General features: G+C 32.6%; 2 protein-coding genes and 3 long non-coding RNA genes across 7 annotated transcripts; 3 read left to right on the top strand and 2 right to left on the bottom strand.

Annotated features, from left to right (window-relative positions):
* Positions 1-24341: 24341 nt before the first annotated feature.
* Positions 24342-25444, top strand: LOC135130412 (uncharacterized). 3 transcript variants are annotated; one of them, XR_010280761.1, is made up of 3 exons: positions 24354-24599; positions 24657-24777; positions 24826-25444. It is a non-coding gene; the product is annotated as an uncharacterized LOC135130412 (long non-coding RNA). The 3 variants fall into 3 exon arrangements; XR_010280760.1 differs by having other exon boundaries at positions 24358-24777; positions 24826-25215; positions 25262-25444; XR_010280759.1 differs by having other exon boundaries at positions 24342-24777.
* On the bottom strand, positions 25041-26195 carry LOC135130413 (uncharacterized). The gene is made up of 2 exons (XR_010280762.1): positions 25797-26195; positions 25041-25734 (listed from the first exon to the last, which is right to left on the bottom strand). It is a non-coding gene; the product is annotated as an uncharacterized LOC135130413 (long non-coding RNA).
* A 2555-nt stretch (positions 26196-28750) lies between these two features.
* Positions 28751-49596, top strand: Hk (Hyperkinetic). The gene is made up of 8 exons (XM_064057541.1): positions 28751-29724; positions 46577-46929; positions 46992-47088; positions 47139-47266; positions 47314-47526; positions 48305-48660; positions 48713-48843; positions 48895-49596. Exons 1-7 carry the CDS (start codon positions 29627-29629, stop codon positions 48812-48814), a joined length of 1347 nt encoding a protein of 448 aa, XP_063913611.1. The 5' UTR covers positions 28751-29626; the 3' UTR covers positions 48815-48843; positions 48895-49596.
* A 12270-nt stretch (positions 49597-61866) lies between these two features.
* Positions 61867-62214, top strand: LOC135129976 (uncharacterized). Its single transcript, XM_064057246.1, has one exon. The coding sequence runs from the start codon at positions 61867-61869 to the stop codon at positions 62212-62214; it is 348 nt and encodes a 115-aa protein (XP_063913316.1).
* Positions 62215-66529: 4315 nt separating this feature from the next.
* On the bottom strand, positions 66530-68478 carry LOC135130460 (uncharacterized). The gene is made up of 3 exons (XR_010280782.1): positions 68246-68478; positions 67040-68159; positions 66530-66978 (listed from the first exon to the last, which is right to left on the bottom strand). It is a non-coding gene; the product is annotated as an uncharacterized LOC135130460 (long non-coding RNA).
* Positions 68479-72089: the final 3611 nt, after the last annotated feature.

Genomic DNA, 72089 nt, shown 5'->3' with positions numbered 1-72089 from the left:
TAATTACCACATTATAAGTAGGTATAAGTAACATAATTTAAAAGATGTAACATTTGGTAAAGCCACTTCTTAACATGAGCATCACATAAATCATTTGAACCATCTTTTACGTACCTATACTAACTTTTTAACCAACAATACACTCAGGTTAACAATAAAACAATTTCTGCTATTGTTGCTATGTGTAAAGTATTTGAAAAAATCCTTAATAAACGCCTAATATGATATCTTGAAGCAAAAAATCTCTTGACTAACATCTATAGTTGCTTTAGACCATATAGATCTACGCTGGACAATAATGTTCATCTAGAATCTGTGGTTTACGAAGTGTTCGCACTTAATCAGAAATTACTCTGCGTTTTTTGGACATCGAAAAGGCTTATAATATGGTATGGAGAGTGGAGACAGGGAATAATCAATACGCTGAAAAAATGCACCTCATCAAAAACTTTCATGACAAGAGGTGGACTTTCCGAGTGCGAATAAACAGTAAACTGCCAACTAAAAAAGAACTTCAAATTGGATGCCCACAAGAGTCAGTACTAAGGTCACCCTTTTTTTTAATAGCAATCAACAACATAAAATCACATATTTCGTTTCCATTAATTCAAGCATCGATGCATGTAGACGATCTTATTGTTTATACGAAAGGTTCGGATTCTAACACTCTTCAATGGCAAATGCAAAAAACCTTGAATCAGTTACTTTTATGGTCGCAAAATGCAGGTTTTAGATTTTCATATAATAAAACCAAATTTATCATTTTCCGCAAAAGAAAACGTGTAACAATTGCTACTCTATCACACAACAAGCAGCCAATAGAACAAGCAGAAACCATCCGTTTTCTAGGAATTATATTTGATCAACATTTATCCTGGAAAAATCATGTTGACTACCTCAAAACGACTTGTGCCAAACTACTCAATCTATTTAAAATCTTGGGGTGCAGATACTTCTAATTTTCTAAAACTATACAGAAATCTCATTAGATAATGACTAAAACATGGTCTTCTTGTCTATGGAACTTGAAAAGAGTACATCTTTAAATCAATAAATGTAATTACCAAACCAATTCAGCACTACGCATAGTTTCCGGAGCTTTCTACACTGCACCCGTCGATAGTCTTTATGGTCTTGCCAGTGAAATGCACTCAAACATAAACCAAAGAAGATTAACAAAATTTGAACAAGAAGCGCTACCTGACATCAAGTAGAGAAAACGATTTCTAGTGCGCAGTGTGTTTAGTAAAGCTGCATCGCAGTGTTCTATCTTTGTTTATTGTAGTTTGTCGTCACTTATTTCATACACACATCTTCACCGTTCTAACCTTTCTAGGCATGCTATTTTAAAAACCATCGTTGGAAATGGCCCCTTATTGTCATTTTGACTGACGTTTGAAAATAAATCTAAAAATTTTGGTATTTCGAATTTATTTTGTCAACAGTGCTAGCCATATTTACACTTTAAAAGTCAATATAATTTGACGTCTTTTGAAATTTTCTGTCCGTCGTAATGCAAGTGGTTTAAACAAAAAGAACAAATGACAGTGACATGAATGTCTTATTCCCATTGCTTTTTATTGATCTGTGAGAACCTGAATTGCTCATCTTGTCCTTTTTTTTCAATCAATAGTAAGATTCAGTATTTTTTAAATTTATTGTAACTTAAGAATCAAAATACTTATAATAGTTATATATCAAGGGAGCAAAGTGAAACATTTCCTCCAGCGGATTCAGGTTGATGCCTGACGCGTAGCTGAGGGCCTTAAGAATCCGAGGAGGAAATGGCACTTTGCTCAAATGATATATCTATATAATTTTTTCTACGAACGAACGTTTAAAATCAATTTTATAAAAGTTTAAATGAAAAAACTATTACCGCAATAATAGATATTTATTTTATTAGGAGTTTAAATGATACTTTATGTGACGGAGTATGGACGATTAAATTAAGTCCATACGAGTCACATAAAGTCACTTAAACTCCGAATGGAATACAATATTTTATTTTCAAACGATTAATCTTCTTTTGAATGATTATTTCCGATTTTCTTGCTTCATTAAGGAATTGCCTTGATTTCACTTACCATGGTTACTATGGTTGACAACCACTATGATTTCCATATATTTATACTCCGGCGGAGTATAAATGTTTTATTTATACGCCGACGGAGTATAAGTAATACTTATGCGCCGCTCAAAGACGCTATCATACAAATGACACTTAAACCGCGGTAACAACGTCATATAAGTGACAATTATATGATGTTTGAAAATAAACTAATTCATCTTGATAGTTTCTATGACAATTTTCAAACAAATAAAAAATTAATCGCATTTGAACAAAGCGCCTCGTGAATTGTAGTTTTGTGTTCCTTAAAACGCATTAATTTTGGAAAAAATGGAGAATTTAGATGAAAGTAGTGGTTCAGATAATAATTGTACCCCTCCAGACACTTTAGAAGTAGCAAATTTATAAATTTATAAACGTCATTTTTGCCAAAAATGTACGTTACCTCCCGGCGGGAGCCAAAATAGTTTACCTCCCGTCGGGAGGTAAAGTGACACTTTGTGCCCTTAAATGAGGGAAGAAAATCACATTTTTTCACTAGCAGCCAAGAAGTATGCAAATGTTGGCTTATTTAGAAGTAGCAAAGTTCAACTTTTGCGACCAAGGTTTAAAAAGAAGATTGAGGTTATGTAGAAAATACTTGATGTGATTATTTCTTAAAAAATGAATAAATGTGTGCTACTAACATTACTTGAGTATACGCATGGTAATTGGTAGACGGTGGAAGATAAAATGATTAATTAAGCGACAAGTGTAAACGGTTTTCTTTGTGTTGAAGATTTAGATTAAGTTTGATTAGAAATCAAAACAAAATCATGTTGTGTCAAAAAATTGAACGTTTATTTTTTCAATTTAATGTCTTATGGTTTCTACTAGTGAAAAAAATAGTATATTAACCATGGTTGTAAAGCCACTTCTAGACTTCGCGCTTCAGAGCCCTCGACGCGTCTCGGGTTCTAATTTGCGCTCGGTCTAGAATGCTTGGCTTTGCAACCTTGGCTAATAATATACTATTTCTCGTTAGCAACACTTTTCTAGTTAGCAACATTTTCCTCGTTAGCGACCATACTTTCCTCATTAGCTACCGTTTATTTGTCCGCAACACGATCCTCGGAAGTGAAACATCAATATAATAGTTATTCAATGCATTTATTTTGATAAATATGCAATGTACAGTTTGTTACATTATTAAAAGTCAATCCGTTTGAAGCAGTCGTAGACAGATGGTTGTCAGATATGTTGAAACTTTAACTTGATGAAGACTGTGGCAAATGCTGAAGGGGATTTTGAATGGGATGCTGATCTACGATTAGGTACTTCGTTTTGAGTCAGGTCACTGAAGATTTTCTTTGATGTTTGAATTTTATTTTGAATGCTGTCTTCGATGTATCCTTCGGCTGAAGTTGTAGAAGACCACCCTCCAAGTCTTTTTAAATTCGAAATACTACCACCGCTGTCAATTAGCATGCGTAGCCAATGTTCGACGCATGCAGCCCACATTGATGCCTTCAGACTCTTAGGGGCCAATTCCAAGTTGGCCAGTTGCGCCGACGCAACTCACTGGTGCAGCGGAACTTTGTAATGCTGATTTGGGTATCAAATGCTGGTTGCTAGGGGTGACGGAATAAACAAACGCACTTGTGTCGAATTTTCCATTGCAATTTGCACCATGGAGTTGCGGCACCTCTAGTAGGCAGTGCAAGTTGGCATAATTTATCTCGAAAAATTGCGGTCGTCTGTCAAGTTTTAGCGGGTGTTGTTGCTAATTTATTCAAAAATTCTAGTAAAGGTAAGTTTAAACGACGAACAATTACCGAGGGAGCTAAGATGTCGTTGTTGCACCCTCGTATTAATGGAAATTTTGAACTTGAAAATTTACAATAACTGTTGGCGCAAATCGGTGGCGCAAAGTTGTGAGTTGCGCCGGCGCAAGTCACTGGCGCAGCGCAACTTTGTAATGCTGATTTGGGTATCAAATGCTGGTTGCTAGGGGTGATGGAATAAACAAACGCACTTTTTCGAGATAAATTGCGCCAACTTGCACTGCCTACTAGAGGTGCCGCAACTCCATGGTGCAAATTGCAATGGAAAATTCGACACAAGTGCGTTTGTTTATTCCGTCACCCCTAGCAACCGGCATTTGATACCCAAATCAGCATTACAAAGTTGCGCTGCACCAGTGACTTGCGCCGGCGCAACTGGCCAACTTGGAATTGGCTCCTTTCCAAACTATCGTCAAATCTCTCCGTAAACTAATTATATGGTCCGACTCTATAAGTGCATTACAAGCAATTGGAGAACTCTACCCAAAAAATCCGCTTGTGCAACAAATACACCACCAATTAGCAGAGTGCCACCGACTTGAACAAGAATAGAGTTTATGTACATGTTACCGGCAATCTGTATAATTTAGGTATCCTATACAGTACCTAGGCAATGTGTAGAATACCGGGGGCGTCTAGGCAATGTATGAAATATTACGAATATGATTCTCCATTACATACTTTGCCTAAGTAATACAATTCCTAGCGATTGTATAGAGTGCCTGGTGGTCCATCAGCAATGTGTAAAATAAAACAATCTTTATAAATAAATCACGTTAAACTCAAAATTCTTCTAGGTAAACTAAAACAATAAAATGTTTCTCAAAAATAATCAGGTAGGTACCTACCAAGTATTAAAAACTTAGGAAACAAAACAGTTCTATAAAAATAAGAAATAGATCTAGTGGCTTCTCAGAATGGAGTAAGTAAAAAAATAATTATTTATTTTTACATGAAGAACGATTGTGACCTTTTGATTCTCACTCTTACCTACTCTCGTCTTTTACACACATTACCGGCTGCGCATTCGGCATTGTATAGAATACCTAGGCAAAGTATAAAATGAATAATATTTCCTACATTACCTTAACGTTTTAAGCATTTTATACATTGCCTAGGTATTGTATAGAATACCTAATTATCAACGCGTGGAAAAATATTTCAGGTGCTCGACCCAGTGCCGCCGCGTCGATAGTTTGATTACAAATGTATTTTTCTTTTGGACTATATCAACATAATGTAACATTTCAAGGTAAAAAGGCCACCGAGTATTATTATTTGAAGTAATACAGTACTCTAAAAGTAGTATTGTAATGGGGGGACACAATTTGATTGATGAGTTAAATATGAAGATATAAAACAGGTTATTATTACCAATTAATAGACGAATTTGTGTGACGGAAATAAATACAAAAATACATTCAATAAAAATAAAAAAGGATTTCTCCACATACCTTTTTGCCTTCGGTGTTCATGGCATCTAGAAGTTCATTTTGGACAGTTTTAGGCGTTCCTTTAAAAACCGTTGCTTCTTTCAAATGATCTGATAAAGTCCAATTCAGCCATAAAATCAATCAGACCTCGAAATATACCTGGATTTTGTGATTCCCTACTTTCGTCATGTCCACGTAAAGCAAATTCAAACACCCCACAAAATTTTATGCACATTATCAATCGGCGTAATATATGGCGATTTTTGTCGACCCTTGCGTTATATGCCCGAATATTATCGGTCTACGACAATTCGGCGCGGCCGACTTGGCGCCAGACATTTTGGCGCAAAGCCAACTTGGCGCAGGGACTCTTTGGCGCAAGCCATCTTGGCGCGGATGAACTCGTACCAAGAAAAATAGATATAAATATACAAAAATTACAGCGTTTGTTAGCATAACCTAATTTTTATAGTCACCAACGCGTGAAGGGGTAATGTCGACTTTTTAAGGGACACACGGGCGCTTCGCGCCCTGCACCCCATTATAAACATACTCCTAAACGTGGAACGTCTTGCTCCGTGGATCATTTAGTTATTGGAATTTGTGCGAATATGTATTTGGTTGCCTATACTTGGCATAAATAACAGGGTGCTAACCACAGTACGAACAATAAATATTTTTTATATACCGACGTACTCACGCCAAGATGGCTCGCACCAAGATCGCTTGCGCCAAAGTGTCCCTGCGCCAAGTTGGCTTTGCGCCAAAATGGCTCGCGCCAAGTCGGCCGCGCCAAGTTGGTCGCGCCAAGTCGGCCGCGCCAAATAGTCCCATTCCGTATGATTGATATGCGGCGATTAATTTATCAATTAGCTGTTACAAATAATTGTGCTAACAGATTCAATGCTACCACACAGTTGGCAGGCAAGAACTGGATGCGAGCATTTCTAAAACGGCATCCGAATGTATCATTACGAAGGCCTTAAGCTACTTCAGGAGCTCGAGAAATGGGCTTCAATCGCGTTGCCGTTACTATATTTTTTAGTTTATTGTGAGAAACTATAGACAAGCAATTAAGCATAAATTGACCGGTGATCGAATTTATAACGTTGTAACCTTTAATCCAAAAGGCCATACGCAGATTCTGGCACGCACAGGAAAACGTCAAGTTGGGACTCTGACCTCTTCAGAACGTGGATAAACTGTAACAGCAGAAATTTGTATTTCTGCTGTTACAGAATACATGGCTCCTATGCTTATATTTCCTAGAAAGCGAAAACAGCAATCTTTCGAACTTGGTTTACCTATTGGGTCTTTAGTAGACACTAGTGACTCAGAGTGGATAACAACAGCACTTTTTATGAAATGATTTAAAATGTTTATTCCATTTTCTAGATGGACACTCTACCCACACTAAAAATTTAAAACTTGTTTTATCCGCACGTGACAACGGTGTTGTTTTGCTATGCTTTCCACCACATACTACTCACAGGCTTCAACCACTAGATGTGTCTTTTATGAAACCTCTGAGTGCATATTATGAGACTGAAGTTCGCAACTCGCTTCGCTGCAATCCCGGAAAAGTCGTTACACTCTCTCAAATTTCAACATTATTTGAAAGTGCATTCGTTAACTCAGCAACAATGAAGTTGCTATCAGTGGATTTAGAAAGACTGGCATTTGACCTCCTGATCCAGAAGTCTTTACCGAAGCAGATTATTTACCCTCTGCTACCACTGAGATAGCAAATGTTGAATCAGAAAATGGACCAGAAGAACCATCAACAACTTTGCAGGACTCTCGGGCAAAAACTCCTACAGAAATGGTATATTTTGTTGTTACAGACACAACTTCCAAATCCAATGATAGCAGTTCAACTTTTCCAAGCTTGTCCCCTAAAATAGCATTGCCTGTTCCAATTATCCAACAAACTACTAAAAGAGTTTCTCGAAAAAGGGGCAAAACATGTCATCTTAACATCCACTCCATTCAAGGAAGAATTAGAGACGACAATTGTTGCAAAAAAGTCGTCATATTTTTTTTGCACACCTATTTACTATTGTAGTTATTTTTGGTACTTACGTTTTCGGTTTCTATTGATTTAAAGAGGAACGAAATACTTATGGTTTAACGAGTTTTATTCACGAATATTTACACAATAAAAATTGTACAGACGCGACGTCTTATCGTTATCGTGTCCAGGACCCCAGAGAGAGTTTCGGCTTCTTTTCGGTGCATCTTCTCTTCTAGGCGCCTGCGTCGTCGTTTTATCAATTGCTGAGTCGCGTAGTAGTCTGTGTGGCCTATATACAAGGGGTTGAAGTCGCTACACTATCAATACTATACCCCATTTCACCCTACCCCTGACGCAGAATGGGACAAATCCACACTTTATATAAAGTAATTTTTAAAAATTTAGCAACGCAAATTTGGAAACAACTATTTCCAAAATGTTTAGTTAATACTCTAAGCTGTTGTTCAATGTCAATAGATATTGATATATTTCGCTTTTTTTTTTCTAAAAATTCATATAAACCATATATCTAATAGTACTATATTGCTAACTGGCCTCAAAAGAGTCCGAAAACATAAAGGCAGAGCAATATATCGGACCTCTCTGTCTCTCTGTGGTACTAAACAGTACTGCGCATACACTCGTACTTGGTTGATTTCTAGTCGATCGCGTGACTGGATGCGTTTTGACATTTCGTACTTTCTCTTCTATTTTGCGTACATGCGCACAGACCCTGGGTACTCTGATAGACAGAAAACAACATCTTCTGTCTCTCTCTGTCCGTGAACACCGTTTCTATGTTACTTCTGAAGAGTTAGCAATATAGTAGTATTAGATATATGATATAAACACTAAGTACCCCGTTCTGACCTTCCTTCCCCTACATACTGTGCCTATTATCTCACTGTCGAACACTTTTTGGCACGATTTCCAGAATTGGCGCCACTACGCAAACAATTTCTTTTAGACCTACTACATAATTGACCAGAACTTAAAATGTTTCTGGAAGAAACCAACTCATTACAACTTATTGAATAACTTGTAGATATGCTAATTATTATCGCTAATGACCCTCGTGTTTTTCATTCATGCCTTTCTAAGTAAAGTAGGTACTGATATATTTTTTCATGTTGCGCAAACTGATTCGATGTTATAGTTTTTTGTCTGTCAATAAGTGGAACATAATGATCCCGACACTCTCTGACTTGCGAGTTTTCTAGTTCCTTTATCAGATACATGTTATAACCAAGTAAACAAAAAGTTAAATGTTGTCACTCATATTTTTGTTTCTGCAACACACCCTAAGAAGAAAAATTTTGGAAATTTTGATTATTCTGTACCGACTACCAACCAACTTACTAACTTTAGTTCGAAAAGATCGTGAATGGATGATAATAATAGGAGTGTGTAATCTAATTTCACATTAAATTTCTGCATATTTGGTAGATAATATTATATCATCGGTTTATACGATTCTCAAAAAGTTTGCTTTTATAACGTGCTGTTTCGTCAGCACTACCTACTCGATATAATTCATATCAAACACGGTTAACAATGTGTCGATACATGTTACCTCGGATGTAAAAACAATCAATGCGTACGTAAATAATTACCTGCATTTCAAGGTGGAAACTAAGTTTTTGCGAATAAGTACTATCGAGTTTGCCAGGCCGAGCGTTAGCGAGACTGCAAAAAGGGAGTGTTTGCAAAAACGTAGTTTCTGGCCTTGAAATGCAAATAAGTATATGAAACTATTTTTTGGGCCGCGTAAATATATGATTTATTAATAATTAAATAATACCATATTTCTATACATAATAAAGTGACAATAAGAATCGAGAGTGACAGTCAGTGCCGACTTTTCTTTGCATAGAGACTAATGAAATTGTGTCATTTTCTACGGTCTTAGTCGAAAACAGCTTGTTTCCGGACGATCTAGGCTACTCAGAAACACGTATTTAGAGAATGATGTCTCAGAAAAACTATTTTAACTACTCCTATTATAATTTCCATAAATTCAGAATGTATATGTTACAGCTAATATCCGAAATCCGTTATTATGCATAATAACTAGACATTTTAGGAATTATGCATAATAACTAAACTAATCAGTTATTATGCATAATAACCGGAAACATTAGGAATTATGCGTAATAACTGAAATTTTCAGTTATTATGCATAATAACGGAAACGTTTAGGTAATATTGATAATAACTAACAGAGGAACAGGAATTATGCATAATATTTTCCAAAAAGCTACCCACCCTGCCTCGTTTTCCCCTGCATATCACATGTACAGTTGATTTAAAAAAAGGGACAAATTACAGTTATATAAACGTCATATTCCCATTGCTTTTCATTGATCTATGAGAACCTGAATTGCTCATCTTGTCCCGTTTTTTTGAAATCAGCTGGACATGTTATAGGTCAGTGCCGAAGCCTTTGAAAATGGTAAAAAGTGAAAAAAATTAGAACAGGATGATACCCATTGGAAAAGGAACAAAATATAACAAAAATAAAGGGAAAAATAATTTACGGGCGATCTGAGGTCCGGAAGGGGGAAAGGTTGAGCTTTTAAGGGTAGAAAACGGGATCACGATTTCCAGCAAAACTATCGCAAAAAGTTAAATGGCAAAGTTGTAGGTAATAAAAAGATCTATAACTTTTGTATTACCACTTTCTTTACATAACTTCAAAATTTATGCGAAAAATGCAAATAACCGAGTTTTTGGTTTTTTATTTTTATCTCCCACAAAAATTTTTTTTAACGAAATTTGGTGAAAACTTACCAATTTATGTCCCAAACTCACTGTAATTTTTTTGATTCAAAATATTTATTTTTATCCCTTATTTTGATTTAATATCGAAAAACCACCCTAATTTTCCATCGAAAATTCTCACGTCAAAATATTTGCTTTTTTAAAAAAATCGGTGTGCTTTTTATTCGCTGAAATCTCTGCTTTCTGAAGGTGTAAAAAAAAATTATACATTACTATGGCAAATTTTCACAGGAAATGCAAAAAAACGAAAACACTCGAATTCAAAAATTTGTTTTTAATTATTATTTAAAATTTGGAGCTATTTATTAAAATGTACACGTTAATTACTCGAAAAACATAATATTCCATGTTACATTGATAAATTAAAAAATTGCAAATCGAAATATACTACTATAATTAACAACCAAGTAAGTTAATACACTTAATACTTTATAAGACATACAATATTTTGTTAAAGTTATAGGATAATTTTTAAATTATATGCATAGGTGCGTATTTCTTGCTCTTTTAAGATAACTTACATACCTGAATGGCCTACGGAAAATTTTAGCCCATCAGAAGAATGAACAACATCGTCTATAAAAATACACGTGCAGGCTGAGTTACTTGAAGACAATCGTGACGAATTGACTTATTTAAAAGAAACTTTTGGAATCTACAGTCACAAGGATTTTCCTGTAAACAAGCCGAAAAAGATGCTGATTCTGACATAATTAAGATCTCGATAGAAACTGCCAGAGATACTAATAAAATTGTCATAGTTGTGGGTCAAGATATTTTGGTCCTTTTGAATCAATTGAATTCAAATACTTAATTATGACATTTATCTTCTCAAACCAGGTTCTGGAAATGTAAAAGATCTATTTTTCACATTCAATAGTTTCAAATATGAATCTTTCAAAATTATCGTTGCATTTCAGTATTGTTTTTCTGGTTGCGATACAACATCTGGGTTTGCCGGAAATGGAAAGAAAAACACCGTAAATTTTTCTAATATATAAAATTCTCGTGTCACAGTATGTGTAACCAAACTCTTCCGTAACGGTTTGACTGATTTTTATAAAATTTTCTATCTATATTCGGTAGGTCTGAGAATAGGTCGTAAACTATTTTTTATACCCCTAGGTGATAAGGGTGGCCCACTCAAAACATTTTTTTTTATTTTTCGTACAAAATTTGTCATTTTTATTTTTTTAAGATTTGGCTTCAAAAAATACATACTTTACTTTCATCCACAGATAGGGTTCAAGATGGCTGTTGAATATAATCATTATTGTCGTACGATAAATTTTTATGTATAATTTATAATTTAATTTAATTACATATAATTTATTTATTTTGATTTAATTTTTTATTTAACTACTAAAATATTCACTAGAAATAATTTATATGGCAAAACAACGTTTGCTGGGTCTGCTAGTTAGACGATAAAAATTTGTCAAATGTGGCCAATATTTTTTATAAAAAACATGCAAACAAAGAAGATATAGCAAAAAATGGATTACAATTAATCAAATATATTTATAAATGTAAAAATGACAATATAACACTGAATCAATTAAGATTTCGAAAATCAATTGGCAAAAATTAAATCATCTTTCATATTGACAAATCTCCTACCAACTGGATTTTAAATTTTGGAGTTTATCAGTGTAACATGGAATCTTACTTTTCTCGAGTCATTAAATTGTAAATTTTAATAAATAGCTCAAAATTTTACATAATTAAAAAAAAATGCTAATTCGAGTTTTTCGTTTTTTTGGATTTCCTGTGAAAATATAGTGATTTATACTTTTTTTACACCATCAGAAAGTAGAGATTTCAATGAACAAAAAGCACACCGATTTTTTTTTTAAAAGCAAACATTTTGACGTGAGAATTTTCGATTGAAAATTAGGGTCGTTTTTTGATATTAAACAAAATAAGGGGGAAAAATAAATATTTTGAAACAAAAAAATTATAGTGAGTTTGGGACATAAATAGGTAAGTTTTCACCAAATTTCGTGAAAAAAAAACTTTTTGTGGGAGATAAAAATAAAAAACCAAAAACTCGGTTATTTGCATTTTTCGCATAAATTTTGAGGTTATGTAAAAAAAGTCTAAATACAAAAGTTGTAGATCCTTTTATTACTTAGAACTTTGCCATTTAACTTTTTTCGATAGGACTTGTGGTTTTGCCGAAAATCGTGATAAACCGTTTTCTACCCTTAAAAGCTCATCCTCTTCCACTTTCCGACCTCAAATCGCCTGTAAATTATTTTTCCTTTGATTTTTGTTATATTTTCTTCCTTTTGCAATGGGTATCATCCTGTTCTAAATTTTTTTGTTCTCAAAATTTATCGGCCCTGGCCTATTAGGCAATATGCTTAATGACTAATGTTTCAGGTATTATGCATAATTCCTGTTCCTCTGTTAGTTATTATCAATATTACCTAAACGTTTCCGTTACTGTGCATAATAACTGAAAAATTCAGTTATTACGCATAATTCCTAATGTTTCCGGTTATTATGCATAATAACTGACAAGTTTAGTTATTACGCACAATTCCTAAAATATCTAGTTATTATGCATAATAACGTATTTCGGATATTAGCTGTAACATATATACATACTAAGCATTTCTTGTAACAAGTACATGCCTGCTAATCGAAGTGAAGGTTAACTTGTGCCGCTTTATCATAGCAAGCACTGCACTGAAATTAACAGACTGCCTTCGTATTTCATTATATGACGAACAATACGTGTTAATGTAAAGATGTATCGCAACATGGTGCAGTTTTAATTTTCGAAAACTTTACATCACTAGTTTCAGTCCGGGAAAACGCAAAAAACAAACAAGTCCTGTAAAGTGTTTCTATAACTATACAATGATTTAATAGGACACACTATTCAACATTTGTCAAATAGCCGTTGCTAGGAATGTCGCAAAAAATGACAAGACTAAAGTTTTTATGTCAGATGGGTAAGCTTAATATAGTCCCTACCTTCATCTTTTGAGAGGAGTAGTAGTAGCAGTTGTTCTGCTATTTTCATCTCTCTAATTAGAGATATAGGTAATTTTTACTTGCCGAGTGTAAGCTAATATATAGTAATACGAAAGTAATGTAGTAAGCCCTATTCGACGAATGACTACTTTTATGTTTTCTCCACGTTTGGTGACCACTAGAATAGATCTCGCGTCTCCGTCTGTCTGTCCTGTGTCTGTGTCGATGTTTATAGACAGACCCACAACTTGGGGACCTAATGGAAATACATATGAAGTCGAAAGCAACCAATAACAATAATGAGTTGTAATGACTATTTATTGATATTCCAAATGACAGGAAGGATTGCTCGCTGTCAAATTTTATATGTAAGTTAGGAATATTATGTTGAACATCCCCACCAACAATTTGATGACGTCTCCTCAAAATTATGCACTAACTAGGACTCCTCCCACTCCACCAGTGATCTAAGTCTTCACCAGTGGCGTAGAGGGACGATTTTAATATTAACAAAATTTTTGACTTTAACAAATTCCAATATGTTCGTGAAATTTACAATTATTGACAAATTTAACAAAATTAATTTTTAATTTGATTTCTTCAGATTTTTTTTTAGTATTATTAATATATACTTACTATCTCTACTAAAAAGTAATTCATATCCCACAAACTATTTCTACCACTTTTCCCCTCTCCAACTCCTCAAGAGTGTCGACAAACGAGTCATTCAAATCAAACATATTCCTAAGTCATTAAATTTTATAAAATAAAATACTCTTGCACTTGGTTTATGAATCCACCTGTACTTCAGGGGCGAGGAAAATTCTGTCTAAATAGCTTTATTGTAGATCAATTTTTATTGGTCAAATCGAAAACAGTACTGTTATTATTTTTCTTTCCTTTCGTATTGCACTGCAACTATTCAGATTGATATATCCTTGCCAAAATATTCATTTTTTTAAGCCTGTTTTTTGATATTTATGACCTTGGAGGTTTTCTTTTCATTAATAAGATATATTTGTTAGTTATTATGACGCGTTTGTTAATTAACTACTCTCCCCCAAAGTGAGTTTATTTTAAGCCAGCAACACGGATAACTAATCTAAATATCAAGCTAACTTTAGCGATATGACAAGAACACTTCATTGATGGGATTTTTTTTTGGCGATGCTGACCCTGAGTCATAATAGCGAACTCTTTTAATTACAAACTATTTAGAAATCGAAAAGTTCGGTAAGGATAAAGATGACTGCCCCCTTTCTGTAAACATCAACCAAAGTTTTTAATACATATAGTATAGTGCTGTTGTGTTTCTGCTATTTTTAACTAAAAACCATGAATTGGACTTACAATTATAAAGTTGCATTTTTAACAAATAAACGGCTACTGATGGAGAGGATACAAAATTTGTTTACTATAAGAATTTTTAGAGAACTATAGGTACGTTTTAAATTTGTTGAATTTAGTCCACACTCAATTTTGACAATGTAAAATATTGCTATGTTTCATGTGTAACATTCAATATGCCTTAATCAGTAGCATTTTTCAAATTGTTTAGAATGAATAATCTTTACAGAACAAAAATTTTCACAGGAACATCATCGTTCACAAAGAGAACAGTGGGAAATAAGACAACTTGATAACGATCTACTACAACAGCGATTTTCAGAAAGAGAACGTGAAAGAGAGGAAAAAGAATTAGCCGACCAACATCTCATTATAGAAGATCGAGATGACTTTACGTTACAATCCGCGTAAGTATTAATCAGTCTAGAACCATAAATTTTAGGCAATATGTTGTCTAAAGCATTGCAAGAATGATGTTTGTCTAATTAAATAACAATTCACCTGCTAACAAATATTCTCTATATAATCTATAAAATAAGATAATTTATAACATAGCCGGAAATATTAAATTAATATGCATCCATAAACATAAACTGCAATCTAACCCTTTACCAATAAATCTTTTTTTTTTCTGTTTTTATAGCAAGGATTTCCTTCCTTATTAAAACTACAATACAAACTGTTAAAAAATCTTTCTCAAATCTGACGTCAGACTTTCATAAACTGATTCTAACGACTTGAAACTTATTTTACTTCTATCTATTTTTGAATTTGAAATTTCCATTGGTAACTTATTATCGTGTACACACACATAACACCACATGTTAAAAAAACTATTATTTTATTTACTTTAACGGGTTAGCTGTCATATTTGTAAGTAGTGAGTGTTTCAGATATTTTTTATAAAATAAACGAAACAAATTAAAACGCTTGTGCGATAAGATGTACCTAAGAATTTATTATAAGATATTTTAATGCTACTTAATACAAATACTTGAAACGAGGTCACTTCTGTTTAATTTTGCAAATAGCGTTCTTACTTTTTACAGTGTCTGCCATGATAGTACTAACAATAGTAATATTATTAATGTAGATAACATTATTACATTTGCAAGGTATATTACTCACCCGGGATATAAGCATTCGTACCGCAGTGCATTTTTAGGAGAACAGGGTCGTGTGTTCCATGCAGAACTTTGGCCCGTTCCTTTTTCTTTTTTCTTGCATTGGTAATGCGCTGTGATTAGTTTTCTTTTATGCTATCATTAGTATTATCAATATTGATGACGTCATCACAATTTTTTTATTGGTCAAATTAGAACGAGTTACCCCATTTTCTCGAAAATGTGAGAATACGCACGTCTTTATATAATAATGATAAAATAAGAATTATAATAGAATATTCAGAACAATTTGTTCGATTGTGGTTTAATTAATAATTTTAGTCCTCTGTTTTGAGAAGACAAACTCATTCAAATCAAATTAATTTCTACATGACATTTTTTATATTTATAAACATAAATAAACACTTGAGCTTTAGATTGCTATTACCTAGTGCTCAAGAACATTTTATCCCGTTAGTTACGTGCTTTAAATATATTTTACATTGTCCGTACGGCCCAGGGGCTGCGGGGGTGTTATTTATGCCGCTGGTTTTTACTTTACAGAAGTTATCACGAAGCGAAAATTGTAAAATCACATTTTGTAATCGTTTTTAAAGAGCTGGATTTGTCGGATTATACTTCAAAGGCGAGGGAAGTATTTGCTTATGTAAGTGGCTTAAGAAAATCAGTCAATTTATTTTATTGATCAAATCAAAAACGGCCCACTCTATTTTAAGAAAAATTTTATAATATAATACTCTTATTATTAGTATTACCCTGCACCAATCCAAGTTGCTATACGTGTCCTTGTAAAAATATCGATGACGTCATCACAAAATTTTGTAAAGTAAAAACTCATTTGAAATGTTTATTTCAAGTTATAAGGGTTCTTATGAAAAAAAAATTCAAAATAAAATTTTATAATTTTTCGAAGATACTGGATATGTTTCATTATACTTCAGGGGCGAGAGAAGTTTCGTCGTTGGTAAGGTGATGCGTACATAGAAGTCATTCGTTTTTATTTAAAAAAAAAATAACTAACTAAATTTCATTAGCATGGGTTCATAAATAAAAAAGTTATTCGAGGTCTCCCTTTTTAGCTAACTCATCCTGTATCCTGTATGTATATTAAGAATAACGTGATACCAACCCGTCACAATTTTTTACAATAAACCTTTTTAAATTTTATAAAATAATATACTCCTACAATTACTTTATAAAAATGTTTCTGCGTATTGTATACAGGGTGTAATTGAAAGGTACGTACAACAAAATTGACAGTTCTTTTCAAAGTCTAAGAAGCCTGAAAAACTTATTTTGTGTTATCAAAATTATAAGGGGAAAGTTAACATCTATCCAACCTTTTTAGACGCCACTGAAGGGTAAATAGGTAAAATTAATTTATTTTAGTAAATGCTAGCAACTGTAACAATAATAAAAAAATAAGAGACCCTTTTGTTGCTATAGAAACGAAAGATGACCTTTTTATCAGAGGCGTACAACGAATTTGGACATAAATTTTAATAATTTTTATCTCTAAAAGCAGAACACTTTAACCTGAACTTTTTTTTAATTTTAGCACTCATACTTCGAGACCAATTGCCGATTTTATTTTGTACGTACCTTTCAATAACACGCTGTATATATAATTGATATTCCGTCTGCTAACTCACTTGATATCAGAACGTATTGTGGCTGTGTTCGAATGAGGTTTTCACCTGTGAGTTCGAATCTTATCAGTCATCACTGACATTTTTTTAATCTAGTCACTTCATTTTCTCTAAAATGGCAGTAATGTCGCACCCGCCTATATTTAATAACAATAATCAAAAATTATTCTTAAGATAGCAGCTCTTCACCTAAAATAATATTCGGACCGTTTTGCTGCATTGTAGCTTAATTTATTAATCAGTCCTCTCTAGTTTAAGGAGACAAAATCAATCAAATTTAACACAAATGCATGTGGTCGCTGATACTTGGAACTTGTGAACGTAATTAATTATTATAGTTGAATTCTTTCGAAGCAAGTATAAATATAAACACTACACCTAACCTTAGACCAATTTTTTTGTCAGTTGTTAAAATAATCTTAATAATAATATATATAAATCTCGTGTCACAATGTTTGTCCTCAATGGACTCCTAAACCACTTAACCGATTATAATAAAATTCGCACACCATGTGCAGTTCGATCCAACTTGAGAGATAGGATAGTTTAAATCTCAAATTATAGTCGCAATTTTAATTTATTGCTAATTATTTGTCTGCTATTATTTGACAGTCACAATTATCTGTTAACTCCAAATGATTCTAACAGATGTCGATACCTTTCGACTGGGTTGAGTAAGTAATCAATAGATGGCGCTGCTATGGTAAATCTACGAACGTGTCATATAAGCTACATTTTAACAGCATAATTACCACGTGTTGTTGACGCTATAAAATTAATTAAATTTATTTTGTAGTGAACGTGTCTGTTATTATTTGACAGTCACAATTATCTGTTAACTCCAAATGATTCTAACAGATGTCGATACCTTTCGACTGGGTTGAGTAAGTAATCAATAGATGGCGCTGCTATGGTAAATCTACGAACGTGTCATATAAGCTACATTTTAACAGCATAATTACCACGTGTTGTTGACGCTATAAAATTAATTAAATTTATTTTGTAGTGAACGAAATATTGTGTTCAACGTACTTCCCCTTCAAATCTCAATCCAGTGAATTTGTATACCAACATCAACATTTTCGTCTTTGTTCGTAAATAATTTCATTGTACTAAAGGGTTATAGTAGTAGAAAGTCAAATAAGGAGATCACCATATTTTTTTACAAATACCATCTGTGTGAAAAAGCATAGTGGACTCCGGGACTGATGTTTTCTTATTGTTCCTCTTAGATTGTTTACTATAATGTAATATAACAAAAACTTTAGCCACAGCAACGCGTGGCCGGGTCAGCTAGTTAAACTATAAAAAATATACATATTTAAATAAGAACAAAGTAAAATTTACTTGAATCCATTGAAAAAGGTTTTAAGGTTTTCTAGTTATAGCCTTTTATACATAAATATACTTCATTGTACTTTCAGCGGGAGATAAATGCTCCTGCCATAAAAGTTTGAAAGCCCCGCGCCGCAGGTCAAAATTATGCATATCACTGCATTCGGGCCAGATTGAGTGAAATGTGTAGGGCTTATTTTGCAAACGTATTACAATTAGGTAGAAACACAGAATTTCAAAAATTATATTTAGGTATATATTTACAAACTGAGCCAAATTAAAACAAAATAAATTATTCATTGCCTTCTTCTTCGCTGTTGTCATCTAAATATATACCTAACAAGTTCACTGATTTGTCGTTTCGGGTATTCTTCTATTGAAACGACTTTTAAGGCAATTGAACCATTCATTTTGACTAATTGTTTATACTTGATTCCTAATTACATCGGTGCCACTGGTACTAAATTTTGTTGTTATTTCGGCGTACTCTTGATTTTAAAATAGTCCATATCATTTCAATCGGGTTAAACTCGCAGTGATAAAGAGGTAACGGCAGGACATAATAACCGTGTCTCGCGGCCTCTTCATCGATGACATAGCTTTTTTTAAATTCTTTTCTGTGAAGAACTCCTAGAAGTTGTTTTTTACTTTAATCATTTTCTTTAAGAAACTTCTTAATTCCTTTTTTTCTCGATCCAGAATGTGGAATTTTTCTTGCCTGGACGGATTTTGTATATTTGATTGTTGGTTCAATTAATTTTTCTTCTTGCACTACTTTTTTTTCTTTCAATGAATTACACATTAAGTATAATATATTTTGCCTCTGGAGGAAGAAAAATCGTTTGGAGCAAGCACCCCGTTGTTAATTTCGAAATTCTCTATCCACTGCCCTATATTCAAAATCCACTGTTGCGTCGTCTTTGAAATTGATTTCTTCATTTTCAAGATTTCTTCAGCACTTACTTCATTCCACAGTCTCCACATGTTTACTTATATTCACCACTTTTGACGGATCACAGCGAAAGAGTCCTTCAAGTGAAAGCTACCGAGGTAGTAACGATTCATTTATTTGCAAATTTAGGGTGATTAGTTAAGGATTATTTGACTAATTTTCAGAACAAAAAAGTTAAATTCTTATTTAAACGTTTATCAATAAGTATTTAATCTTTCTAACGAAATATATAAATACGGTTCTGGAAACCAACCCTGAAAAAACAGGTTACTCGGGTACTTTTATGGGGAAGCTCAATAGCAGGTAGTTGAAGGTTCACAAAGGACTAATGACACTCATAAAGTGATTAACTCTGTTTCCAAATACTTTAAGATGTTGCCAAAGAAGATTAACAAAATTTGAACAAGAAGCGACACTCGTGTCGGTGCCTTTGATTTTTTGCTGGTCAATTTTGATGACCTTCAGCCATTTTGTTGGGGTGCTTTGACACAGGAATTTTAAAAGTTGATTTTTATCAAAGGTTCAACGTTGACATAAATAATGTGTCTGTGATTTATGTCGGGAAAATTCGTCGCACGTAAATTTGTCGCATAGTCAATTGATCGCAAGGTAAAATTCATCGCAAAGTATTTGGTTTTCATAAAATTAATTTTTTTATATTTTGATTCTTAAGTTACAATAAATTTAAAAAATACTTAATACTACTGATTTAAAAAAAACGGACAAGATGAGCAATTCAGGTTCTCATAGATCAATAAAAAGCAATGGGAATAAGACATTCATATCACTATCATTTGTTCTTTTTGTTTCAACCACTTGCACCACGCCGGACAAAAAATTTCAAAAGATGTCAAATTATGTTGACTTTTAAAGTGTAAATTTGGCTAGCATTGTTGACAAAATAAATTCAAACTACCAAAATTTCAGATTTACTTTCAAACGTCAGAAGGACAATAAAGGGCCATTGATGGTTTTTAAAATGAAACAGTTAGAACGATTAGAACAGTGAAAATGTGTGTATGAAATAAGTGACGACAAACGTCTGTTTTAAGAAATGCGATGTACGCCTACAATAAACAAAGATAGAACAGTGCGATACAGATTTACTGAACACACCTTCTGTACACTTTCGTGAACCTGCGCACTAGAAATTGTTTTCTCCATTTGGTGACAGTGATGCTTCTTGTTCAAATTTTGTTAATCTTCTTTGATATTGCTCCAGTCTACCGCTGTAAATAATACTACTTCACGAGATGGAACGATGCCCCTTACAACTGAGTCGCCTACCTACTCACCACGTTTCTCTCTCAAGTTAAAAATTCTGAAATTACTTTTTCTACACGTTTCTAAACCTGTAACATTTAATCACTCCCTCACCGGATAACCTCATAGGTTTATATGAAAATCAACCTTAGAGAGTTTTTGGCTATACCACCATCTTCGGTTTATGTGATGTATGTATGAGCCTTTATCCAATAACACATAGTCCTGCACGTGCAGTTTATGATTTCGTGTTGAGTTTTTACTCCAAACGTCTAAATTTTTGTAAAAATAAAATAAAAATTATATAATAACATTTTGCAATTTAATTTTGAATCTGCAAAACCGAATACTTTAAAATATAGCAGCAAAATGTGATCAGTCTGTACTTAGGATTTATCATTGCATTCATATTTTTTACATTTGCTCATACAGGGCGATTAAAAAAAATTAATGAATGAGTCAATTTACTTTACTGAATAAATTAGGAACTGCAAAACCGAATGATTTAAAATCTTGGAAACGTTTTAAGGTCATCGTAATCATGGTAAAACGTTTATCAAAATATATTCATTTATCCCCTCCCAAAAATTTCATAACCTCATCTCAAAATTTTATCGAATAATTTCTCCCTGAATTACGGAAAATATCAAGACTCTACATTTTGTGATTTATTAATATTTTTTCTGTTTGCTTAGGCAAATTACTCAAAGAAATTAATGAATGATTCAATTTTCTTATTGGTCAAATCAAGAAGGAGCCCCTCCATTTTCCCGAAAATTTCATTACGTCATCACAAGATTTTGTGAAGTAAAAACTCATTTGGAACATACTCGTAGCACACTTCTTTACATTTACGTTAACATTACATGTTTACATTTGCTTATTTCAAATTTTATAATTGTTCGAAAATGCTGCATATGTTTCATTGTACTTCAGGAGCGAGGGAAGTTCTGTCGAAACAACTTTCGACCAATTTTTGCTTTCCGAGTGTAAGCGAAGGAAGTATTGTAATCGAGTCCGTCGGCTGACTCTCTACTTTTACGTTTTCTCGACCTTTCATGATCCCTAGGGTACGAAGACATAAGTCTGCTGTTTCCATCTGTCCGTCTGTCTGCCGTCCCCGAATTTTTTTCGCGTTTAAAGAAAAAAGATGTTTGTGACGAATAAGTTGTTTTTGTTTTATCTTTTTTCTCACAAATAAAAGACAGGTTTACCAACCAATGTACAGAGTTTAGTATCTAAAAACGCCGAGTAACATCACATTTTGAAGTTTCCATAAACGCGTGGCATATTATTTGTAAATCATATCTAATGACGTAATGAAAATTATTCATCAAAATTTTAAGATTTACAAGATATCGGTGTCATTTACTACAAACATCAATAACTTAAACTTGGTTGGAGATAAATAATGACAAGCTCCAGTCGGTCGTTTTGACCTGATAGTCAGGTCTGATCACGTCAGAGTAGGTCAGGTTAGTTTAGTTCAGATCAGATGCATATTCTAAGAATTCAGTAAGTAACGTTATTAGGCTCTGTCGGAGATTTGTAGTACTTTTTTTTTAATTTTGGCAAGGTGTTGTAAAATGGTATGTTTTTGTCCTCGTCTGACACATTATATTAACGTAGGTATACGTTTTCGCTTAAAATGCTAAAAGTTAGCACTTAGATAGGATTCTAAAAGCTATGATTAAGTACATACTTGCAAAAATACTCCGTAAATTGACGTTTTTTACAGAAGAATTTTTTGGGAAAAATTCCGTTAAAGTTGTAAAAACAAAAATACGATTTTCATTCATTAAAAACAAATGAGGGATTCGTAACTATTGAAGCCATGGTATCCAAAATAGTGTTTTGTATGTCAAACAAAAAGAGTACCTACGTTGCAACAACATAAAAGGAAGTTTCTTGGTGTCCAAGACCTACAAATTAAACGTATTAAATTTGACATAAGGTGATACAAGGTGATCGGGAAAGAGTTGATATTCTAATGATAGTTGGGTACGGTACCAGAGTAAAAAGTCATGACTCATGAGGAAGCATGTGCATTATTTAATCAACAACATCCTGTTATTTGTTAACCAATTGTTTAGAAAATAAAAATATCATGCGTATAAAAGGCACTTAATTTATGAATAAAATGAATACGATCCCGACCAGCAGTTAGAGTTTTGTGATGTGAAGAGTTAATGTTACGTTGTGATGGAACACGTAATTTTCTAAATAATATTCTCTCTTCCGATGAAGCTACCTTTACTTTAAGCGGAACAGTAAATCGCCATAATTGTCGGAACTGCTCCCGAAATAACTTTGTTTGGATACAAGAAGCTCATACTCAACATCGCAGCAAAATAAATTAATGTATAGGCATGAATGCTGCGCAACGCCTATTTTTTGAAGAAAAGTTAACGGCTGCGCGCTATTTAGATTTCTTACGTTTTGACTATGTTCCCGCTCTTGCAGCTATGTTTCCAAACTACGAAAATGGTGATATGGCCCACCAAAGAATTTAGTTCCAACAAGATGGAGTACCTCCGCATTTTTGCTTTCAGAAATGTTATACCGATTGCTATAGCTTTAAAACTTCCACACGAATGGGGACCTGCCACAACTTGAGCAAAGGCAGGCAGTTTTTCGCACTTGCTTTTCTCAAAATGTTCCCAAGAGAAATATTAAAAAAAAATAAAATTTTAATTTCGCAAATTTTATTTTTTATAACTCCTATTAGGTAAAATAAAGGTATGTTTTGACTGTTAAAGTACAGGTAAAGAAGCATGCAATGCATATGTTTTGAGTAACTTTTTCTATAACAAAATTTTCTGATGACGACATCAACAATGTTTTTTTTTCCTGAAGTATTTATAACGAAAAATAGTTGGTGTTTCAGAAAGATGCCATTCGATATATTTATTTATAATATTTTCATATTACAACATTAACTTAATACTATGGATAACATCTGCAGCTGCGTTATTACTCTCGTACAAAATTTGATTTCTTTTTTACTTTGTCACTAATAAGGGACCTACAAGATTCTGTAGTAAAATCGTGAATGTTGCATGAACAGCTTTTACTAGAGTTCTATTGTGCGTTGTTTAACCACAAGGAACAGAGATTCCTTGTTGACACGTTAATTATTCGCTTTTATTACTGCATCTGTTTGGTTATTTTGGTATGGTACATATATATTCACTATGTACTTGTATTTTTGAATAACTAATTAATACTGTTATCGTTCTGGTAACTTTTATGTTACAATATAATTATTATTATCATCCTTAGTCTTGTTACTGTTCAAAGTTTGGTTTTTTTGGTATTCGTTAAAATAAAAGTAGAAACAATTCAAAGCGTACAACTATCGCTTCCGCATTTATTTATTTATTTAATTTTTTATTTTTTTCGATTTGTCCCATAAAATTCATTGTTATACTATTAGTTATTTAGGTTTATTTCTAAGTGAAAGAACAATAGTAAATCAAAAGAACAGACTTATATGGATAATGTAATTTTTAATAACATGTGTCGCTCTTGTAAAAAGGAGCACATAAACTCAAATGCATAAGGTTGTAACCACTCCCTAGTGTAAATTTTTAAAAATTATTCAGTGTAAATCTGTCTTTTAATAACCTGGTGACATATTTGGTGACCTGTCAATATAATGTCAGTTCATTCATGTATTCGCGACACATGATTACGTTCGACTTCACTGCAATTCTTGCACTCCTGCACAGGTTATTTCATAATTATCATTGTAACTTGTCGCAATATTGTAAAAACTGATAAACAATTTTCAATAAAAACAGGATAACCTGAGTCTTCATGGTAATTATAATACAAGAGCAACGATAAATAGAAACGTGTTTTATCTTTCATCTGTAGAAAGAATGCCACCTGCTGTAATTTAGACTTGCAGTCGATACGTTTACGAATTACGATAAAATGAACCCAAAAATATTGTGGTCACGAATGAAATCAAATATTGGGCTGGTAAAAAAACAAGGTGAATTGATTTATTTATTGTTGCTGCTTCATAAAAATTACTTTACAGATGGGGAATAACTGAGATATTCAGAATTTGTTTAAATTATTGTACATGAGTATACGTGATAATTATATGTGTGGCTAACTATGACTCGAAGGATCAGCTCTCTCGACTGAAATGATCAATCTCGCGAGCAACACCAAAATTGTCTATAATGGGTAGATCACCTTAATTAGTTGCAATGGATGACCAATTTTTCATCAAAAAAATGGGACACCAACAAGTCTTTAATGTTATGTTTAATAACTCTAATATTTGGTACTACTTATTATTTACAAAATGTACAAGGGATTTGGTTGAAGGCGATAGGTCTGGCTATGCTCCTCCGTCCTGACGATTTTAGTGGTAATAATGAACAAAATGTAACTTCACAAAATTCAGAGGCTAAAATAATAGGTATGTTGAAAATAATTTGACGGCTTATTTAAACTTACTGTTACAGGAGTGGTTAGAAACATTGGGAACACATAGACCAAATAACCAAAAAGCAATTATTTTTCTGTTGTTAACTTTCTTAAATCTGAATCCCATGGATTTTAATACTCAACGTAAAGTATTTAAACTTGCTGTATATTCTGGATGTTCTTTCGCAAAAATAAACAAATCCTGAAGAGTAAAAAACTCATTTTTTTTTGTTTTTGTCAAATATACGGTAGGTTAGATCTTCTTTAAATTCCAAATTTGAATACCACTGCGATTTTTGTTTTGGTTTCCACTTTGCTTCTTGTAACGGTTCTCCAGATTGGTGTTGGGTTATAATTTTGTGGGCTTGACATCGAGAACACTATGGAAAGGATAGGAATTAATGATAAGTTTACAGGGAAAGTATGCAGTGCTTGAATTTAATGAGGGACATTTAGTTGTATTGTGTAGGATATAAAGAGTGGGTATAAAACTTGAAAAGACAATGTTGTACTAAAAAGCGAGATATACACTTTCAACTTGAGATAGTTAAAACTAAAAGTCGTTCGACATACCACCATGTTGTAATAACATGAAAAAAGTTCCGAATGTCGATACGTTACTCTCATAGTATAGTACTCTCTTTCCATGGTATAAGAATAACTACATACTGAAAAGATTTTTACAAGCTTGAATTCAAGTTCTCGGGAGGATGCTTGGGGATAAGCAAGTTTCAATTCATTGTGGCAGTTGGCAAGTGCCATTTTCATCTGCTTATTTACCACAATATGCCGTGTCGGTACCATTTTTCAATGGTATGGTTTAATAACAAACTGTGAGATATTTAAATAAAACTCTCTCGTGCGTAATTGTCAAATTTTGACATATGCGCCGCTACCAATCTGTTCATGTGAAAAACACCATTGGCTGTAATGCCAACCTTACAATTTAACGAGTGGTTACAACCTTATGGATTTAACTGTATAAGTTAAACGAAATAAAGTCTGTGTTGGGAAATTCATTTATGCTTGGACCGTTCCATTAGGTAGTACGTAAATCACACTAATTAATTAATATCTTAATAATTATTATAATCTACCTCTAAGGGATTGCGTTGCAAGGGTGAATGAAGTTATGTCTAAATACCTTTAGATCATTTTTACACAATGAATTAATATATTTTTTCTAATATAATCCGATTTTTAGATAAAATTACGAGCACGTACTTAATGAGAAGATTTTAAGGTTTTATTAATTAAGTATTTACTATTTTGTTAAAGAAAGTTTTAATAATTTATGTTTTCATTTAGAAATAACTATAGGTATATTTTGTTAATCTGATTACCAAAACTGAACTATCATTTCCAGATACAGAGGTTTTATTAAGTGTAACCGGTTTTAAATATTTTAACAGATTATCAATTTGTTAATAAACCAAAAATCCAGAGTCATTACACAAAATCATTTGTGCTCTCGGACGTCGCATTAAGTGATTTTGTTTTTTCCTATTTTTTTAATCAATTTTGTATACCGATGCATATAATTAAAAAGAAAAAGCAATAAATATGGTAGTATGTATTTCTTCTTTCATAAAATAAAAATTAAGGTGATGTTATCCGTTTAGTTTTCAGTGAATTTACAGTAGATTTTGTTTCACAAATACTAGACAACTAGTTGGAAATTGAACCCAATTTTTTTTTTTTACAATATCTTTGATATGCTATTAGTGTCCGGAACTTATAAAATTGGAGAAAAAATGACCTGTTTTGCTCTAATAAAATCGCAAATATGCTCAAAATCACACTAATATTAGGTCCGACTGTGCCGACCATAGTTATAAAATTCACATTAAAGTAAGTCATGGACATTCTTTGAAGTGTTTACTATGATATTTCAAAATAAATAAAAAATTCGAGATTTATAAAACTTCATAATTTTGATTTAAAACTGATCATGTTTGAAGCTTTATTTTATTCGTTCCATTTGCTGTCTCTTACTGCGGTCTCTCTCGGATTGGGGTATAACACCCACCGAACGTTCTTGGACCGATGAGATAATTTATTACTTCCGACATCTTTTCGGTGACAAATTTAATCTTTGCATAAATTTACTTCAGTGTAGTTAGTGAACTCGTTGTGACCATTGAAATATATAAAGAGTAAATTTTGAAATGGGACGAAAGTCGAAGATTCCACTTTCAAAGCCACGAAAAAGTCGAAAAAACTTTTATCAGAATTATTATGTCAAAAACCTACTAAAACTACAAACAAAAAATGCAGTTTAATCATCATTTGATTAGTTTTACTATTATTATGCTTTTATTTCCTAATTTCTGTACATATAAATATTATTGTTTTTTAGACCCGCCGCTGTTTTTATACACTTACATAAAGTGTAAGTCAATGTTTCTAATAGAAATTTTATTATTGTTACTTTATATAATCACCAATCCTATTGCTTCTCGGCTTTTTGTCAAAGATCAAAGTGTATTACCTGAAAGAATTTTATTTTGTTGAATAAAAGATTACCATAAACCTTATAATTAGCCGGATAGCCATTCAGTATACACAGGTAATTTCTATACCTCTTTAGTTTGAACTTAGCCGATACTAACCAGCTAGGGAACCAGTTATAATTGAAATATGTAATCCAAATAATAATTGAAGTACTTAGTTTTAAGTAAAACAATTGGGTATATTTATAAATACGCATAAATAAAAACGAAACAAATTATTGGTCTCTAGTTTATTTTACGATTTGCATTACATCATGACATATAGGTACGTACTGATGTAGAAATTGGTGATTGTCTCGTTGCATTTCAGTATAGGGACACACTCAGTAGAACCATTTGGACACTTAAAATTGATTTTATTTTACTTGCCACAAATCTTTTTAAGTGTTGCGCAAGTGATTGATTTGTGTCCGAAAAATAACTGCATTTATAATTATTCGGCCAAGTGCTTTTTTTGTTGTAAATCAATCAGTTTCCCAATTAGATTATAATTGTTTGGTCTTACTATTTGTTGTCTTAATTTTTCGAAGTTCATTTTTGTACACATTCAGATTTTTATTTCTTATTAATTTCTTGTGGTCATTTTTATAAATTCGTATATGAAAATTGAACTGTTGACGAACGAAAATCGAACAATAATACACGACAAGCGGGTGCCGAACTGTTCCAGAGATTATGGGTGTCATAAATTACACCCCAGCTTTCCTGAGTTTCAACCAGCTTACCAGTACTTCTCGTCTTTATTTTTCTACACGCAAACTTCTTGTGAAGACAATAACACGGCAAAATTAAAAATCCGACAGTTTTCATTTAGCAAACATCCCCTTAAGATGCAGTATTGTTAACCTTCCCGTTTCGTAAAATGCGGCAGATTCTCATGCCACTTCCTGCCACTGCATTGCTTTGCAGGAAAGAGCATTGTCGTGTGCGCGGCTGCTTCGTACGAGTTCTCAAAAGCTCTCGAGAATTTCCGCCTAAAGTCGACTATTTTCGTTTAACCTGCAATGACGAAAACTCAACTGCCCATAATATAATAAGTTCGTCCTTCGAACTGCTATTTTGTTAACTTAATATGTTGTGATTCTTATCTTTTCCATTTAACTTTTTGTATTTGAAACTGGTTGTGACACGACTTGTAAATAAAACGCGTTAATATCGAAGGTCTTCTTAAACAGCATAAAGGTTATAATCTAAAAGATTGGTTAATCTATAAAATAGATGATTAGTAGTGAGACAATAGTGTTAATGTAAAAGCTTAAACAAAGCTTTTTAAACCAGCAATAAAAAATAGGTTATCGATTCGCTAGTAACAATCTAGATCTTCCGTAAAATAGTGTGATAACGGATTATAGCGTATACAGTTTCGACAAAAAACAACTAAAATAACTTTAAAATTGTAACATTTTAACGCATCGTTAAATAAGAACAAATGAGTTTTTGGTAGTGAGGTTAGTTTTTATTTTTATAATCGTCCTTTGACTTTATGCCAAGTGACAAATTTCAGCACATATATTTTTTTAATTTTTATAGTTAGAATGGAATTATGCCAGGAGTTCCTTGCATTTATTGATTTTTTGATTAAGTTTAGTATAGGGTACCAGTATGTTAGTTTCTCAGTTATGAATAGGTAGGAACGTTTGTTTAAAACACTTTGCACTCTCTCAAAGATTTTTTTAGATAGTCATTTACTACTTCGTAATCTATTTTTGCAGATTTTTACATACATCAAATAATTGCTTGCCTTAAGAAAAAAACCTTGTAGTGCCTCTCGTTTATGGAATAATATACTAAATTAATATACACTAATAAATTAAAGTGTAATATAAGAATAAATATTAACGTTAAAACTGTGGTGCAGATTCTTATGTAATAACACAATTGGATACTAACATGTCTCAATTGGCGTTATGTAACTATACTAATAACGATAACAACAACAACAATGACAACACAAGTGAGGATTCTAGTCAACTACCAACTATTTATAGGTAAATATTAACACTTTTTTCAATAAGAGCACTTAGTGTAGAGTTTACAAGTCAAATATTTTGAGTTTTATGTAAAAGTACGTAAAATTAATATCACCGCAGATCACCAATTAAACAAACTTAAACACTAATGCAGTAAGTATACCAGAGTAATGTCAATCTAGGCTCCCAGAACACAGGACTGTTTATATTTAGGTATACATGATTCGGTCTCGTACGAAATGAAATAGAACATTTATTTTTAATGTAGTTTGTCTCCTCATATAAGTATATACTGAAGGTACATAGGATATTATCAAAAAAAATTAATCGAAACATTTTTTCAAGAGTTCAGTTTTCTAACAAGAAATAATTTCTATATTTAGAAAATTAATGTGTAGTTACTTAATGCAGTTAACTTGGTTGAATAGGCCATTATTTAATTCCATCAAAACAATTCTTGTAAATAGGACTATCCGTCTTAGGCTAACTAAGTTGAAATATTTCAACCCAATTATTACCTCACCCAAAATTAAACGTGTTTAAAAAACCTACTAATTTGGAAAAAATAAATCAATACTGCAAAAAATGTTAAAACAAGGGCATAAAAGTTAATAATGAGCAAACTTTATTGGTTAATAAACTTATTTTTTAAACGACTCTTTTTAATTCATAATTATTCACACTTTGATTGTTAATTATTGATTATTTCACAATTATTATTATTACATTCACAATTGTTCATTACCAATTAAATTACTTCGCAACATTTAACTTAGTCACCTATTACAAATTATTGGGAGAGCGCGAACGATTAAAAATTTGACTGACACTGATACTGTTGATTTTTTTTTACATTTTAACTTCATAATGAATATTGACTTGGACTGACATGGACAATGAACTATTCGATTCCTTATATAAAGACGAAAAATGCAGAATTGGAGTTCTCATGCTGCGATGTGACGCAGGTGTGGAAACGCGCCTTGCAGGTGACAGGATGTGGCTCTGGCGAATAATTTTCCATCGTGGACTTACGGCGATATCATAATAAATTTAATATTACGTAATGGTCGTATTGTTCGCGAGTTTCTCAAACAGTCTGATCATGTTCATCAGGGTAAATTAGCGCCTAGTAGACTAAATCAGTCATTGCGTTTCCCTATCAAATCAACAACCACCGGTCACGCGTGGCCTCTGGGGGGAGAGGGGGACAAAGTTAGAAGATTACAGCAGACCATCAGTAATTCTAGAAAATCGAATGTCGTTTCTTTTTGTGACCAATCTCATCAGTCCGTGTCAATCCCGGCCAATTCCGACTCACTGGGGGTTATAATAATATTTAAAAATAATAAAATCTAAACCACTTTGACTGAATTAACTAATTAATGTCCGATAATAAAAATTTGTGGTTATTTACACAATAATTTCGTCACTTCTCAATTAATAACGGCATCAAAATTTTAATGAGGTTACTATATTAATTTTAATATTAACACTGTAACACTAATTGTAATGTAAAGGTTTGCCTAAGTTCAGAAAAATTAAAAGATAAACCGTTTTTATTTCCCGAGCGCAAGCTAGGGAAATAAATGCTAGGATGCGTCCGGCTGTCAATATGTCGTCTGTCTATGTCGATTTTTATTAGATAAATACTCTCCGAAACTACTGGACTGATTGTGATAAAGTGCGTTTTTTATTAAAAATCCACCGCCTGTTGCTTTGTGTTTGAAAATCAAATTTCCCAAATATGCATGTAGTAATTGTTGTACAGTGCCAGTGGCAGAAATAAAGACTAAAAACAGAATTTTATGCAATCTTCAAAAATATTCAAAATTTAAACATGCCTCGCGAAAAGAAAGTGATTCTTGTATCAATATAACTTGGGTTAATAAAAGTTTTCCAACCACATACTGTAAAGTAAAACCAGAAGGTATCACGTTTACAGATTGAAGGTAAGCGGAGAAAAATGTTATTACCTCGGTGAGATTCGAACCCCACGCCTATCGCTTTCCGGGCAAGCATTGTAACCACTAGACCACGAGGCCACTTATCTTTCTTCGCTTACCAACGTGTTGTGCCGCCACACAGATATCACATCACAAGTAATATAGCCTAAGTTTGTTTTTCTTTTCCACTAAAAATTCGTATAGTCATGTGGCCGTACTTTATGTATAGATGTAGATGCTAAAACGTGTACCAAAATTTATCCGCACCAACAATGTGATGACGTCATCTCAAAATTTTGCACAGTGGTTTATGAGTTTTTACCTTAGACATCCAGGTTTTTGGAAAAATATACAATTAAATATATAACTCAACATTTTGCAATTTAATATTTTTAATTAATTGCAAAACCGAATGCTGTTAAATCAAGTAAATGTTTTATTAAGGTTTTAATCATAATCATGATAAATCGTTAATCAAAATTTATTCGTTTATACCCTTCCAAAAATTAATTATGTCATCTCAAAATTTTTTAAATCCTATCTACATAATTACTTCCTCACTGACTGACTGACTGACTGACTGACTGACTGACTGACTGACTGACTGACTGACTGACTGACTGACTTTTCCTCTTCCTCGATTGTCGTAAAAACATGTGCAAAATATTATAATTAAGACCCACCACTGACCCGGAAATGACCGGCATTCTAATTATTATTGTAGTTTATCAATGCATTAATATTATTTAGAATATGGAGGGCGATAAAAAATTAATGAATGAGACAGTCTATATTATTGATAGAATTAAGAACGCTTGACTTCATTTTCCCAAAAATTTGACTATACAGTATTGTTACTACACTGTATTACACTGCACCTGCCCAAAATGATATACGTGTGTCCTTGCTAAAATGTTGTTCACGTCATCAAAAAATTTTGTAATGGAAAAACTTACTTGAGATATATGTCATACTTCTTTGCCTTTATTTTAACATTGCACTCGCATATTTATTTTAGCTTACAGGGGTTATCCTAAACAAAATAAAATTTGCAGAATATTGTTTTATTTGTCAATAAAGCTGGATATGTTGTGCTGCACTTCAGGAGCGAGGGAAGTTCTGCTTAAATAACCTTGGCCAATTTTTTTTAAGTGTCCTTTATTTGTTATTGTCCGTGATATGATAGCATCAACTTTTTAATTATGAAGTCCATTTATTAACCAAGAAAATAATTTCACTAAATATACTACTTTTCGAATGCAATCTGTTTTTAAAATATTTGCAACGCCCAATAATTTTAGTAATTTCATATGCTTTATTCAAATACAACATTGCAAGCAATTTCTCAGTGTCAGAAATAAACTGATTTTACATGTATTAGCACAACAAAAATTATAAATTATGCAGTTGGATATTTCTAATTTTATTTTACATCAATTAATTAATATGAGATAAAATATAGAATAACATATAATATAACAAAATTTCGTGATGTAAAAAATCAAGATCCGTAGAAAAATAATGAACACTTAATTAATACTTGTCTTTGTAAGTTTCTAGTTGATTTAAAAACCTATGTAAAATTATATTAACCCAGAATTTGCCTTTGCATTAATTTTATTTAGAATAGACTGGGATTAATACACACAAGGTTATCCTATTTCTTTCCTTTTATATAGTAGCCCTCTATCTGTCATGCCCGAAGTGCCACTTTAAAGAAAAATTTTGTTATTTTTATAAATAATTGTTTATGTAATCTCTAAGTTAGTTGTTTATATAATTTGAACGTCCAATCTTATTTTTTAAGACGACCTATTTAAGCAAAATTGAAAATTGGGGTAGATTGTAAAACCACGGTTAAAAAAACATATCACGGGAAATTAATATTTTGGAATTTGATCAACTGCATTTTATTATGACGTTTTTTTATTAGCATTTTACTACATATATTCATGAAAAGTTTAAACACTTTTTAATGTAATGTTTCCGCAGTTTTGGAGATTATCTAACTATTTAGGACATCGCATTTTCTTATGTCGTAATAATAAAGCGTTCCTCCAAACAACCCTTAGACATCACTCGTAAAGTAACAGTAGTTTTAAAAATTTATTCAGAAGGGATGAATGTTAATGAATTGTGTTTTTCAAAAATAACTCTACTAGACTTATCCTACTTCTGCAGAATAATTACTATCAAGTGGCTTTGGGAGTCACTCTAAAGTCTTCTTCTTTCTAAAATTTTGGCAAACATTCAAACAAGTAAAGTACTTCCAACATTAGCCGAAAATTCCAAAAGCGCTATTAACCCCTGTCAAAGATTAATTAATAATCCTGAAACCACATCATACCAAGAATTTTAACATCCTCGGACATAACATGCCTCGGCGTGACGTTGACGCCTCGGCCGTTAACTTATCCTCGCGTGTTAAAATGCACTTACATTTTTTATTACTTAGATAACTATTACTTGTTTTCAAAACAATAAAAAATCGAGGCTGATAATATAACAAATTCGATTAAAAACGTTCTAACGTGCTTCAACCTTGTTTCTCCAGGTAAATTTACACAAATTGTTTATAGGAATCTAATGTAGATACTTTCCTTGGGAGCAATAGAACATACTGTTTCTGATTTAATAATTCTTAGAGTTTTCTTTTGAAAATAGCTTTATTGTAGGTATACCTACTGTTAAGTAGTGTCGATTCCAATAATTGGAACTAAATGATTAATTAGTAGATTTACTAGTGCTGTAAAAGCTAAAACCTTTTACTTAATTTTTGCTGGTACTTTTTAAAATGTTATCTGTAAATACCATAGAAATAAATACTGCTATGTACCGTAAGATGACAGAACTAAAGAGGTTATAGTTTTAATATAGTAAGTCATCATAACAAACTAAAAATGACATCAAAATAAGTAACAATATCATACGTCCCGAGAGACCACTTGGAAATTTGACACTTTTTATCAGATCATGGTTCAATTCTTGTGGAATGTGAAAATGTAGGTTTTCTGTTTCTAGTTATGTCCCTCCAAGTCATTTTCTGATATTTTACTGTTACTTTATCCATAGATAAAGAAAAATCAGACTTCTTGTCATACTGTGGCAGAAGAAACACCAAATTTCTTTCAAGTGCAATTTTGTACCGAAATTTGATAGCCCAAACCTGTTTTCTTGAGAACATTACATTTTTATGTATACACATACATGATATTAAAAACAAAAGTGTATTATTAGACCATAGTCACAGGTTTGGGCTATCAAATTTCGGTACAAAATTGCCCTTATATGAGATTTGGTGTTTCTTCTGCCACAGTATGACAAGAAGTCTGATTTTTCGCATCAAAAATCATTATTTAAATTAACTAGTAGTCACATAGAGAAATATAAGGAGTAACAGATATAATTCTAAAAAAATATATATTATATCCTATTTCTTCCATTATGTAGTAGGGTCCAATATGATGTTTTCTCAAGGTTTTGCAGCTTGTACAACGCAGAATATCACTCTCCTGTTTCTGTCTAGCGATTTTATTAGACCCATAAACCCGAAATTGCTGGGCTAATTAGTGTGAAATTTTAGGTGTTCTTCAATATTATCGTGTAGATGATAACACTAGTCATCTCATAATTTTGTAAAATAAATCTCACTAGAATTTATTTAGAGGGTTGCAAACTTTTTAATTTTATTCCAATCTTTAAATTTAAATTACTTTGCATGGGTAAACACATTGCCTGCCTGATTGTTACACTGTGATAAAATATTATCATTATCACAATTTTTTTGTAACTTGACTTACTCTTATGGAATTGTTTCGTTAATTTATTTCTTAGAGGTCTTCTTATTTATAGGTTTGTTAATGATGCTTTTTTTAAAAACTTTTAAAATATCATTATTATATTTATAAGTGATTAACTGATTAAGATTTGAGGACCCGCGTAGGTGTGTTGGCTTCGCGTCGATTCCCGCCGTTGGATGTTTGTATACATCTGTTTTTTTGGAATTGGGCCTCGGCCTGTTGAAAACTTAATTAATAAAAAAATAATTAATATATTATTATTATTATTATTATTATTATCTGTAATTAAATTTAATAATGTATCTAACTTTTTAGTGTAATGTATGTAGGTACATGCTATCGTACAGAAAATATAATTTGTCTTCGATATCGGGTGGTCACAAAATATCGCTTATTTGATTTTCTATTGATTAACATATTTATGTATCCCCTCTAGAAATCTGACGACTACGTTAAAAAATTAATGAACAAATGTTTATTAAAAATATGCCCTGAGATTCGTTTCATTTGCATTAGGATAATATAATTTTTTGTAATTTAGTTGTCAAATATCGACATTTCATATCCATTTTCTGTTAAAATCACTAGTGACAAAAAGTGACATTATTTTATCACTAGAGATAAAAAGTAATATCTGTCAAAATATTCAATTAACTTCAAGATAAGCAAATTTATTTATTATAAATATTAACAGTACAGTTTTTAAATGTTGCACCACTAATAGTAGATGATAATCCGCTAACGTTAGAGGATGTCTTCGATCAGCATGTGGACTAATTCACCTTTTCGACATCCACCAGCTACCCCAACTATCAAGGTAACCTACAGAAATTGGGATTATACAACAAATTCGATACATTGCCAGATAAAGATTGTCGTCTGCTTCTCTTAAAAATCTGCTGATGTCGTTTCTTCTACAGATTTTTTATTTTTTCGGTTTATAACCTTCAGTGTTTCGTTTTAAAGAAGCAATCAAGTATATAAATTTACTTATGTCTACATTTTGCTTTATTCCTATCGTTCATCGCAACAGTGAATATTGACTCCATACTGTAGACGATTTTTGGCTCTTTGCTTTTTCTGACGTAATTTTGACCTTCTTCAGCTGACACCAAGCTACACAGCGTTTGTAAGCCATTTCATACAATTCCTTCGACTTTGACTTTGACAGTAATAAATTTGAAATTGCTTCTTTGGCAACCTTTTCAATGTCGGACGGCATATCATCTTCTGAATCACTCATGTTTGTTAAGATTATTAATACTAATACGGCGTCACCCACAAAAACACTGATGAAATTAACGAAAACGTGTAACGTGTAATTTGTTTATTGCGTTTTTGCAAAAAGATGTAAATAGCAACGTTTTCATTTCGTATCAACGGAACACTGCAATCTACGATCCTTATTACGATTCGCAGTTAAATCAAAATTTTTTGAAAAAATATCTACAAATAAACACTAAATCACAAAAAATCTTGTATGCTATGCGAGGCAACAGTGTCTTTTATTACTTGACGTGTTGCCCCATCTCGGCTAACGCCTCGACGGACAATTTCACGTCGCGTGATAAAATGTGTCACTTTTGCCTCTTGCTGCATAACCAACTATTCTATTTTATGATTATTTACTTATACAAGAGAGGTAAGAAATTATTATCATTATTAGTGTTACATAACATTTCACTTTAAACATGCAGTTTAACATGCTGTTCTGTCTGTTATTTAATAATTTACTTCTCCTGTAACATGTCGGAGTCATCTTAAAAAATAAAGTTTACAAGCAAAATTTACGATTTATTTGAAGAACAACAAAATGCGCGTCTGTAAAATTTGTAGTTTGCAGCATAATGGAGGTTTTTAACATTTTTGATAAAACACTGACTAACACTGATTTAGAGATTACAGAATGTTAACAAAGGTTTATTTATTCATATCCTGCAAAAATTGCGACGTGATTTCAAAATTATATTAAATAAATCGTACTTGAAAACTGTAGAATGACATATTCGTTTACCTACTTATTATGGTTTAGTGGTCGATTCTTATTTTCAACTTTACACATTTTTGTAGAAAACCACAACTGCAATTATTTTACAATTTATCTCAGAAATATGCTATGGATTCGTTTGAAACTAACTTTGATATTTTCTTACAAAAAATATTTAATGAGGAAAACATGCATAAGGTGGTCACGCTTCAGGGGGCGAGCAAGTGTTGTTTAAATTCTTTTGACCAATTTTTAGTGTATAGCTAACGTACATACTTTGGCAATATTAAACTTATTAGTTCTAAATATGTGATTACGAACAAGTTGATATTTGGAAATGATGGAGCAAATGCGGTGATCATCCATTTTCAATTAATTTTGTAGTGATAGTTTTTTTGTGGCTTGGTAAAACGATTGTGAACTACAGCAATTAACTCCTTAATTCGATGTAACAAACTTGTCAGTTAAAAACTGGGATGCAATTAAACAAATTCTCCCACTTGGCTGATTACAAATTTTCGTTTGGATCATTTCTTTTCACGAAGCATGAATGTAGTCTGATAAATGAAAACTATCTTTTGAATAAAAAGTCGTATATCATTTAAACGATTTTAACATTTAAAGGAGAAAAGGAAGACCCAAAGAAACGCTATTTTATTTTAAAACGATTTGTAGAACTATTATTAAATAATACATTTTAGAAATCTGTAAATTGTAAAATTTTCGCGGTACCATTGTAGTACAAAACATGTGTAAACAAGTTTTTAAATTCACAAATTAACCGAATAAATTTAAAAATATATATAATAAACGCGCAGTAAATAAATTAAATACGTGCGATCACTTTCAAGTATTCAGGTTCCACTTTAATAATAAATTAAAAAAGACATAATTTTTCAGACTAAAAGTTAAAAAATTAAAGTGCAACGTACCTAAATTTTTAATATAATCTTAAGTATATTTTAAATTTTTACAGATATGAAATACGAAATTTTCTTATAAATAGAACAAACACTAAAACAGGAACCAAAAAGTTGCATATTATAGTGTTTACATTTCAGGTATGTATTTGCAATTATTATTGTATTTAGCTTACGCAAAAACAGTAGCTCTTTTAGTATTGAACTGTTAACATTGTAAATCAGATAGCATATTAGAAATACTTCCATTGTCAGAATTCCTTTTAGTTGCAAGCTTTATCATCTGATGAGTTAGTTATTAGTAAATAGGTAGCAACAAGTGGGGTAAATAATTTAATAACTATCACTTATTTATTGAATCCATAACATACTGGTAAGTCTCAACATTTCACTTTTGAATTTCTCTAACATTTTATTAATTTCAAAACTCAACACCTGTAAACCATCATTACGTCTAGAACTAAAAATACAATTCTACATTTTTTTTGTACTAAAATAACATTGCAAATTACTACCTTTACATAACTATTAATTAGCGTAATACTAATTATTATGTTATCAACTTTTGCTTCAGAATTCCAGATGCATGTAATGTTGCATCAAATCTACCTAAATATTGGCAATAAATTGAGTTTGTTCATTGAATTTGACTGATATTTGTAATGAAAATTACAATAACTATAATGATTTCAGTCAAAGCCAAAACTAGTTAAAAAGATATCTATTAATATACAATATGGAAAAATAACAAACTCAAAGACTCTGTCTAATTAGTAATTAAATTAGATGGTTTTGCTATTCCAGAAATCGGACTAGTGAGGATAGCCTTCAAGTCGCTCATAGGCTCGCGTCCTCGCTTCATTTTGTGAAGGTTAGGTTGCAGTTTAAGTAACTAAGCCTGAATGTACGTTAACAAATATTGTTCTCTCAAATTTTTCTCCATAAAACTGAGTTTGCAATCCGATGATCTTTGCGTTTTCTATCTAATGAACGCCGCTTTATATGCGTGAATTTAAAGAAAAACTAACACATTTTTGTACCGTCTAGTTAGCCACCTGAAGTTTAGCGCTCCAACGGGAGGTTCAGGTGCATCATTGCACTGGCGATTTGGTCTAAGTATTACCCGCAAGAGTCCGGTCTATGACTGTTACAGGTCACACCAAATAGGTAATCTGAGACAACGTCGATACTCCGTGCAACTTTTTAAATTTACTAACTTCTGCTAAATATACAGTTTTAAATAAAATCAAACATTTGTCTTTCTTATTATTGTTATACCCTGCAACATTTTAAATCCAGTAACTTTTTCTTGACGCATTTCTCATATTTTGTAAAATAGCATAACATCTGAACGATATTCGTAATTGAATAAAATCAAATAAATAAATATTCGTTTAGAATTCATGCTGTCGAAAATTATTCTTGTCATACCTCTAATTCCAAAAATAAGACTATTTACCTAAAGAGTTAACACGAAAATGTTTTCATAAAAGGTAACATTTCAAATTTAAGTAGTACTTTCATATTCAAATAAATTATAGCATTCTCTTTAGGAAGTTTTCGATTTCTCAATTTGTAAAATCACTGAACATTTTGAGTTAACAGACAGTTTTTAAGTAAAACTAACAACATTATATACTGTTGTTTCTCGACGAATTACCAAGTGCTGGTTCAGTTAAGATTTATTCGTTTCTTATGTGAATATATCTGAGCTCAAATTAACTAGCATTTGATATGCTGAATTTAAAAGTAAAGGATCTAACGATTTCATAGAACCTTGATTTTTTTATAATTACATAAATATAATGACGAAATGAAGAAAATTACCTACGCATTAATTTAAAAAACACCAGACAAAATCTAATCAATATAGATCTTTGATACAGAATTTCGCTTAATCATTTTGTTACCACAAAAATCCCTGTACCGAAACATCAAACATCAAGGTCACTTCACATTATATGAAAAAATATTATTATTCTAATATTTTCCTACAACCGTCTATTGATGTTTTTAAAACGACAAAAAACAAATTGTATATGCATTAATTTAAGAAATAAGTGTATTTCAAAACAACGTTCATTAAATAATGGAATTACCCATGCATTTTTCTAGTAACTCCAAAACAGAAAACCTGACTTTTGTGACATTAGTAACATTAATTTTATCAAAGATTTCAACTACTTTGAAAGAGTTTTACAAATAATGTCCTTAATACAACTGCTTGTAATATTCATTCTCAAATACAATATTTCAGTCTGAATATCGGAATCTTTTGAGTCAATGTCACGGATATCAAGTATGTACAATATCTAAACATTGCCTGCTTTTTGTTTGTTTTTCACTGCTGTGACAGTTTACTAGAAAACAAAATTTTCGCTTTGTATTCTATTGTATTTTTGTTAATTACTAGATTTTAATGAATTTGTATGTAACAATTTGATTCAAGATTTTTCGGAAAAAAGCACCTTATAAATCGTTTGTATGTTTCACCACACCCCGATACGGTAAAGTAGAAGTTTTTAGTTTTCAGAGGGCCTTAAAAATAGTTTGCTCTTTAAAGAAGAGATGATACTGGCAAAATACTAGTTGCGTAAGTCTTTATTCACTAGAACATTAAATAAATAAGGAAAATAAATATTTTTAAAATGACAATGATAAATAATAAATAGCTTAGTTAAGAATTTAAAGTCTTTGCATTTGAATGATTCAATAATTATCTAAATTCAAAAAGCTGTTTTGTTAGGAACATGTCATATTGTTCGTAAGTTTCTTGAAGAGTCTGATCATGTCAGTCAGATTAGATTAGCACCAATAGGTCAGAGTAGTGTAGGTCACTTTCCAAGTGATGCGCGGATAAATGGTCGGTAGTTACGCTAGACTTTTGGGGATGGGGTGAGATTAGAGAATAATAGCAGACTAATTTGTAAAATTCTAGAATCTCGAAAGTTGTTCTGTTAATCTAATCAATGCATATCATTACTTGGTCTTAGTACCCGTAATGATAGAAGTCTTGCCTGAATGCCGGTCATTTCCGGGTCAGTGGTGGGTCATAATAATTATTATTTTTCATTTTAAAATGTATTGACGCCAATGACTATTACAAAATTCAACAAGGTTAAAGGCAAACCAAAATTATCTTTCAACTATAGGTATAGAGTGTTCTATTTTTTAAAAATACTTGGGTGTTTGAATAGGTTTTCTGTAGATATTTTTATATATCTTAATTGTTCTCTTCTAAGAATTTGCAAGCATACACATTTTAAAATTCCGATGGGGCGTTACCAAGCTATTTCAATCTATCTAATTTTTTAACAATGCAAAGGTTTGCAGACAAAACCGCAGTACAATTATATATTTTTAGCAAATTGTGTTGCAATATTTGATGGATAGATAAAGTGGTGTGCGCCTGATTCTAATGCAAATAGACTTGAGTTTTATTAATGTAAAGTTTACAAAAAAAAACTAAAATGGTAAAATTTCAAATATTCAGCCCTCAATTTTTTTTCAGGTATGACATCCTGCACTTTATTACAGTAATGTTTTTTGTTCTTCTCGTTTTTCTTATTGACTATGTTCATACCCAAAGTTTTAATTATTTTTTTCACGGACATCTCATAATATCGAGAATTTTACTTCTTAACGTATCGTGACTTGAAAACTATGACAATAAATAAACAAAAACGTGTGCTGCAACCGCTAAATTTTTTGTGATGCGTAAGAGATGATTCCCGATAGCAACGATGAAAGACGTATGTTCTTTGTAGAGATGTACCGACTATAGTCGGCCGACTAGTCGGCTTTGTCAAAACCGGTTAAAATTGGTTTAATCGACCGAAAATTGGTGCCAAAGTGTAGATAATCTTCCGCTAGTTACGATTCTGAAATCGCCGTCACGATATCTGGTCCAATAAACACGCAAAGCGAATTCAAAATTTTCAAAAATTTTCCAAAAAAGTGGTTAAAGTTGGTTAAGTATTGTATAAACTGCCCTAAATTGTGTTATTCTTTATTTTTGTACTGAGTTACTACAAAAAATTAAATGTTAAAATTATCCAAACAAATTTAACACATTTTTTGGAAAACAAAGAAACTTTAGTTATTCCTTTTATTAAAATAAAACAAGTTTTTAAGGTAGTCAGAGAAATAGAAAAAAAAAACACACTGTCTGTTGCATTTATAAACCGGTTTTAGCAAAGCGGAACAGTCGGCCGACTATAGTCGGTACATCTCTAGTTCTTTGGCATAAGCTCGTAAAAGAGGTCTAATTTTATTGTTGATCAGAAGATCCCGTAGGCCATCTTACAAGGCATCATGTTACTATTCACCTAAGTAAGATGTAGATGATCTAAATAACATCTATAAAGACGCAAACTTGATGAACAGTCATGTCGTAAGCAAAAAATCTCGATATTTTGGGGGCTGTTAAAAAAATGAAAAATCGTAAAAACCTTCAGTCTTAAGCATAGAAAATACTTAACAAGGAAGAAAGATAATGAAGAACAGAATAAAGTGCAGAACAAAATATAGGGCATCCTATTTGAAAAGACTGATGATATATGGATATTTGATAAACATCATGTATTTCAGATTTTTCTCCCAGCGCTCAAGACTCGATTTTGCGAATAAGTACAGCAATAAAGTGAATTTGTTTATTTAACCATAAAATTTAGCAGTACTACAAATATACCAGAAAAATGAACAATTTCAAAAATAAAATATGTGTGTAAAGCTTATGAAGAGAATAATCAGAATGTATAAAAATAATAGATATTTATTTTATTAGGAGTTTAAGTGATACTTTATGTGGCGAGTATGGACGATTAAACGCCGAGTGATAGCGAGGCGAATTAAGTCCATACGAGTCACATGAAGTCACTTAAACTCCGAATGAAATACAATATTTTATTTTCAAACGATTAATCTTCGTTTGAAATGATTATTTCCTATCTTCTTGCTTCATTAACGAATTGCCTTGATTTCACTTACCATGGTTACTATGGTTGACAACCACTATGATTTTCACATATTTATACTCCGGCGGAGTATAAATGTTTTATTTATACGCCGGCGGAGTATAAGTAGTACTTATACGCCACTCAAACACGGTGTCATAGAAATGAGACTTAAACCCCGGTAAGAGCGTCATATAAGTGTCAGTTATACAGCGTGTTATTAAAAGGTACGTACAAAATAAAATCGGCAATTGGTCTCGAAGTATGGGTGCTAAAAGTTAAAAAAAGTTCAGGTAAAAGTGTTCTCCTTTTAGAGATAAAAATTATTAAAATTTATGTCTAAATTCGTTGTACGCCTCTGATAAAAACATCATCTCTCGTTTCTATAGCAACATTTAGTCTTGACAAAAGTTTTATTGTTACAGTTGCTAGGGTTTATTAAAATAGATTAACTTTACCTATTTATCTTTCAGTAGCGTCTAAAAAGGTTGGATAAGGGTTAATTTTCCCCTTATAATTTTGATAACACAAAATAAGTTTTTCAGATTTCTTAGACCTCGCGAAGAACTGTAAATTTTGTTGTACGTACCTTTCAATAACAGCCTGTATGACGTTTGAAAATAAAAATAATTTTATATATAAAAAAAGTTGTATATTGTTCCTCAAAAACAAAACATGTTGTATAGTTGAAAATAATGCGCAAGCATAGAAAGAAAAATTAATTAAAAGTAATATTGCAAATCAAAGTAAATATGCATAAAAAGTAATAATTTCAGTATCTGCTGCTCACCGAGCTTTATAATTTTAGTCGTCTACTTTTTTTATATCTTATCTCATATATAAATATTTTGATTTAGAAAAGTTAGAAGGCCTTAAATACTTGCAGCGTCGTTCAGTGTTTGGAGATCCTGTAGTATGTTAAAATGATTAACGAAATTTTCTAACAAAGATTTGTCTACATATGTTGCTTGAATTTTGATCACCTTTTTTTTCTAGTTTAAAACAACGTATGACATAAATATGAAATTTAAAACTTTACGACTAAATTTACAGTTTTAATTAGTCTTGTCTCGAATTCAGCATGCAAGTATTGAATCTCAGTAAGTAGGCATTACATTTTACATTCCATAATAGGTACTGGACTGGACAGAGTTTGGCAAAATTGAGCGTTAAATCATGTTCAACGGCTAATGCACTGCTCAAATTAATTAGCGGAACAGTTCTTGTCATCTTTTTTTCCTTTCACGACCTTGTCTAAACATTTTTCTGACTCTCATGAAGCAACTCCATGCTCTGTGGATTTCTAAAAGGCTACCTTGAAGTTCTCCTGCTAGTGAACACGATGCGAGCAAGGCTACTGTCGTATTAGATGCATAACTTATTGTCACAAGACAAACGTTTGACAAAAAACGATGTTTCAATTTCTGTATAGCACTACAAATTACAGTTTCCCATTTTGATTTTTGTAATCGCTAAATGTTATCAACGATTCCTCAAGTCTGCTGAACACCACCAAGATGGTTTACACTAACTTATTTACCTACAGAATGTAACTTTTAACATTGTCATGTTTGATTTTTATTGTGTTTTCCTAGAAAAAGTCCTAGTTTGGCAAAAAAGTGTTCCGCTAATTAATTTGAGCTGTATAATATAAATTTTTAAACGTACCCAAAATATGCTCACAATGAATAGATATAACAGTGAATGGAGAAACCAGTCAATAGAAATTTCAGAGTGATGACTTAATCGGCTGTTTTTTATTAAAAAAAAATAATAATAATAAAAAGAATGAACCCTTTAGACAATGCGATTGTGAAAAGCTTATTACTATTTACTATTCAAGAATTTATTTTGTATGAAACGTTAACTATACCTATGATTTGCATAAAGTTGATATTTTGGACTATATTTGTACATACGTGATTTTTATTTTACAGTATATCAAACTGTTTCCGTAAGGCGGTAGTGGACTTTTAAAGGAAGTGATAGTTTCGTTTATAAATAATAATCATTCTACATTTTGCTTTTGTACACCAACGTGATACAAATCTTCAGTTTGTCCGATTTAGCACATTTTTTCAAATGAATTAAGTATTTAACTCTTGATGGTATTTATCTTTATACAAAACTGAAAGTGATTAAAAATGATTTACAGTGCAGAGTCTTCAACAAATACCAAGAATTTAATTTAGCTGCGACTTCCAAGGTATCGCTCACCAAATCTAAGGCTGGTATACTCATTTCTGGTTTAACTGTTGCTAAAATTTTAGGTTACTTCTTTTTGATACATTACATTTGTGAAATAAAAAAAGTAAAAACAATGAATTATTATTCATTTGTTCAATTCAATTAGGAGTATTATTTAATTATTCAAGAAATGGCAGCTCTTTTTCTTGTTGAAAAGTAATCGCTGTAGAGATTATTAGCTACAGAAAATATAAAAACAAAGAGCAATAAAAAAACTGTCTCCACTGTTTGGCAATGGCATGGACTCTAGTGTACTTCAAATAAATATAAATTAAGAGTAATTAATAAGATAATTTATACAGAGCTGAATAATCCTTCAAATATTTACAATAGTAAATACATATATAATTTACTCTTGTGACTAGACCTGCGACAACCCGTACTTTTGATAGTTTTCATCGTATTTCTGTTAATTTCAATTAAGATATAAATAATATAAATAAACAATTATTATGTATATAATCTGGGTTAAAAATGGTTTAAGGCTATTTTTAGCGTACATAATTTTGCAAAAACTGCCTTATCTGTAAAACCAAAAGCACAATACTAGTCACGGTTTACTTATGTCAATAAGTACTTAGCTAGAAATACTGCATTTCTTTTTAAAGAAAAAAACTTTACTGAGATTGCGTTTTGAAAAATATTTTTACATTAGAATTATAACTGGTATGAGGCTGGCATTTTCATTTATACTGCTTTGTGCTACAGAGTATCATATAGGTAGAATCCTGCCTACTAGGCCGTTTTTCCTACAATTTTTTTTTTAGTGTCTCAGTAAAGGGTGTCAAGTTTGAACTGCAACGATCATTGTAACTGTAAAGGAATATTCACATTTTACTATTAAATTTTGACGGATTAAAAGAGCATCCTATTCTAATAGAATGCATGTTCCATTCCTTATTATTAAAATCAAATTATTAGTCAAATATTCTCTTAGTGAAACACCCGTAACAACTGAGATGACCTGTGAATGATATGTTAAGTAATAATAAATGACTAAAATAAAATATTTTAGGTGTAGAGCACCGATAGCAAGCTTGGACTGCATGGAAGAATTCAGTGCTGGAAGCGCACTCAGTGCACTAACGGAACGTTCAGGTGAAGGGGGCATAACCAAAGAACAGTTATTATTGAGTGGACTTACACATTCAGCACCAAATGCTCCTCTGCAGCTTGGAAAACAAACGACAGTAGCTCCTGGTCTAAGATATCGCAATTTAGGGAAAAGTGGTTTAAGAGTTTCTAATATTGGGTTAGGTACTTGGCCTACATTTGGTCCCAATGTCACTGAAGAACAAGCCGAACAGATTATTGTTCTTGCCGTCGAAAGTGGAATTAACGTTTTCGATTTGTCTGAAGCCCATTCAGGTGAACTCCTACTTTTTTTGGGAAATACTGGAAAGCCTTAAAATATTTCATTTTCATTTTAGGAACTAGGGCCGAAGTTGAACTGGGAAGAATTTTAGCTCGAAGAGGATGGAAGAGAACTTGCTACATTGTAACTACAAAGATTTATTGGAGTACGCGGTAAATTTTGTTTCAAAGAAATAAACAAATTGGATTAATTTATATTGTAGGTCCGAAGAACGGGGACTATCACGAAAGCATATAATTGAAAGTGTTAAAGCTAGTTTGGTAAGGCTTCAGTTATCTTACATTGATGTGGTAATAGTTCATAAAGCAGATCCGATGTGTCCCATGGAAGGTAAAAAAAAGAAAAATCAAAGGCGTCGAATAAAATACATTTTGTAGAAGTGGTAAGAGCAATGCATTATGTAATATCTCAGGGATGGGTTATGTATTGGGGAACAGCGAGGTGGTCCCCCGTTGAAGTGATGGAAGCGTATACTAACTGTCGTCAATTTAACTGCGTTACACCTATAGTCGAGCAAACAGAATATCACATGTTTTGCAGAGAAAAGACAGAACTGTATATGCCTGAATTGTACAACAAAATTGGTGTTGGTATGTATTTACTTTAGACATATCATCGGCAAAATGTAATGTGTATTTGTAAACTGTGCAAAAAAATACATTTCCTAACTCGGAATCTCGAACAGTTTTTTCACAATGATAGATAGGTACGTCATTCATAGTTGGAGATGCATATATGTTGCACAAACGGTAAATGTAGGTACTACTTAAAAAATTCTTGTTATAAAAAAATACTCCTAAGTATTATTTTCGAATTTGGTGTTGCTATTGTTACTATATTTCCGTACGATGCGCGATGTATAGTACCAACGTTTCATTTATGTACAATAAAATTTTATAATGTCATTTCGAGGGGTTGGCTAAGCTGTTTACCAACTGAGTATCCCACCGGCTTGGCACGTGTCGACTTTATTCAACCAGAAGAAGGGTAGCTAAGATGCGCTAAGAACCGCTCAGATTACTAGTCTTCTATCTGGCCGGTTTTAAAATTGGAATTTATGGTGGGTATGGAGTAAACTGAATCAAACCATCATAAAATTTTATTGCACACAAATGAAACGTTGCTACTTTACTTAGTTTGCTTTTATCAAAACAGTAAACTAAAATTATTTAAATTTGGATATAATCAACTATCTTCTAAATGTTTTGAAATATAAACATAGATTTAAGTTTATATTTACAGAATTTCTTTTGTACAGCTCGCAACAAACTATTGAAGCTAATCATCGTTAATATATAAAAAAGTTCATTCAAATTTTTGAAAATGCTGAACATTAAAATCATAAATGATTTTATAAATTTTTAATAGGTTTGATGGCTTGGTCACCGATATCGATGGGACTGTCTCAAGGAAAAGAAGAAGGCAGCGTGCAGTTGTTCTCTAGATCTAGTTTTCGAAATAAGTACAGTTCATTCTCATGGACTGAAGATGAAACTGCGACAGCTAATAAAGATGGATACAACTGGATGAAAGATAGAATCCAACCGGAAGAGACACGCCGACAATCTGAAAGAATTAGAGAACTGAATGCTGTAGCAGAAAAGTTGGGTTGTTCGTTGTCCCAACTAGCCATAGCATGGTGTTTAAAAAATGAATCTGTACAATGTTTACTTCTAGGAGCAAGCACAGTAATGCAGTTGTATGACAGCATACAATCTTTACAGGTTTTTATCAAGTAATTTGTTGACTATTTTGATATTCATTGTATTATTTTAGCTTGTACCTAAATTAAACACCAATATGGTAGCAGAAATAGAGCGTATTTTAGAAAACAAACCGACTAGGCCACCAATGGTGTCAACTCTGGCGCTTAGATGACAATCAATGTGCCCCCCTGGTTCCATTGGGTAATTTCATTTCCTAAAACACACGATAATTTAAATTGTGTCCAATTTCAGTGGTCAGGGAGGCACGAGTAACACTGAGAGTCCGAAAGAAGACGACGTTAGCAATGCAGATACAGAAACTAAAGACAGCCAAAAACTTCCTTTTTGCGAAATTCAGTGACAAAAAGTTACCGAGTTTGTCAAAACTCGTAAAATCAAAACCCCTGAAGAGAAACCTTACAAGGAGAAAGTTAGATGGAGTTACAGCCCAGATGAAGGTCCAAAGTGTACGACTGAAACTTTTTCAACTAAAAAAAAAGACAAAAAGACAGCTCATAGTCCTGTGCAAGTATGAAATAAACAAAAATCTTATGGTGAGATTTTGATCTGAATTATGTGATGAAAATGTTTTTTGTGAATCTTTACGTTTGGACGCTTTCTAAAAAATTTCTTGTTAAAATTAAACAAGTAGCTATATAAATATGGACTCAAAACTCTTTATTAACTTTAAGAAAATGGAACGCGATTTCTAGATGCGATAAGCTTATGCATTTGCATTTTGATACGAGCCTTTCAAATTAATAAGTTTAAATGGTGTTGTAATAACTACCAGTTTCTCTACAAAATACTTAATTATAGGGTCATTTGCACAAAAATTGAGAACAGGAATTTCACAAAAAGCAATTAGCTATTGAAAAAAAACATCACTTAGCATCCATTATTAGTTTATTATGTTAACCACAGTAGGTACAAACATCCGGAATCTCTCTTTTACATAATAACTTCATTTTTGTTGGTAAACGTTTAGCTATTATTTGTAAATTTAAAACTTTATTACAACTTTTCTTGAGTTTTCCTTACAAAAAAAAAATATGAATTTAAAAATGTTTTGAAGATAAAATTTTCTTGATGCTGCACATTTTGTAGAAAATTTTATTATATATCTACATATTAGCACTTTTAATATTGTTTCGTAATTATTATGTAATAATTATGAAACGCACGAAATAGTGTGATAGTGTTAATTTAGAGTATTTTTAAACTAAACTTGTGATGAAATACAAGTATGTTGCTATTCAAACATGACGAATTCTACGGTATATCTTAAAAACGTTACTAAATTTTCAAGAAACATATTATTATCGTAAAATTACCTTACCTACTGGTTATTTAACTCTCTATTGAAAAATGGTATCTTTCCCACGTTTTGTAATGTTAAGTGATATTAAAGACATACATTTAATAACTAAGTACTCCAGAATGGTTTCTTGTAGACTTTATTAAAGATAACTCAATATAATTTTGAAAAAAACAAAATATCGACGACATTGAATTAAAAGTTAAATACTGATGTTTGTAACTTTCGGACTTCCTTCACCAAGCAATACGTATTTTCTAAGAATTCGACACAATTAGAAAATATGTTTAAAAATTTCACTCAATCTTTCCAAAATACTTTTTTAAAATATGTGACGAGCAGTTTGTCGGGATAACTACAGTGAGACAATAGGTATTTATTACTGTAGAAAAAACATTTTGGTAGAAGTTGTATAAATAAAAATTGGCTTAAAAATTACTCCTCAGTATTTGAATTGACATAAGTAGAAATTTGTTTCGTCCGTTATTATTACATAGTATTTGCTATATTAATACCATTTATTACCTATTATATATATTTTAGTAATTTATATCCTTTTCATGTTCACCTTGCAATTGCTGCTCACTTCAATATACACATATTTAAAATTAAAAGAAAAAGGTAATAAAATCATGACAGCATGTTCTAAAGGATTAGATTTAAAAAAATAAGTACATTAGATAGTATGCAGATTAATGGTTTAATGAATGTCTTCACTACAAGAGTAGATATATATTTTACTGCAAATCATGCAAACTTAACTACTCATCTGTTGTGAAAAACAAATCGTGTGTTCAAAATTGATAAAAAACTACTACCAAGATCAAGTGCATCCAACAGTATTAGTAATGTTTTCTTCTATGCCACATTTTGGTTGTCGTAATTAAAAACCTATGGTTTTAAAACGATTTATGAATAACCAAATGTGTAAAGCGAAAGAGCGAAGATGTCTTCCAAAACGACGTTTTGCGAATAGAAGTGATAGTTTATTTTCAGTTAATCGTAATGACCAGCTACTGATGCAAATTTGACACTTTTGACCATTTTCTGATGTTTGAAAATGTGGCAACCTCGGTCATAATCACTCTGTGTATTATTTTATTTCATCAACAAGTGTATACTTAACCATGGTAGAAGGAGACATGGTATTGACCCTTTTCCTGTAAGATCGTAAAACTTCCATAGTGACTTTTCGTGCGCACGCATCTTCAAAACCACGTTGGAAATTGTATCCGGCACTCCGGCAGCAGAGCAAAGGCCTGTGACAATAAACCGCTTTGACAGAATGCAACCGGCTACACACGCGTAATCTGTCGCTCATTGCTTAATTTAAACTTGGCGCTCCAAAAATCTGACTTCGCCTGCGCGATGTTGTCTCACTCTGTGTCATTGGAATTTATACAATGTCTACTCACTTTGCTTACAGGAAAAGGGTCAATAGGCATACGCATCGGGTGTGACGTCAAGTGGGGTGAAATTAGCGCGAAATTTAAAATACAATTCGTTATCCGACAACTAATTGACGTATTGGACAGAGCACTGACAACTCAAGCTGAAATTCCCTAGACTTCCCTAGCGAAGCTCACAAGAGTCACAAGGTCGTTGATGCCACCTAACGTCACAAATGGATGCGCAGACCATTTTTAAATTGGTACATCGGATGCCTATACCATGTTTCCTTCTACCATGTACTTAACTAAGTTTGATTATGATTAAGTACATATCAGAAGCTTTGTATTCTACTAATAAAGTATTATGGAACCGACATTAACTTATTTGAAAATTACTTTGTTATTACACTATAGTGCCCATAAAAAAGTGACCGATTGAAAAAATAATCAGCAAAATAATCGACTTTAACTACCATCCTCTCTGATACAGTTCATTTTAATCAAATTGTAATGACGGTTAAACTATACAGTTTAATTAAAAACAAACATTTATCTGAGAATATTCCAGAATATCACACTACTTCAGTTCCCTATAGTAATTGATAAATAAATAATGCTTATGAAATTTGCAAATAAATTTAGAATTCCTATATAAAATTAAAGCTATGGTATAGATGGTATATTTCTGTTATTATTAATATGATAGGGTTCGTCTTTTATAAACATTGTCTAATCTTGCTTTCAAACTGTTCACAAATAATAGCTGCAACAAATATTAGACATTTACGTAGTTGAAAAACTCTTCTTATAATAACGTTATACATGGATATTATCAATACTCACAATCCGATGATTGTTTTCCTTCTACATTTTGATACAACAAAACTTTACCACTTTACCACATTTATTTGTAGATTGAAAAGTTAAATTATTCAGTTAAGAAGCTTTTCAGATTATAAACAATAAAAATGCGATAGTAATACATCTACATAATATATATTTACTTAAAATTACTTTTTACTAATCCCACAAAAATACTTAACAAAATATTGATTATTATCCACAGAGAATATACCTACATAATAAACGTAAAAGAAAAGTTCTTCAAAAAATCACATAATTTTGTCAATTAAACATGGGTAGGTACAATTTATTTTACATTATATTCTACCCATTTATCTGCAAAGGAACATATTGTGGAAGAATATACCCTTAGAATACTTATAATGTTAGAATTCTTTACTGCATCGATTGCGTAGGATTGTCTTGTCTGTTGACCCTTTAAATATGAAAAGAAATTATTAATGTTATTTTAATAATGTCGTAAAATATGTTTTCCATAAGTACCATACTGATCTGTGTCTCAAAGTTAAGACGTACCATATTATCCAAAATACTTTTCATAAAGGGGGGCTGTAACTAATATACGGAAGCTTACCCTATTTCTTTGCAAGAAACATTAGCTCCCTATATTAACTCTCTATCTATAGGCAATGCCCTACTTGCACTGATGATAAACTGCCTTCATGAAAACGCTTGGATCATACGGTAGAATGTTTAATGTCAACTGGTGGATTAAAGCTGCAGAAGAAACAAATTTTATGCTGTGAAAAATCTACCAACTAAAGTTTTACCATCGCAAATTTACTTAATCTTAGTAAATCCAATTTCACCAAATATATAACTAAACATTTTGTGTTTTATAAAGGGAGCCAGTTATTTTTTAGTTAGTTTTAGTAGTAGAATTTTTATAAATACAATATCGCAAAATTTATCTAAGGTTATATGACCACCTTTTCAACTAAACACGATTTGAACATTGATTTTCAACAACGATGGAAATTCTATAGGCGTGTAAACTAAGTAACAACGACAAATGTGTCTGTAGCTAATTGTTTCAAGTATTGTTGAAAAATTTAATTTAAAAGGATTAATTAAATATATTCAATAGTTTTAATTAGTTTCCAATTTTCGATTCTGATAAATTTATATGTAAATATTATATAAACGCAACGATTATAATTTTGCAATCGCCACTCTAAATATGAAATCGACAATTATGAACTTATCGCCCAATAGACAATAATTTTTAAAACCACAGTACCTACGTACCTACCTACCTAATCTGAACAGCAACTGAAGTTGATTTTATATTTAAAAAAACTCACACTCTTTTATATAGTACATGTAACCAATAAAATATAATATGGGTTTACATTTTATAATTATTATTAGAATTTGAAGTCTAAAAACCTTACGATGAAATTTATTTCTACTTTTATCGTCTTGTATATTACTAAAATTAGAACAAATGGTAATTTTAGCAATAATTTTCTTATACTTATGAAAATATCTACAACAAGAAAAATATCATACCAATTAAATATCATATACTTACTAACAATCATATGAGTTTCATATCAAATTAGGTTATGAAACTCATATTTCAAGACAATGAAAAATCTTTTATTTTCCACTTCTGGAAGCTCGGAAAAAGTTCTTATTAAAAAATTTTATTAGGAATCATTATTTATATTTTACTTTACATTTTTTATGTTTCGGGAATTGTCTCACAAAAGTTGAAATATGCCAATTAAAATGAAAAAAAATACGCATTTTAATATCTTAATACACTGAACACTTTCAGTTTTCCCTTCGCGCGATCGCGCTGGGTCCTCAGACCCAGCTGTTTGTATTTCTATGATTTTGTTAAATATACAGTTAGAAAATATATATTTTTTTGAAAGTGCCTTCCAGTTTAGTGCTGCACCTGAAATTTTTGTGTATACAGGGTGTCTCAGAAATAAGTACATTAATTTTAATCAACAACTTTTTTTAATAGGATTTTGTCAGAAATTTTTTAATTATTAAGTTAAAAATTGTTAAAGTTTTATCCCAATCAAGGTTACGCGCCCATGGATCCTCAGTCACCCATGGACGCTAATAATTATTATAATTAATAATTTATGGTCAAAAACAGTTACTAGGATCCGTATTTTTCTAATCATGTAGGCATGACACACATTTAGAGAGAAATTGAAAGTGTTGCAAATGTGGGTGTTGATTACACCTTCCCTCGTGTATCCGGCCTCATCAGTTGATGGTACAAAATTTGCTTGTTCGTTTATTTTTCTATTAACCTACTCACAAAAGTTTTGCCTACGTTGTAAGTCTGTTGGTTTCAATAACTGAACTTTCTGGTCCTGAAAGGGGTACAGGTGTTCTTTGAGTATCCTCCAAATTCTACTCTCCGATACATCACACTAAACAGTGATGTGTGCTAGTGCCCGGTCGAGTTTCGACACTCTCCAAAACAGCCTCTTCAATATTAGCAATTCTATTACTACGTAACCTACACCGATCTGCAAGTTTAAAAGATCCGTACTCTCGACGATGCTGCAACGTTCTTAAAAGTGCGCACATTTGGCAGGCGACGATTTGGGAGGCTTTCTGAAAAATTCTTTGGGCGCGAGCGCCGTTTCCCCGAGCCTCACCGTAGGTTAAAACCACATCAGTGTATTCAAGATTTGAATACAAAGCCATTTCAACACATTTCGTCTATAAATTAGAAATCTGTGCCAAACAAACTTTAAAGAGACGACGTTTAATAACATACACTTGACAAAAATGATTATCAGTGTCAAAACAGTTGCTAGGGTACCTTCTTTATTGTTGTAGTGTTGTTATTATTTAAGGTGAACATAGACGGCTCGTGAATATATTGGTGGGAAAATTCTAAATTCGACATGAGTTTTCGAAAAAATGCTATATAAAAAAGTTGTTCCGTTTCACGAGTTCTGTCACTGGTTAAAATTAATGTACTTATTTCTGAGACACCCTGTATATTTAAAGTATGTAAGGAAAAATTGCTCCAAAATTTAAAGTCAGTTTTTGTCCATCTTGATCAAGAAAAAAATATGTTTAGATTATAATGAACTTTACAAGTTTTTGTAAAGACATCATTTTATAACAGGGGTCCCACAGACCCAGCGCAACCATTAGTGCTACAAAACAGGGCGCGACTTGCGAAGGGTTTTAAGGATAATTCTGAAACTGTCAAAAAACTTGTAAAAAACTTTTTTGATGATGAATATAAGCCTCCACAAAATAGCGACATATTTTTTTTCAGTTTAACCGGTCTTGCTGTTTATAAGATACCAATAGTGGAAAATGAAATAATCACCTCCATAACCTAACTTCTGATTTAATGAGGTGTAAAGTTGTAAAATTTATAACGGAAATCTTATTAAAAAATTACTAGGTAATTTATTTTCAATATTTCTTGCTGCTAACATCTGCATTATTTTAACTGTACCAAACATATTGAGCTAATTCTAAACGAATCATTATAATTCGTTGCTTTTGGAGGTGGGATACTAACACCCTCTATATTATATTGTTTCTTATTGTAAAATTTTACGATTTTAATGGTTTGTCATTTTCGCTTTAAATTACTAAAACTGTTGTTATTAGGAATATTTCATATCTTGAGCCTCATATAATAAATTATAGTGCTCAAAAACTTGATATACAATCATGAGGCCGCAAAGTCGTCTTTTTCTAATAAGGGGCTGAAAAAAATTATAGCCAGTACAGTTGTTTTATTGATAATGAATCGAGACATCCAGCAGCACTGCAATAATAATTAAATTGTAATGACAACTACATTGACTGCGTGAAATAATAAAATATTTTCTATTAATTATAGTAATTTAGTTCAAAGATGGATTGTTAAAAACGTTAGTTTATCAATTTAGTAATTTGTACTATCAGACTATCACACACGAAACGACAACACAAATTAAAATAGTACTTTTCTTAACAAATTTATTACCTACCACTTCAGATTCTACGCTAAAGGCAATAAAACAATATTATATCAATTAATAAAATGCAGATAAGTAACTGTTTACTGACAAACTGATTAATCAAAACATTTGATCGTGCAGCTTTTGCACCTACAGCAAAATATTTCTAAGAAGTCAATTAAAAGTTATTTGTTGTAAGCACATAAAATACAACATTTTTGTGAAAATCTTTTTCATAAAAATCTCACTATACATATTTATATTCAAATATTCTATAAAAACGAATCGATGCAGTATTTAGACTGCAAATTATTTCAATTATTAGAAATTTTAGTGCATTCGCGAATTTATGTCTATTAGGAGCTAATTTAAAATCTACGAGCATTTGGTTATATACAAAATAAATCATTGTTTATCCAGTAGTTTATCAGTGGCGATTTGCGGGTGAAAAAACGCCACACAATAAAATGGATGACAAAATTCGTTTATTTATAATATTATATGTACTGGTTTTTGTCAACTTGTTCATTATGTTGACAAATACCCCACTGACCATTGTTTCCCGATATTTACTTGTCTCAACAAGGCTAAATTAATTTCCTCATATAACACAGCGCTCAAAAAAATATGGGCACTCGATTTTTTGAGCATAATTAACTATAAAAAATGTTAAAATTGTTAAGAGTTATAGCACACCAAATGGTTTTGTAGTTTGTTTTCTTTTCATTTCAAGTACAAGCCAAGATTTCTACTGTGAAATATAAAATATAACTATTATTATCTGATAACAACAGAGGAAAATGCCACACGATTTTTTTTATTTAAGCAACATAAGTAATGAAAGCTTGTTGAATGATGTTCCTATAAAAGTCTAATTTATCATATCATACAATCGCCGCCAGAAAATTTTTGACGGCAATGTCATTCCACTGTCACAAAATGTGTAACCTAATGTTTTAGTTTTGTCGTTTTTGACAACGCGTGCATGCTAACGCTGGATGCGACGTTATAAATTTTTCAAATTTTAAACGTCAAAGTGACAATAAAGTATAGTATATAGACTACATCAAAATTTTTAAAATGACAGAAAAATGAGGTCCAAGATTTTCTGGGGCGTTTGTATATCTGAGTTTTATAACTGCTTTGTGTAATAGAACCTCCGTGATGTAAACTTCATTAAAAGAAATTTGCTAATAATGACAAAATCCATAAGTCTCTACTACACTTTTTTATTTTAATAAGCATTTCCTTATTTTAGCTGGCACCTAATTGAAACTAAAATGAAATTTGGTTCATATTTGTACCTCTGAACATCTACTTGGCAAACTGAAATACGTATACGTTAAATTACTAAAAGCAATATTTTTTTAATGTTATTCTTTGATTGAAAGTGCTACGAACTTAAATTAGACAGTCGATTTAAATTGTGGCATTTGTCCTACTAGTGTACACTTAATTACCTTGGTTTGAATTAAAAAACGTGAGCTTATGAACATAAAGTACATACGAACAAGTTTCATATAAAATTTATGTAACAGAGCTACCTAATTGCGTAATTAGTTCATAGCTTTTAAATTCAAAATTAAAATTGTCCAAGATTATAGGACACATGTTTCATTTTATTTACTGCTATTTATTACTTTTATTTTCGTGTTTTCTGCCACATATCTATTCAAAAATAATTACGCGAGTTTTTTCAGCATGATCTAACGAAAGTCGCCTGCAACAAATTGCCCTGTTAATTTATAAAGTTTCTTTGTCGATTTATTTATTCAGTAGATGCCATTACAAATAAGTTTTAACAGAAAATTAAGTAAATATTTGCATATTATTAACTAATAATTTATTAACGATATAATCATGTTTATACAACGTGTTTCAAAATGATTTTCATCTAGTCGCCTATGGCTGCAGCAGATTTTCATCAAGGGAAAGATAGGAGCTGAAGCGATTTCAAAGCTAACTAGATGAAAATCATTTTGAAACACCCTTTACTTCAATAATAAAAACAACATGCTAGATACAAGTCGGGCATTTTTTCACAAATATTTAAAAACAGAAAAGAAAATCGCATATAATTTTATAAGGCATTTTAATCGTCATAGTTCCCGTGAACATCAAACTTCATTGTTGTCAAGCGAGTATTTTTTCCAGTTTTAAAAGTTAATTAACTTTATTTGCTGCAATTTTATCCATAAATAAGTTATCATTGAAAATAATCAACGGATTATAGTGCAAACACATTTATTATGTAATTTGAAAATATGTACTTTGTAATGAAATTTACACTGATGCGGTGGCAATATTTTTGAAAAGCAATGGTTTAGTACCTATACCTATATTTATAGGGACGATGGACAGTATTTCACGCAAAATACTTTACTTTCGAAATTTGTTATGTTAATGAATATTTTATCGTTGTATATTAAATGCTCACAAGTCTGTTATTGTTTATCTACGATATTTATTTTTAGATATAATATTCTATTGTTGAATTTCTATCTATATATATACATATTTGTCTCATATTTGACAAACTGTTATCTATATCTACGTACTCTTTAAAATGACATATTGAACGCAATACAATGTATTGTGTTTTAGTCTACTCCTTATTACTTAAAATACTTTTGTATAATAGCATTACAATTAGGTATACAAAAGAATTTACAACATTTTTTTTACTTTACTCTGTTATGTGTTTTAGACCCATGTCACACTGGAATAAATTGTGTACCAAATTTAGATAAAGTCGATGCAAAATTACTTTTCTCGTAACTTTTGGTTGCCGTAATGTCAATGTAACCTAATGATAGATAGTTACAGTACAGATGAAGATATTATGTTAAAATTTAAATTAACAATGATATTTTTAAACATGACAGCCTTTCACAAGTTTATACATTATATACATTTTATACTTACACTTTAGTTTATTAAACAATGCAAAAAGTGTGTTTCTGTGATTATTTTAAATCATGCTGCATGTGTTACATAGGGCAACTACTGTTATTTAACACGTTATACTCAATTTCACCTTTGTTAATTATTTTATACCTAATTGTAATGTATAGATATAAATAAGAAATTGAGTTATCAACCATTGTCACTGAAAAGAGATTTTCAAAAATTTTCTAAATAAATGCGATATAGTTACTTATTAATGATTTAACCATTCATAGAAGATGTTCTTCAGACTTAAGACATCATAACTGTATCTTAAAATTATTACCCAAAAAATTAAAAAAATTCAAATAGTATGTACACTATGCAAACATTTTACGAAAAACAAGACAGAAATAACATTTCCAATCAATACCTTCAGTGTTTTACTATTACAGTTAATTAAAATTAACTCCATTTTATTTTAACTGTATCGTGTTAGGAAACATTGCTCAAATATTTCATTTTCTTAGAACTACAATTTGTTTTAAGTTCTTCGCAACTCCCGAAAGTATATATTAACAACATTACTGGAAATTTTATTTCAAATATTCAGTTTTCATAAAAAATTGCTTAACTCCCTGTTTTAGATTGGGTAAAAAGACGTTTACAGATGTAGAAACATTACAATAATATCTAAAAATTTAACAACTGACCTTTCATCCGAGTAATTTCTTTTTAAGATTTTTGAAAATCTCATAAGTTTAGTAAAGAGACAATAATTCAATTTGGTAAATAGATGGCCGCATAATTAGTTTGATATTTAGTTATCTAGGAAAGTTACCAAATTGAATTTTACTACGCTGGCAAGTAAAAAGCCACTTTGTTATGTAAATAATTCTTGGCTAATAATGGCTCAAATAGAGACTAAGTTTAAAACATCATTCGAGTTGTTACAAATTCGCTGGTATGTGCAACTACACTATAAGCTTGTTTTTTCTTAAAAAAAAAAATACTACTTACATTAAAATGTGTGTTATTTCTTCCTACCTACCATACCCTATTACTACTGATTTGTTTTTTCAGTTCAAATCCTTGATTTGAACAGGAAGGTCCAGTAACTACAAGAACTACCGAAATTCATCTTTATCATCATCACAAAATAAACAATATGTGGATCTCATTAAAACGTAAATTTTACAACCAAAAGGAATTTTAAGGCATAAAACAATGTTGATTTTATGAAATTTAAAGATTTGACCCCGCTTATGCACAATACATATATCCAAAGCTTCTGACTCACTGGAATATACTAGATAATTCACAAATGATGTGAAATTACTTACTTATCCTAGATGATGTTTGAATTCTATACCACACTAACTAACAAAAGTCTAAAAAATCTCTGCCTCAGAGTACAAAGAAAACTTAAAAAGGCCCACACCCTCTTTTTGGACTTAATAATCTTTACTCCCTAACAATACGTTAAATTCAGTAGCTCATATTCGCACACTCATCTTTTTCTATATTGATGTCCTTCGCTTCTAAGTTCGATGAGTTTGTTCAATCTGAAGATCCATATTTTATTTTATTATAAGAAACGTGATTCTAGTTCGATTCATGTTCAAATAATTTCACTTGATAATTATACGATCTTAAGGAATGTTCGATGTGGTAAACGAGGTTGCGGGGTTTATATTTGTAGATGTTGAAAGTGACGTTCCACAGGGGTCAGTTTTGGGACCTATTCTTTTTATTTTCTATCTTCTGGAAGTATTGTTTGTAACCCTCTTTAGCTCTATACGCTGATGACATGAAACTTTAGCATCAGTTCCAATTATGAGACGTTACAAAAAGACCTAATAAATAGTGCTATCTGGTGCCACGCGTGGTTATACTCCCTCTTAACCAAGATGAATACTTAGGCCTAAACTTAGATCGATTTGACACTTACGCCAAATTAATCAAGATGTAATTGGTAAAGCAGCTAGTTATTTAGATCTAGGAGTTCTTATGCCACGTGATTCGTCATGGTCCGCGCATGTAGCTCGGATTGCCAAGAAACCAAATACACTCGCGTTTCTGAAAGATACAACATTTCCAAATACAGATCACAGCATTATAGCTATTCTCCTATTCTGGAATTTGCTAATGGTGCTTGGACGCCTACTATTCAACAAGATACAGAACTACCAGAATCAGTGGAAAGGCGCATCATATATTATCAATTTATCACATAGCAGAACGAGACCTCAACAGGCTGCGCATAATTAACTTGCCTTCATTCAAATGTGGAAGAAATAGAGGAGCTTGCGCGGCTATAACAAGTTTGAACCTCTGTCCGATCGCTATTGGTTTTTAAACAAAATGTGTGATTAGTACACTTTCCACATGTTCGCGCATCTAGTCATTGTAAACATTCATTAAAATCTAGAACACTGACAAATGTAACTCACTGATATTAAAACTAATAAGTACACGCAGTAAAATGTAATTACGCTACTGACTTGCTCAACTGCGTATACGAATGTGTACGAACAAGATACGAACACGATGCGAACAGGGGAGACGGTTTATATGTAGGTATATGTTTGTGGTAACACAAACTTTCAAACATTTGACATGTGAACAAAATTTTAAAAACCCGCAAAATTTTGAAATTTGGCCTCAAACTGTGATCGTTTAGAAAAGTGGCACCCTACATTGTGTTTTGAAAAATGGCGGAACGTATTCGTTCATACAAATTATCCCACTGCGGAGCGGGAAGAGTGAAGCTATTAAAAACCTTAAATAGCCGAAGATAGCATCTCCGCCCTCGACCGTGATGCCCAAGCCACAAGCGAAGCCCCCGGCCACGGAGAAGCCAGCCTCATCTGCTGCTGGCAAGAAGCAGCAGAAGACCAAAAAGCCCCAGCCAGCCCTCCCTGCTGACAAGCAGCCAAGGAAGCCCCAGCCCCAGGCATGCCCACACCGGGACACCGCCAGGGCCACGCCCGCCACCACGGCCGAGACCACCCCCGTCGTCGACGAGACCCTCGCCGAGCCCCGGCCCGAGCCCCAGACCCAGGCCATGGAGACGGACATCCCCGTGGTGACACCACGGCCCCCAACCACCCCGAAGAGCAGGATTCCACCAGTAATCCTGCGTGACGGCCGGAGATGGAAAAAATGATGGATGGATGGATGGAAAAAACCCTCCGCGTTGTCATCCGTGACATCGCCATAGGCGTTGCCAGCCAGGAGATGCTGGAAGACCTGGAGTCTCTGAGTTTCCAACCAATCCAGGTCAGTCGGATGAACCGCCATGACCGCCCGATGCCCCTCGTCCTCACCGAGATGCCTATGTGCAAGAAGGCCGATATCTTCGAGGTGAAGACACTCTGCGGCCTCTCCGTCAAGGTGGAGAAACCCCACAAACCAAAGGACGCTGCCCAATGCCACCGCTGCCAGCGATTCCACCACTCCCAGCGTCAAATGCGGCGCTGCTCATCAGACCAGCGACTGCGAGAAGCAGCGCAGGCAGCCTGCCAAATGCGCTAATTGTAGCAGGCCACACCCGGCCAGCTACAAGGGGGCCCAAGGTTCCCCAAACCACAGCAACAGAAGACTTCCAAGAAGCCTTCCGCATCGACGAAGAACACCGCCCCCAAACGCGGTGCCCCCCCCCCCAAGGCCACCGCCAAACCCAAAGCCGCTCCCGTCCCCAAGAAGGTCATCCTCACAGGTCGCCAGCAGGCCGACCTCCAGCTCCAGAAAACCCAGCTGATGACCGCCATCGCTGCCGCCAAGGACTCACAATCCATGGCGGAGAAAATGGCGGCATTCCTTCCCCTCCTTTTTAAAAATTAAATGAGTAGTACATCACTAATTGTTAAATCCTTGCAGATCGCCTTCTGGAATGCCAATTCACTCCGGAGCGGGCGTTTTGAACTCGAAGAGTTCATGGAAGACCACCAGCTCGATGTCATCCTCGTCAGCGAGACGAACCTCCTGTGGAATTCCGAGATCCCAAGATGCCGGATTACACCCTGCACCGAACGGAACGCTGGGACGGAAACGGACGAGGAACGGCCATCTACGTAAGGAAAGAGATTAAACACTCTTCTTCTTACGTCCCCGACCTCCGACAACTGGAAGCGACGGCGGTAACCGTTGTGACTGCGAGAGGCCCTCTGCGCCCAATTGCTTGTTACAACAACTCCAACACGCTCCAGGTTGAAGACATCGCTGGCCTCGTCGCAGGCGACGGGGCCACCATCGCAGCTGGCGACTTCAACGCCAAGCACTCCGACTGGCACAGCCGCCAGAACAACGTGAACGGAAGGCGACTCCTAACCTTCCTCCAAAACACCGCGGAAGTAGACGTCATCTCCACCGAAGAACCGACGTTCTACCACCGAGTCCGACCAGATGCACCAGGTGATGTCCTGGACATTGCACTTGTCAAAAATCTCCGACACGAAGTGGACGTCACCCTCGTCGACGAGCTCCACTCCGACCACCTTCCGGTGATTATGCGCATCGGGAACGAACCCAACGATCCCGCGGCCAACATAATCACGACAACGGACTGGACGAAATTCGCCGAACACATCAAGGACAACTTTGGTGAATTCGTAACGAATTTCCAAGACAGCAAGCAAGTCGAAAGAGCAACCCTGGACTACGAGAATCGTATCCGGGTCTCCATCGACGCGATCTCAGTTCGACGCCCTGTGTGGCCATTCAAACGGCCCGCGATACCACAGCGTATCGCGAACCTCATCAGGGAAAAGAACAGAGCCAGACGAACTGCACGACGAACATAATATCCTATGAGACTTTTCAGCCCGTCTTTAGAACATCAAATTAAAGGTGTATGCAAATTTTTAGCTTTTTATCTCTCATTCCGAGATTTAGACAAAATTTCGTCTTATTTGACTGTACTATTAAGACCCCAATTGAAAGCACAGCACTAGGCGCCTTTTCAAACTCTTCCCTCCTTTCATTCTACCTCCATGGTTTAAGGTGTTATTGAGAGTGGGCGAATTTTAGATGTCTGCATTATTTTTCATTGATTCATAATACTGTAAGCATTAAAAGATTTAGTGGGGTAAATATATACATACGCGTAAACACCACTAGGTTTATTGCACAAGCTTACACTGTTGGACCGTCAGCCTACGGCGATCTATCTCCCATATCTACCACCAAGCCGTCAACATGTAACACAGCTCACACTGTACAATATTGAACATTTATAAATTAAAATGATAAATTGTGTACCTTCCCATACATAACATACCAGCCTCGAAATATTTAATTAGATATGCTACCTATTACACACTTGTATTACAATTTTTATGCCTAAATAAAATTATAGAAATGTTGAAAGTTTTGTAGGTATTACTTCTTCCCACTTCCAGGGAAATGGGCCAACATGAAATAAATAATTTTTATTTGTATTGCAGCTTGGCGCTGCTAATAAACAACTGGGCACGACAGTGGCATAAGAATTTAGATTACGACCACTCTCACTTAAAATGCAAAGCCTTCTACAAATATCTTTGCTTGTTATGTATTCTACCCATTTCAAGTGATTATTCAAATCCGTCGTCTTCTTTGATTAGCTATTAAAGTCTCTCCAATCCCTCAAAACTGACATATGGTGGCGCTTACATCGAGAGAAAAAGGAATCTGTAATGTCGGCTGAATGTCTGACCACGACCAGCATAAAAACGCAAAGCTGCAAGAACCTAAAAATTTTAAGTAGAACCTGCATTCTTCTTAAATGTTTTTTATAGAGTACCTAATATACTTAAATGAAGGCAGTTTTGTGACAGACATACTTAGATACCTGTGTATTTACAGCTAGATCTGTCGATCTTAGTTTTGATCGCATATGTGGTTCCACCAAACTAACAACACTATAGTTAAACAGTCTCTTATTAACCCTAAATAATTTGATAAATTGTTTTTCGGGCAATTCAGTTAAGGGATTGCCAGTTCATCGCGAAGCAGGTTCCAAATCCTCAACATCTTCGTTTAAAATATTTTGCATAACAAAATCATCCATTTTTTAACAAATATTTAATCACCAAAAAAAAAAACGAACCAAAATAGTAACAGCACACGTTAAAATATTTCAGAATGTAAAAAGCACACAAAAACATACAAATCCCTCCCAAAATGAGAAATCTCATCGAAAAAGTATCAACTGTTTAAAGTCACGCGTTTCCATGTGGATTTTCTCATCGCTGAGTTGAATCATTGTGTCAAGAGTAGACTTTTAAAAAATTTCACTAAAATCACGTCATTTTAGTGAAAAAAGTCACAAATGAGAAAACTTACTCAGTCAAGAGTAAGCTCCCTGACCACGGTCTGACTATTTGACACAATTTGACATACAACGAGTAAATAGAATGATTTGAATTCGATGTTATTAAACAAATAAAAGCACACACAGAGCAGTACTTTTCAGACATTTTGGTACTAATATTAATTCAAATACAAACACACCAAGCTTTATATTAGTAGAGTGGCAAAAGGGATTACAGGTTCCTGTAACTTCCAAATTGAGTGACATCTTTTAATACTTTCTCTTTTGACAAGTTGGATTGCACGATCTTCCGGACTGTAACCAGCTAAAGAGAGTTTAAGAACGCATCAACCAAGACGACCCTCAAATCCATATCGGTCACCTGTCATTCTATTTCAACACTTAAAATTTAATAAATTATGATAAGTCATTGTTGTGAACTTTGACTTTAGGTAAACTTTAAAATATAAATCGTTTTTGATATAGTTTTGGAAATTTCATTCTACCCTATAAAATTTTATTGACAATAACGAGACGGACGGTGGTACAAATATTTATAGCTCACACCAGTTCACCCGAATTTGTGGGAGAACATTTGGCAGGTAGTTGATGTACTCATAAAATAATGCTAATTTTCGTTCCTGGATTATTCTGTTTTCTAACATCTGGGGATTACCGGCACGTACAACTTTAAGTTGTAAATATCTCTTGCTGTTGTACTACTGTCCGTCTCGTTATTGCCAATAAAATTTTATAGGGTAGAATGAAATTTCCAAAACTATAACAATGTAGCATAAACATAATTACTTGATACTGACATCAAATTTACCTCTAGAAGCTGTGACCTTATGTAACGCTGCAAGCCAAAATATAGTTTGTTTTTACTTTTACGTCTAAATCTTTTGTTCACACCTTTTCTGGTTACGAATTGCATGTATACATACTTACGTACCTATATAAATATAACTTTGTTGCTGGTAATTTTCAAACAAATAACTGGATCAACCAATGCCCAATTCAAAAAACAGTTAAGTTATTAGTTGCTTATTTATTCGCATAATTGTTTCTTAAACAAAATATTTATAAGGATGAAATTTAAACTATCAAATTAATTTTTATACCATTCTTAATACTGACTTAATATTTTTTATATATATTTTCACAAAAATGTTACTTTTAAACAGCTACATGAAAACCTTTTCTGTTTCCCAGTCTTCAAAAAAAAAATTCATACAAAACGTTACACTTATTGAAAGGATGATATAGGTAGGTATCAAACTTATACTGCATACATAATCTACTGAAGAAGCCTATCAATTTAAAATAAATTATAAATTATGAAGGAAGTATATACCGGGATTTTTAAGGTAGGTAGTTTAGTGTCATGTTTTTACAAAAATTGTATGTAAACAGAATTTTGTTTTAGTTTCATTTAACATAAATATGGTATGTACATTTAAATTAAAAAATAAATTATTACTTATGCATCAATTATCTCAAATTCAGATTGGTTATTTATATAAAAATGATGTGTTCCACGTTTCCACCAACTTTCTTGTTGAGGAAACATTTCTTTAACAACATATTTGTAATCAATTGTCGGAACATTTTCTTGCTTTAAGTAACTTGAATACAGATCTGAAAAATAAAAATACTTCAAGAGTGGCACACAGTAATAAATGTTAAAACAGACAATTACCTTTCACTGGAACTGAAAATGTCAGACTGCAAAACACACAAGTAATAGTGGCGATAATTGTTATTATAATCTCCATCCGCACCTACTGCTGTTCTTTGAATGAAAGTAGTTTTAATACTGGATCCGAGAGAAGGTTTCTTTTCTCTCGAGGTTAAGACACAATTTATATTAGAAAACTTCATGACTGGTTGGAATCCTTGTCACGTTAACACCAATTTTCTATTAAACGTTTTATAACATGAATTTTTTTTACTCCTTAGTTTTGATTGTTGTATTTTTACTGATTTATATTTCACTATATTTGGTTGGATAATATAGTAATTTTGCTTTAAGCGCTAAGATTTTTCTGATAAAATTGAAAAAAAAAGGACTTTTCAGTGTATTGTATCGAAAAATTTTACTTAAAACGGAAGAAATAGTAACATACACTCACGGGCGGATTTCATTCCCAGCCGAACACATGCTTTATGTTATTAACAAATTAATTTGTAATTATAACTGACTTCAAGAAGTCAAGGTGCTTTCCAGCATTAAGTTTTTTTATCATTAAAACAAATGAGTTTTGAAATCTGCTTTCATTCCTTCGTGTAGAAAATACCGATTAAAAGGAGATTTGACCCTCAATTTAAGTTTGACAAATTTATTTTCGATTATAAGTAATATATTTTAGAATAAAAATAATTTAAAACAGTATCCACCTGTTGCTACTTTGAAAAAAACTGCATTCACCAATTATTTACTACTTTGAAAAAAACCGCATTCACCAATTATTTTAAAATACTCCCATCAATTTTCGTAAGCAAACTAATTAATAATTAACCTGAGATTTGTAAGTTAAATTTCGTCAGTGATTATTTCAGCAAATAGCCTGAAGCTTATGCCATACAGTTGCTAGCGTGCTGGTTGACAATTATAACTGCAGGTATGGTGTCCCAATGGAATTGCATTCGGATCAAGGCAGAAACTTCGAGTCACATTTCTATTCACTATTCAACAGAATCACTGAGTTACTTGGAATACGGAAGACACGAACTACGCCATTGCACTTCCAGTCATATAAAATGGTAGAAGGATTCAAGCATACCATGGAAAATATCTTTTGAAGGTGGTGGCTGAACACCTGAAAGTTGAAAGTTAGACACAACTGGTCAGACACCGGCGTGCATAGTTCTCGGGAGAGAGCTTCGTTTACATTGGTTTACCTACCAAAAGAGGCCACATATTGTGTCGATAACTTGAAGGAGTAGCTGTTGACCGTTGACGAAATGGTGCGCCACAAGATTTATAACCTACGAAGAATGTAAGTTCGTTTACAGGATTCAATGGGGACCGCAGACGAAAATAAAAATTGTTCATTTAGACCGCCTCATGAAGTACAACAGTGACAACGTTGACGATGTAGATCTAGTATGTACGACGATGACCGGTGACTAATCGTTGGTGACGGCGACGCTCAAATAAAAGAAAAACCTGGAAGCGGTTCGCCGGAAGTCTCGGGAAGACTTGATGATGAACTCCAGAACAACGTCGAAAGCAGCGATGCCGACTCTATGGTAGTTTAATAGGGAGTACCGTTCGAAGCAGGCTAGTCAATTAATGAGTATAAGTCCAGTTGAGACAGAATTATTCGCTGCTACATTTCCGCTGTGTAGTTAGTGTTTTACTAAGAAATAAATTGTTGAGTTTTACCCACTCCGATTTTAACACCAGTAAATCGCAACAACAATAATAAATGTCCTGGATTGGCCGAGTCGTAGTCCAGAAAAAGTAACTCGATTTGAATTTTTTCTCAAAATAGTAATTATTTTATCGAATAAAAATATATGTTGATAGTATGAAATAAAATTTATAACGACATACGTCCGTTAACTCTTTTCGCAGTACTTGTTTCGAAATTAAAGGCTCGGCTCCCTACGGGCGCCTCGTTCTGAAACATCTCACCCATACTGTAAAATTTCAGTTACCGGACCGTATTTATAATAACGTTCTTTACTATTTACGTTTTCATTAGCACTAACAAGTATTTAAAATAACAAGTAATAATTTATTTGTATTATTTATTCATTATAATAACCCCATTTATTTATCTGAAACTTTTAAACGAAATAAAATCTAACTGACTAGAAATAACGGCAGAGTTGTGTTAGGCTCATCTGGCAACGTTGTAAATTATCTAAATGCTTACTATGAGATTTTTACAAATTTTTTTCGTCACGCTCTATTGAGTGGTAGATTTACTCACTGTATTGATGCTGTTATGTGAGTTACCTATGCACGCGATTGGGGCGCAGTATAGACATCAACCAGTAGGGACAACTCGTGTCGGCGCCTTTGATCTTTCTGACCCGAATTTTAAGCCGTCATCGGTGGTCGCTGTCCAAAATATTTCTAGATGTCGCCACCCAATTTAAAAAGGATCACAAACGCTTCAGTTTAAAATTGATTCGTGTACACAATTTACTACACTTTGTGCAAATGAATTTTTGGAAAAGACTTAAAAATAGTGTAATAACAATAACATTTTGTAACTAGTTGATCTTAGAAACCACACAGTCTATTATAATAAATAATTAATTAAGCGCCCTATAAGAGAGATGCCGTGTTGAAATTTAGATGTGGCCCGCTTCTCTGATTACGATTTTACGTTTCATTAATTTCTTCTTCATGATGGCTGTAAATGGTTGTAAAATTTAACATTATTAGAAAACGCTAGTATACAGCCTGTTATTGAAAGGTACGTACAAAATAAAATCGGCAATTGGTTTCGAAGTATAGGTGCTAAAAGCTAAAAAAATTTCAGGTAAAAGTGTTCTCCTTTTAAAGATAAAAATTATTAAAATTTATGTCCAAATTCGTTGTACGCCTCTGATAAAAAGATCATTTTTCGTTTCTATAGCAACCTTTAGTCTTGACAAAAGTTTTATTATTACAGTTGCTAGGATTTACTAAAATAAATTAATTTTACCTATTTATCCTTCAGTAGCGTCTAAAAAGGTTGGATAAGGGTTAATTTTCCCCTTATAATTATGATAACACAAAATAAGTTTTTCCGACTTCTTACACTTCGCGAAGAACTGTCCATTTTGTTGTACGTACCTTTCAATAACACCCTGTATGTACATTTAATTTTTTTACAAAAAAAATTAAACAGTAAACAATGGTCCTATGAAAACGTGAATAACGTTTTTTAAAATGTCTCCGTGAAAATTACACTTAACTGCAATAATTACACCGGAAAATCAGCCTTAAATCATCAAAACCAGTGCAACTAAACTGCCAAATTTCAAATATTTCACATTAAAGGCACTAGATAACCAAAGTACCGCAGTTCAATGTCCCAATGTGTAAGAAAGAGAAGTACCCGAAGTACCTTGCGTTGCGCGCCCTCATACAGTTACAAGACAGACGACCACCCATGAAAACGGGTCAGTAAAAACAGCGAGTTGTCCCTACTCATTGATATCTATACTGTGATTGGGGTCCAAGCTATTGGGCCTGTCTAATTTGCAGACCACAGTTTATCTTGCAGACTGGGGGTTAAAAATGCTGCAATCAAGTCAAAACTCGACAGTCGCTTATTTCTAAATACGAAGATTGTTGATACAAAATTTCAAGCCGTTCAGAGAAACCTTAAAAAATCACCCCCAAAACAACCTTGCAGACTGGAGGTTAAAAATGCTCCAATCAAGTCGAAACTCGATATTTCTTAATTTCTCAATACGAAAATTGTTGATACAAAATTTCAACCCGTTCGGAGAAATCGTTAAAAACTACCCCCCCACAACTAGCTTGCAGACTGGGGATTAAAAATACTCTAATCAAGTCAAAATTTGACATTCGCTAGTTTGTCACTACGAGGATTATTATCGACACAAAATTTCAGCCTATTCGAAGAAACCCTCAAAAATCACCCCCAAAACAACCTTGCAGACTGGGGGCTAAAAATGCTCCAATCAAGTCAGAACTCGATATTTCCTAATTTCTCAATACGAAAGATTGTTGATACAAAATTTCAACCCGTTCGGAGGAATCGTTGAAAACTACCGCGAAAACAACCTTGCAGACTGGGGTTTAAAAATACTCCAATCAAGTCAAAATGTTATATTCGCCAGTTTCTCAATACGGGGATTATCGATACGAAATTTCAGCCTATTTGAAGAAACCCTCAAAAACTACCCCCAAAGCAACCTTGTAGACTGGGCCTTAAAAATATTGTTACCAAATCGAAACTTAGTGTTAATCTTTACCTATACGAAAAGTGATAATGCAAAAAAAAACAGCCTTTTTAAGCTGCTCTTAACAAGTACCCCAAAGCAATCTTTCATACTGGAGCTTAAAAATACTCCAATTGAGTCGAAAGTTACCACTTGCTGAGTTCTTTACACAAAAAAAATATCATGTTAAATTTTAGTCACCTTGAAGCAATTTATAAAAAAAATGACTAGCTTTTAAGCCCGCGGCTTCGCTCGCGTAGACGATTCGTTGTGTTGAAGAGCATTATTATCAACCTTCAAGTAAAAAATGTGTTGAAGGACATTAATACAATTTCCAGTAAAAATCGACATAAAAAATGTTTGCTCATAAAAACTTTGTCACCCCCTTTCATCTTCTTAGGGGTGAAATCTCGAAACAATCTGAAATACGTGTTTCATTATTTGCGTTGAAGAGTATTAATACCAAGTTCCCCGTAAAAATTTAAATTTAGAGTAGAAATATTTTTCCCATACAAACTTCACCCCCTTAGAGGTTGAATCTCGGAAAATAATTAAATATGTGCTTCATTATTTGTATTGAAGACCATTCATACCACGTTTTACGTAGAAATTTAAATTTACAAATATTTTTCCCATACAACCTTAGCCACCACGTTTCACCCCCTTAGGGGTTGAATTTCGGAAAATGCTTAAATACGTATTTCATTATTTGTGTTGGAGACAATTAATGCCAAATTTCACGTAGAAATTTAAATTTACAATAGAAATATTCCCACACAAATCTAGCCACCATATTTCACCCCTTTAGGGATTTAGGGCCGAATTCTGTAAAGTAT

Source organism: Zophobas morio, unplaced genomic scaffold (assembly GCF_036711695.1).
Source record: "Zophobas morio isolate AGI-343-1 ecotype UQ-CSIRO unplaced genomic scaffold, CSIRO_AGI_Zmor_V1 ptg000017l, whole genome shotgun sequence".
In the NCBI taxonomy this organism is placed as follows: Eukaryota; Metazoa; Arthropoda; class Insecta; order Coleoptera; family Tenebrionidae; genus Zophobas; species Zophobas morio.
The sequence above is the reverse complement of the archived record's forward strand: the minus strand, read 5'-3'. Positions and strand labels throughout refer to the sequence as shown.

Excerpts from the sequence above, each read along its gene's own strand:
- Hk (XM_064057541.1), top strand. The coding sequence starts at position 29,627 with ATGTCTCAATTGGCGTTATGTAACTATACTAATAACGATAACAACAAC. Across the intron at positions 46,930-46,991 it reads TTTGTCTGAAGCCCATTCAG|GAACTAGGGCCGAAGTTGAA; the intron begins GTGAACTCCTAC and ends TTTTCATTTTAG. Across the intron at positions 48,661-48,712 it reads ACAGCATACAATCTTTACAG|CTTGTACCTAAATTAAACAC; the intron begins GTTTTTATCAAG and ends GTATTATTTTAG.
- LOC135129976 (XM_064057246.1), top strand. The coding sequence starts at position 61,867 with ATGCCCAAGCCACAAGCGAAGCCCCCGGCCACGGAGAAGCCAGCCTCA.